Source organism: Hoplias malabaricus, chromosome 1, assembly GCF_029633855.1.
Source record: "Hoplias malabaricus isolate fHopMal1 chromosome 1, fHopMal1.hap1, whole genome shotgun sequence".
In the NCBI taxonomy this organism is placed as follows: Eukaryota; Metazoa; Chordata; class Actinopteri; order Characiformes; family Erythrinidae; genus Hoplias; species Hoplias malabaricus.
This window is the reverse complement of record NC_089800.1, coordinates 28,020,836-28,092,924: the sequence shown is the minus strand read 5'-3', so window position 1 is coordinate 28,092,924 and position 72,089 is coordinate 28,020,836. Positions and strand designations below refer to the sequence as shown.

General features: G+C 36.9%; 1 protein-coding gene across 3 annotated transcripts; it reads left to right on the top strand.

Moving 5' to 3' along the window:
• The first annotated feature begins 41,520 nt into the window (after positions 1–41,520).
• Positions 41,521–68,856, top strand: zbtb32 (zinc finger and BTB domain containing 32). Of its 3 annotated transcripts, none has more exons than XM_066686219.1 (5): positions 41,521–41,656; positions 48,795–49,841; positions 59,413–59,513; positions 63,400–63,570; positions 66,604–68,856. In XM_066686219.1, the coding sequence occupies exons 2-5, from the start codon at positions 48,892–48,894 to the stop codon at positions 66,831–66,833; spliced, it is 1,452 nt and encodes a 483-aa protein (XP_066542316.1). In that variant the 5' UTR covers positions 41,521–41,656; positions 48,795–48,891; the 3' UTR covers positions 66,834–68,856. The 3 variants fall into 3 exon arrangements, with proteins under 3 accessions (XP_066542316.1, XP_066542325.1, XP_066542334.1); XM_066686228.1 differs by lacking the exon at positions 41,521–41,656 and adding an exon at positions 41,851–41,904; XM_066686237.1 differs by lacking the exon at positions 41,521–41,656 and adding an exon at positions 42,084–42,217.
• Positions 68,857–72,089: the final 3,233 nt, after the last annotated feature.

The following is a 72,089-nucleotide window of genomic DNA, read 5'->3' as shown; positions in this document are numbered from 1 at the left end:
CAAAATCACCCAAGAAAGAGATGAGCCCTTTCACAATATTCAAAATCAAACGGAATTTCTCTCCACAGGTAGATACACTTCATTTAGGATTTTTGGAAAATAAACCTAAATCTGAGGACATGTAACCCACGGTCTGCTAGTCAAGCAGGCTTAATGAACTACAGTGTTCATAATGGACTACAGTGTATATGTAGCCCAAGTTGTATTATTTAACACAGGAATTTAATAAAACATTATGTAACTTATTTTATGCATATATTAAATTTTCAGCTATTCATTTATCCCCTATTTATAGTAAATTATTTTGCAGTTATCTGGCCTACTACCTCTTGCTGCTTCAACTACCATGCCTACCACTGCTTGAGAACAACTATTTTAGAAAAATCTGTAGTCTCAGGCTTGGCAGTAGGCTGTGACCTACATGCCTACTCTAAAATGAGTTTGTACCAGTAGTTTTATGAATATCACACCAACATTACATTCATAAGTCAGCAAATGACTCTAAAAAATAGCTACTCACCTGAAAATGTGTACCTGTATCTACAGTTAGGACAATAATTAGCACTCCTAAGTTTATTAATGTGAATTAAATTTGAGTGACTGATAATATTGTGCATGACTTATATTTTTTCAGCTTTATATTCTTTTTTTCTGCATCCACAGAACACTTGCAAAGAGATGGGTCCACACAAAATGATCAACAAAGACATGAGCCCTCAGACATTTAGTTCAAACTAAATCTTTCTCCACAGGTAGATACATTTCAGGAAAATACGAAAATGGAGCTAAATCTTTGGACTTTCAAATTCATGTACTTCAAAATGCTTGTTTTAAACAGTCTAAATATATTTATTAAAAAATCCAGTAAAACTGTATCTAAAGGTGCACGTGGGCACCAGTAGCTCTAGTTAATATCAGATCAATGACTCTACAGCTAATCCATAACAAACAACATAAAAACAAACTAAAAGACTACTCATGTCCAAACAGATCTTTACACCAAACATTGGTGTAACTTTTCAGTTCTGAGACTTTGTGCTGGAGGACTCTTGTGGAACAATAAAAGTGTAATTGAACACCATCCACTACTTTTGGGATGAATTTTACATGTGATTCATAACTAGTCATACACCATCAGTACCTGATCTCATTAAAATTCTCATGGCTGAATGTCCTCAAATCCTTGGATCAATGCTCTAACACTGTTGTACACAATAGTTTTTAATCATTTAAAAATCAGCGAGGTCCAGTTTCTACATTTTTGTCTCAGTAAAGCATCAAACCTCAATATTTGGCTTGGTCTCATAGTCATGCTTCATACAGCTCCTTTGATCATTGCCATATTTTCAGGACATATAAGAATCACAGTTTTATTAGTGGCTACAGAAATAGTGACTATAAAGTGCTCTGTCTATTCTTCCTTATTTCATATTTCTGATTCAGCTTTTCTCATTTTGGAACATGCAATTTTTCTTCCCACACTCTCAAGTCCTTCTGCACTCTCTAGGGAACTGACAACACAGGTTAAACAGGCAAAGTGAGAGATGCTATCGCTGTATTAACTTGATTAGCTGAGTCTGTGTATTGTCAAATCTGTCTGAAAAATAGTACACTTCAATACTATCTTGAAATTTATGTATTTCAAATATTTGATCTGGATAGAACTTTTACTTTGCCCATGTCAGGGCTGTCCACCATTTTATGATGCCTGGTGTAATCTTGGTTTTCAATTAACATTTCAAATAAAATTTTTGTTTATATGTAATGAAATTAAATAGTATGGACAACTAAACACTTTATCCTTATTACTGGATATTTTCAAATATCCAGTATATAATTTTTTCCTACTTTACATACAGGACACATGCGGTCCACACAAAATAATCAACAAAGAAATGAGCCCTCTCTCAATGTTCAAAATCAAACTGAATCTCTCTCCTCAGGTAGATACATTCCAGGAAAATAAACAAGAAAAAAATTGGTGAACATTTACATAAGAATACATAAGATTATATTTAGGGGCAGAACTACTGGTTCTTTGGCCAGAACACAGTTACTGAAGACCAATCACTGAACAGCAAGCCAATCCCTGTACTTTTATAACGCATATTTTAAAACAACTAAATTGAACTTCATGAAAAACCATGTAAAATGCAATGTATAAAGGCACATATGGGCACCAGTGTGTCTAATCAGTATTAGACCAGTGACTTTGCATCTGGTTACTAACAAAAATACAGTCAACACAGAATGGTCAACAAAACATGAGCCCTCATACACTGTTAAAAAACAAACTAAACCTTTCTCCATAGGTAGATTTTGGTATATGAGGTGTTGTTAATTAAAATATTTCTTGATGAGGGATCTCACTATTACTTCAGTTAAAAGGGTTAACCAATTAAGATAATAGAATGAAATATGTTATTAGTGAAATGTAGAATAATAATAATTAATCAATATATAAATAGTTATTTTTCTGTGTAATCTTTTGATTTTTGGAAATAAAAATCTGTTTATGGGTCTTGGGGATTTTGCTGTTGACCTGCTGTAAGCTGCTTTGGTTGTTTTGCCAAAATAACGTAAGTCTTATTTTAAGTTATTAAAAAAAAAAATTCTTAATCCCTTATTACTGTAAAGCAAAAATGTTGAATTATCTAAACTGTGCTATAGTAGGGAAAATGTGTTAATTATTAATGGGGAAATTTGTAAGAACAAAAGAATACAAAATTAACGTCTACTTATTACACATCACAGTTTGTGACCTCCTTTAGTATTCCAAAAAAAAAAAAAAAAACATTAAAATGACGGGATATATGTTACCCCGTTCCAACAAGTCAACACCTTTCTGGGGTCTCAAGGATCAAGCTCCACACTAGCATGGTCTAAACAGCCCTGTCCAAAATGTCTGGTTTCAGTGCCTGTTCAAAATAACTAACAACTAGTTTAAATGACTAACCACTGTTTTACCTTGACACAGGTCCAGAGCAGTGATTTGAGAGACTCTCAAATGGAGGCGAGGCAGTTGTCAAGTTATTGAATCTACAATTTCTGACTTACCGAAATCACACAAAAAATGATTGTGTTCACAGTTTGTGCATCAAAAGGTTTCAGAGTCCCAAATGAATGTGCACATTGACTGAAAAGTGATTTTTTTTTCTTTTCCCCCATAATGTGTTTTAACAAAGTTTGGGTATGACTTTGTGGGAAAAAGATAAACAAATAATTTTCCTAGAAATATCATTATTGAATATACTTAAAGCAATATACAGAATTCCTTTATTCCAATATCCATCGCTGGACGTTGTTCATTCCTGCTGTCCATTTGTTTATTATAAATAGAATGAGACATGAAAAGAGAAATATATTGATATTTATTGGGTGTATACTGTCTGAAGTCCCAGATTTCAGAAACAATCTTAAGTACATTTAAGTACAGAGACTTAATTTGCCCTTTTACTTACCACTGCTGGTCATGAAAGAAGCTGGTAGCCCCACAGTTGCTGAAATATTGTGGTGTGGTCTTGTTATCATATCAAAGGATTGGGGATAATACAGGATCCCATGTCAGATGGGACTGAAGACAATACAGAAAAATAATTATAAGGAAGACAAAGGAAAGTAAAAAAGAAATTGTCAGGAATCGCGGGCCAGACTGACGGAGGCGGACGCACGCGCTAAAACACAAACTTTTTTTACAAAAGAATATAACAAAACAACAAGACTGATAAAAATATAACAAGACTGAGCGACATGACAAAGTGACAATGGAAGCAAAACAACATGAATTGCTGCGAATGAAATGAATGACCGACAAGGAAGTCAGACAAGGGGACTTAAATACATTACACAGACAAGACACACCTGGAACAGATAACAAGGAGGACGGACAAGGAGGCGGTACATGGGCGGAGACATGAACAATAACAAACAGAGCCATGTGCTAAGAGAGCACATGGCGGGGAAAACAGACAGGACAAGGGTGTGACAAATAAAATACCACAGGTAAAAATAATATAAAGTCAAACACAGGAATACCAAAATGGAAGTATAAAGATTTACAAATTATGATCAATTACTGAATCACTATGTATTATATAGATAAGGCTCAGACAAGTCTAATCTAGTGTTCATGAGGCAGTGACATAAATGACACACAAACAGACCAACACAACTTTCAACATTGTAAACTTTATTGGTTCTGTAAACATTATATCTGCAACATGAGTGTGTCAACATGAGTCAACCCAATTCTGCCACAGATTGCTTGGTCAAAGTAATCAATCAATCAATCAATCAAATTTTATTTATATAGCGCTTTTCACAACAAAAAGTCGTCACAAAGCAGCTTTACAGAGATCCGGGTCCAAGCCTCCTATGAGCAAGCCAGGGGCAACAGTGGCAAGGAAAAACTCCCTCAGCACACGAGGAAGAAACCTTGGAAGGAACCAAGACTCATACGGGGAACCCATCCTCCTCGGGTCGACACCGGAGACACAACAGAGAACAGAAGTAAAAGTGAAATGACCGATGAAGGGGTTATAGTAATATAAATGTAGTATATTAGTGATGATGGAGAAGCAGAAATGAAAATGGTGAGGATGATGATATTAGTGATGTATGAGTCTGATGAAGGAGGAGGTGATCAGGGATTCAGTGTGAGTTAAAATTAGGTGCAGAGTTAATCTGAAATAAAACAGCATGGCCAAGCATGATAGTGTAGATGAGACAAGGCCAGGATCTTGTACAGGACACAGGGGCTGGATCAGGGCAACACCTGGAGAGCAGCAGGACATCTCAAAGCATGAGAGAGAGACAGGAGAAAGAAAGCCAGACAAAGGGAACAAATAAAAACACAGAGGTTAGTAGGGTCATGGTAAAGAACGGGGAAATTTGTCCTGCGAAAAAAGCTTCCACTGGTCAGGCAAGAGAACCCAGCGACAGACAGCGTGTTGGTGGTTACTACACAGCTAACTAAGAATGCTGTAGCTATGGTGATATGACAGGGTTAACACAGAACAGTGATAATATGAAAACCAGCCCGAACACCAATATAGAAGGAGTAACCTGAAGGTGAGTGATTAACCAAAAGCTTGTTTGAAAAGGTAGGTTTTTAATCTAGATTTAAAGATTGAGAGTGTGTCTGAGCCCCGAACAGTAACCGGAAGGCTATTCCAGAGTTGAGGAGCTTTGTGAGAAAAGGCTCTTCCTCCTGCTGTGTTTTTCTTAATGCGAGGAACAAAGAGTAGATGGGCATCCTGTGAACGAAGTGTACGTGACGGGCGATAAGGTATGAGAAGTTCAGTAAGATACTGCGGGCCTAAACCATTTAGAGATTTATAAGCTAAGAGGAGTATTTTATAGTCAATGCGAAATTTTACAGGTAGCCAGTGTAGGGACGAGAGAACTGGGGTGATATGTTCGAATTTTCTAGCTCTAGTGAGCACCCTGGCTGCTGCATTTTGAACTAACTGAAGCTTGTGTAACGCTTTGCACGAGCTCCCTGCCAGGAGCGCATTGCAGTAGTCTAGACGTGAAGTTATAAAAGCATGCACTAGTTTCTCTGCATCTTTTAATGATAAAATATGCCGAATTTTGGCAATATTGCGTAGGTGGAAAAGGCGGTTTTGACTGTATTGGATATGTGGGTATCAAATGTGAGAGTCGAATCAAAGGCTACCCCTAAGTTTTTAATGATGGCATTGTGTTTTACTGTTGAATTATCAATAGCAGCATTTCTGAGTGAATGTATCTGAGTATCTTTACCTAGTAAACACTATGTCACAAATCATAGTCACCAATCCAATCCTGTTTCCTCCTTTTGAATAGCTGACACAATCCAGAAGATCATGTGGTCCTAATAAATCACAATGGTCCTTGCAATCTTGCAATCAGCTGACGTTAGAATATTTAACTTTTCTGCGTTTCACACCCAGGGGCACTTTTGAGTAACCAATCCACCTACCAACTGTGGGAGGAAACTGGAGCACTTTAAAACATCTTTAAAATAACAAATTTACAATAATACATTATTATCATTTATTTATAAACTCTTTTGACTTGTTAAACTAATAAAGCTTTAAAAAAATAAAAACATTTAAAAAATAAAATAAATCACAACAAGAATACAATCTCAATACAATACAAGAATACAATCTCAATACAATACAATCTCATGTGATGTATTGGCTATTGTAGCACTTTTTTAATGTATATATACTCTCCTACTTCTTTAAGACAATTCTTACATTTTATCAACTAGCATGATGCTTCTATAAAATATAATATTGGACTGTCATGAAGAGAGGTTTGGAAAGGGTTAAATCAATATATTTAATATCTATCATGTCTTACAGTAATAGTGTTATTGTCAGGAACGCGGAGCGGACTGACTGAGGGCGGACGCATTCGCTAAAACACAATAAATGTTTATTAAAGGAAAATAACAAAACAGAGACTTTTAACATAAGGAAAACAGGCTAAACTGGACAATACGAAATACACAGGGCAAATGGGACAGACAGACAACAAAGCGAAACAACGACCAAGGAAATGAAACGACGACGGGGAAAACTTCAGAGACAGACAGATAACACGACCGACTTGACATATGACAAAGGTGAACCAACACGACTGAGACCACGACAAAACAAAGGTGAAATGTTCGACCAACAGGACGTGAGACAAGAGGGCTTAAATGCTTGACACAAACGAGACACACCTGGACAGATAACGAGGGAACAGGTTAACAAATGACAGACGAGGAGGCGGGACTAGAATAATAACAAACATAGCCATGTGCTAAAAGAGCACATGACCGGGGAAAACAGACATGACAATACGAGGGCGTGACAGTTATTTATATTTATACTAACATAAGGGTTTATTGTTTAGCAAATAAATGCTCAACTATCTTCTTAAACCTCATTCTCAGGTGTCTAAAATGTTTGCATGCTACTGTAAGTGGTAAAACAGATTTGTATGCAATAGTAGAAATCCTTTTGCTGCAGTATCAAAATAAAGCAGAAAAGTTAAGAGTATTTAAAAATATTTACATTTACATTAAAATGGCATATGCATTGGCATATAATTAAATGTAATAATTTTACAAGTGTGCTGTCTCTTCATTAATAAATATTTCAATATACAGATGCATTTCCTTACACTTATTTAACTTATTTACACAAGTTGATTATTGCAACTTTACTTCACAAGAAGTTTAATAAAAAACAAAGGAATTTTAAATAAAAAAAGAGCAACACTCTGTGGTCATTTTATTTAATACTTACTCATTGCAAAATTACCAAAATATGTTATCTTCTCTGCCCTGTGAAGGACTGGCGCCCCCTCCAGGGTGTATTCCCGCCTTGCGCCCAATGATTCCAGGTAGGCTCTGGACCCAGTGACCCTGAATTGGATAAGCGGTTACAGATAATGAATGAATCAATGAATGTTATCTTCTCTTGGAACCATCTGTACCAATACCAGGTGGGTTCAATTGTCCATCCTTGGGATTTCTTAATTTCCTTAGGACTTTGAGATTGGGTGAGTTTATTAACTCCAGAAGGAATCCCAGCAGCAGTGGGAGTCAAAGCCCTCTAAAAAATGTCTGTATTAATACTGGCTTTTAAAAATTCAGTGTCTTAGGCACCAAAGTTGGTCAACAATTGTCAAAAGAATGGTAAAAAAAATTATGAACTTACAGGGTGTAGCACAGTCATTTTACAACAATAAAAAAACAAAATTAAAACCTAAGACTGCAAGAATGATTGAGAGAAGAAATGAAAGAAAAGAGGAGTGCAAATGACAATGAGTGTACAATAGTGAAGTAACCATAAAGAACATTAAGTAACCCATAAAAGTGAGAATGGGAAGGATGAATACTAAATACTACTGTTAGAATGATGTGTGCCAAGTCGATGTTGTACAAATTTAACTAAGTCTAACTGTAGTAAACCTCAGTGAATTAGCTTTAACCACAATCTCCACAACAAGTTAACTTTATTAAACAGATAAATGAAATGGCTTGAAGACTTTTGAACTTAATACAAATTGGCATAGCATTTTCTGAAGCTTTTCAACCTTATAAAGAATGTAGGTCGCAACCAAGCTGTCTGGCAATAAAAACCGAGCAAATGTTTCTGTATATTGTCAAATAGAATAAGGAAAATAAGGAAATAAAGACAGGCTTGTTCGCAGACTGGTTGACTCTTACTTGCTTATGGCTTATTCTTTTGACTTTTGAGTGTTAACATGTTTTCTGTGGGCCTTGCACTTTTTGAACTGCTGTTACGAGGAGGAGTGTGTGGTACTTTCATTACCTGTAAGCTCTCAACCGTGGCAGGAAAGAGAAGAACTGAGTGACAATATGAGACTGCTTTTCTTGTTTTTCTCTCTTTGCAGTAAGCATACTATTATTCTGAATAATGTACACTTTCATTTCATTACTGCTGCGTTCTTACAGTAATACCAGCCTTAAACATTAAGTGTGTACTATAGGTTTGGTCAAAGTACATTTTTGCTTGACACGGATGCAAAACAAATATGTACATAGACAATATACATTTGGCTTAGAGAAAAACTGGGTTAAATTTTGGGTGAATCACTCTTTAATCACAAACAACTCTTATTTCCAAGGTGCTGTGTTTGGCAGTGTGTGGATTGTTCAGTGGTCGACCAGAAAGGAATATAATGTTGGAAATACAGCCGTTCTTGCAGTATAATATCAGTTTTCATCAGGAAACTCTAAAAGGATGCAAAATGTCTTGGGTTATAATCAACCGAAGCCACAAAATGAAGACAAGAGATATTAGAACATTAAAGGAATATAAACACAGAATCCACATTACTTCCCAAGGTACTTTCAGCTCCATGACTCTCAGCAATCTCACATTAAATGACACAGAAACACTGTTTTGCATGGCCTCCTGCTTTGTCAGTGCGATACTGAAAAAGATCTCTGGCAATGGGACCTCACTGACAATCCAAGCAAAAAGTGGTGGGTAAAAATTTAATTTACTACAGTATAGTACTGATCATTAAGGCACATCACATTTTCACATATATTAAACTGTTTAATTCTTAGTGTTGTTATAACTCGGTGATCTTGGACAGTGCACCTTTATTGTAAAGATTGATCTAATGTGGTAAGCAAAAACTCAAGGGCGATTGTGCAAGACTGTGAAACAACCTTCCCTTTCATGTTAGGTCTGCAAAATCCATATCAATTTATATATCCTAGCTTAAAACCTACTTTTATTCTCTAACCTTTGATGGCATTTAAATGTTTGAGAGGGATTGTTCTCTCCTTGTTGGTGTTCTGTTTTATGGTGTTTTTCATTTTATATTATCTGGTAAATTCTATTGTCCTTTCTTTGCTGAATTGAATTCTGTGTCCTATTCTACCCCTCCCCTTTATATATATATATATATATATTTTAATCTTCTCATATTGTAAAGCACTATATATTCTTCAATATGTTTTAAATTTTATAGACAAAGAAGCATCCAGACCTAAATTCTTTCACAAATACAACACACAGTTTTGTTAATAGCAATTCTTAGATTTTAATAGGGGTCTCTGTGTCAGAATGAAGTCTGCCAAGTTTTTGTGAATTGGTTGGGTCACAGTTTGAGATATTTGGAAAACAGCAAATAACACCATTTCCCAAAAAAATTGGGGAACTGTGAAAAAAATAAGAATCTGTGATGTGTTAATTATCTTGAAATATTATTAAACTGACAATGGTACAAAGAAATAAGTAGATTGTATTTTGTAAATATAACAATATTTATAATTTGATATCTTATGTGAGACGTTGGCTTTTGCACCTCTCACTGATAACACTCTGGTCACTTTCATCATTAGCATGGAAAATATGAACTTTTCATGAAAACAAGGTGAAGCAGACTTATTTGACCACTGGACACACTACTGTCTTTTGGACCATCTAAAATATGCTTAGTGAATTCACACAGAAACCCGGACTGTGACTTCTTTATTATTATTATTATTATTACTCCCAAACCCATGCAGCAATATTTATCACTGTAGCATGTCAGCATGACAGTGTTATGCAGTGTCATCTGAAGGTACAAAGGTCATGCTCATTCAACACTGGTGTCCAGCTTTTAATTACATGGGACAGTGTTTTTCCAGATTCCTGAAATCATTTCAGAATATTATGTATGTTTTTATTGCATTATTCCGAATATCACAACTTTTCTGGAAATTGGCATTGTAGATTTTGACATCAATTGACATGACCAGGCTGCTTTTATTTTCAAGTTTTAAGATAGTTTGGGAGACTCAAAAACAATTATTTAAAAAAAAAACATGCAGTGAGTGCTTGAAACCTAAATGTTCTGATGCACTGTAGGCAGGACAGTCTGCTCCATTTTTTTTTATTTCTTTAAAAAAAATAGGAAATTGGATCAGCAACCCTCATCAAATTTGCAATAGGTGTTTGAAGCTTACCAATTAAGGTTGTTAAAACAACATGCTTTAGCTTCCTCTGTATTTTTACTGTGAAGGACTGGCGCTCCCTCCAGGGGTGACCCTGAACTGTATGTGTTTACAGACAATGAAAGAATGAATGAATGAATGAATGAATGAATACCTGCCTTTTTATGAACAATAACAGTGACCAAGTCATTGTCTGCATCAGCACAGGGATACAATGTGTCTAATACAGCAACTGAATAGACTACAATTGGATTTGTGCAGCTGATTCAAGCCATAATATTCCAATAAGTCCTAAACTGTTAAGTATCCTACTGCCTTTCTTTATCTATATTTATTCTTTAAAAGGGACCATCCAAGGAGGTTTTAATTCATGTAATAAAACACCCAAAAGGTAAGAACTGCCTGACTTATGATCTTCCTTATAGAGTAGTTTACACACTCCAGTGAGCCAAAACATTATGACAACCTCCCTAATATACGGTTTGTCCAGTGCATGGCACCAAAATCGCTCTGGTTTCTCACTAGAACATCATTCAGAACATCTCATGCCCTCAATTAACTTGCCATATTCCCACAGTGTCCATCCTGGTCCATCACCTCTGACAGTTCACCTGGTTAATTACTTTTCCCATTGCATGAACCTTTTACCAATCTGTGATCTGTTTCTCCCCTGATCACTGTCCATAATTTTATTGCAATCATACACTTAGCAGTGTCATGTTAACCATCAAATATGCTGCAGCAACAGGTTAGCTACACCCTAGCACAACTAGGGCTTATGTAGCAAATAACTTACCAAATCCTAGCAGTAACTTGAAACATTACAGTATTGCATTACAATACATGCCATTTTAAATCTTAACTCTTAAGTTATAATTGCAATACCTTAAATATTATAACCATAACATCCATATATCCATGTCAATATCAGTATTACTTGTAAACATCAATTTAATATGTCAATACCAATATTATTTAAATTGCAGTCTAGATTTTTAGTAATTAATAAATATTTTCTTTTCTTTCAAATGAAGGAACATAATCTACAATGAGTTTTGCATTCCATGGACTATACATATTTTTCATAATTATTTTGGTAAGATTATCAACAAAATAATCTTTAAAACATTTCAGTCATTCATCACTGCAACAAAAATAACATTCATCACTTACCATACTGAACTGTTTTACTAGGGCAGAATAGGTTTATGGTGTATATTCATACTGCAAATGTTTAAAATAATAATGTTGGGATATTGTTGTAAAGTACTATCACATTCTGAACTCTGGATTTTGAGTGAAAATGTATAACTATGTAAATCATTTTATATTTTTGAACAAATATTGCAGATAATGACCTTAGGTACTGTATTGAACTTATAGTAAAAATTATATATTTTCAATATTTCATCACTATTTTGCAAAAATAATAACATTAGTATAAATTCAAAATAATAGTAGTAATAATAATAATAATAAGTGATTGAGTTATATACCTTTTACAGTTTGTACTGCTCTGCATAACATGTGTAAGTACAAAATGTAATATATATACATATATACTTGTCAGGCTTGGTAAACAACAGAGACGCTCGCGGGTGTTTAAAAAAAAAGTATTCCAGTTGACCACTCCTCCTCCTGGAATCCAGCAAACCACGAACCTGGTACACCAGATCTCCATCCATGAACACCGGAGGCGGAGATGTCTCACCTGGTATCGCTTCGTCCAACGGACCTGGAACCACAGGCTTTAAAAGGGACACATGGAAAGATCTAGAAACCTTATATTGTTTAGGTAAGTCCAACTTATATGTAACATCATTGATTCTTTCAATAATCTTAAACGGACCAATATATTTAGAAGTCAGTTTTTTACAACCGCCTTCAGATCTGAAGTCCCTTGTAGAAAGCCAGACCCGATCTCCCGGCTGATAAATTGGAGTCTCTTTTCTGTGACGATCAGCAAAGTCTTTATATCTTCCTATAACTCTTTCGATATGCTGATGAGTAAGTTCCCATACCTGTTCACTCCTTTTCATCCAGCTGTCCACAGCTGGAACTTCAGTAGTCACCGCTGTCCAAGGCATGATCGGAGGTTGATAACCCAACACACATTCAAATGGTGTAATACCTGTTGTGGAGTTTACAAGGGAATTTTGTGCCATTTCGGCCCAAGGGAGGAAACGAACCCATTCTGTTTGGTTCTTGTGGCAATATATCCTAAGAAATTTACCCAATTCCTGGTTAACCCTTTCACATTGTCCATTGGACTGAGGATGGTAACCAGAAGTTAAGCTTACATTTACTCCCAAATGTTCAAAAAATGCGGACCAAACCTGGGAAGTAAACTGTGGACCACGGTCTGACACAATGTCTTCCGGAATTCCAAACAGTCTGAACACATAATTGAACAAAGCTTCTGCAGTTTCGAAGGCTGTAGGAATCTGAGAAAATGGAATAAACCTCACCGCTCTAGAGAATCTATCTACCACTGTTAATATAGTGGTGAAATGTTGTGAAAGAGGTAAGTCAGTGATAAAGTCAATTGCGATGTGAGACCATGAACGGTTAGGAACAGGTAATGGATGCAACTTTCCGGCAGGTGAAGTCTTTGGTGTCTTGCATTGTGCGCAAACTGAACAGGAGGCAACAACACGGTGAATATCAACTGACATGTTCTCCCACCAATACCTAGCTTTTACGAGTTCCTGAGTACGCTTCTCTCCTGGATGACCAGAGAAAATTGAAGAATGAGCCCACGTGATTAAATAATCTCAGAATTCCATAGGGACATATTTATTGTTGACAGGGCACTGAGAAGGAATATTCGTGGTTTCTAATGCCTTATCAATTCTATCATCAATCTCCCATCTAACTGCAGCTACTACCACCCCGGGTGACAGTATTTCTTCCGTCTGTTTCTCCAAGTCCTCTTCCATGACAAATTGTCTAGACAGAGTATCAGCTTTGGTATTACACGAACCCGGGCGGTAAGTAATGGTAAATTGATAACGTGAAAAAAAAAAAAAAAAAAAAAGAGACCAACGAGCCTGACGAGGATTGAGTCTCTTTGCATTACGTAAGTATTCTAAGTTCTTATGATCCGTTAAAACTAGGAAGGGATGTAGTGACCCCTCCAACCAATGACGCCATTCCTCGAGAGCCAATTTAATGGCTAATAATTCCCTGTCCCCTATACCGTAGTTTCTCTCCGTAGACGTTAATTTATGGGAATAAAATGCTACGGGATGTAGTTTCTTATCACTTTCTGAACGTTGGGAGAGAACTGCTCCAATCCCGACATCGGAAGCATCTACTTCCACCACGAAAGGCATCTTCGGATTGGGATGATGAAGGATGGGTGCTGTAGTAAAAGCCTCTTTAAGCTTTTGGAAGGCAGTGACAGCAGAACTGTTCCATTGGAGCTTTCTAGGGGACCCTTTATGTAATGAGGTCAAAGGAGCCGCAATTGTGCTATAATCTCTAATAAAACGGCGGTAAAAGTTAGCGAACCCCAAAAAACTTTGTAGACCCTTTATAGTAGTGGGAACTGGCCAGTTAATAACAGCGTCCACCTTATTGTCATCCATGACTACCCCTTGATTACTTATTATATATCCTAGGAACAAGATTCTGGGTACATGGAACTCACATTTTTCTCTTTTTACGTATAACTGGCGGTCTAATAATCTATTGAGGACTTGACGAACCTGTTGAACATGTGTCTTAATGTCCGGTGAGTAAATTAATATATCGTCTAAATATGCGATAACAAACTTTCCCAGCATCTCTCTCAGAACACCATTAATAAACGATTGGAAGACCGAAGGCGCGATTGCCAGACCAAAAGGCATTACTAGGTACTCATAATGTCCATTGCTAGTTGAAAAAGCTGTCTTCCATTCATCTCCCTCCTTAATTCTTATTAGATTATAAGCGCTACGGAGGTCTAGTTTAGTAAAGACACTTGCTCCTCTAATTTGTTCCAAGGCTTCAGGCACTAAGGGTAAAGGGTATGTAAATCTCTTAGTTATTTGGTTTAAGCCTCTATAATCAATGCAAGGTCTCAAACCCCCATCTTTTTTCTCGACAAAGAAAAATCCCGCCGATACTGGTGAAGTAGAGGGACGAATAAAACCCTGTTGTAAGGCTTCCTTTATGTACTCCTCCATAGCTTGATTTTCCTTTTGTGTAAGTGGATAAATCCGAGCTTTAGGAAGATCAGCTCCCTCTATGAGGTCTATAGCACAATCGTATGAACGATGCAGGGGAAGTGACATGGCCTTGAGTTTGCTGAAGACTTCACTAATGTCTCTATATTCATGAGGAATATCACACCGGATACTAGTCTCAGGGCTCTCAATAGAAGTGGAATGAATATTGATCTGGGGTTTGGACAGACAATGCTTAAAACAGTGCAGAGACCAAGACAAAATCTCCCTTTCGGACCAAGAGATAACAGGATTGTGTTTCACTAACCAGGGTAAGCCCAAAATTACAGGGTAGTCTGATGAGTCTATAACAAAGAAACTGATCTTTTCTTTATGCAAAGCACTGGTCTCTAACAGTACAGGAGCAGTCATTTGGGACACCAAACCAGTTCCTAGAGGGTCTCCATCAATAGTTGATATTTGTAGAGATTGCTCCATGGAAATAACAGGAATCTTCAAGTCCTTTACCACAGCCACAGTGATGAAGTTTCCTTCTGCTCCCGAATCAATCAACGCTGGAAATATAGAAGAACAAGCCTGAGAGCAGTGAATGTCCACAGGAATAGTGAATGACCTCGAAATGAGTCCCTTTGTGATGGTACTCACCAATTTTGTCTGTGGAGTTGTCGCGAGCTTTCCAGGGAGAGGTGCTTGATATTTGCGTGGCCGAGCTGAACACTGACGAAGAACGTGATCAGCAGCGCCACAGTACATGCATAAACCGTTGTCTTGACGGTGAAGCCTCTCTTCTGGTGTAAGCCGTGACGAATCACATTGCATGGGAGTAGGATACTCGGATGCTTGATGATTGTAAGAACCAGGTGTAGTAGTTGCTCTGTGGTGCTGTTGCCGTGAGTTAGGAATGTGGGTACCCTGGGATGTCTTTCCACTATTGCGACTTTTACGAGCACTTAAAAGATGGTCCAGACGAATAGCCAGGTCAAATAATCCTTCCAGTGAGAGATTCTCCTCCCGACAGGCTAATTCCGACTGGATATCCCCGTTAAGTCCGTTACGAAAAACAATGATTAATGCGGGTTCATTCCAGCCGCTACCAGCAGTGAGGATACGGAACTCTAATACATAGTCAGCCACCAATCTGCTGCCTTGACGAATCTTTGCGATTATTTTGCCATTAGATCTCCCCTCATTAGGACGATCAAAAACAGTCTTAAAGTCCTTTTCAAAACGATCGTAGGAAATGCTCTGTATGTTAGGCCAAACGGCCATAGCCCAATCGAGAGCTTTACCAGTTAAGCGCGATACTAGAAATGATATCCGAGAGAAGTCAGAGCATGGAGGTGAGCTATTGAAATATAATGAGCACTGCAACAAAAATCCCCGACATTTGTCCATACAACCATCATACGTTTCCGGTTTACTCACACTATACGGAGATGATGGAACAGAAACAGGTGAAACTTCACTTGAGGTTGACTTGAGGCTTGAGCAGAGGAGCAAAAGGTCGCTGGGGAACGAGATTCTTTAAATGTTCAGAAATCACCGCCATTTGTTGCTGGCTCTGCTGTTGTCTCAATAGGGTGACCGACTCAGACAATTGCTGCAATATCGAGTGATGTTCTCCTAACAACTGACCTTGGTTACCGATAGCAGTTGTTAAATCACCAGAACCCGCCGTCTGCATTTTAAAGGCGAAGTATTCTGTCAGGCTTGGTAAACAACAGAGACGCTCGCGGGTGTTTAACAAAAAGAGATTTACTTTAGGGATGTGCAAAGCACACCGTAAAGAGAAAGCAATTACAACAAAAGGGGCAATCCAAAGAATAGTGAGGGACAGGCTAGGGTCAGAAACACAACGTAGTAAATAGTAGCAGTCCGTAATCAAAAACACAGAGTCAAGTGAAACGTAAGCAAGGGTCATACACGGGTAGGCTTTCAGAGATAAGGTTCGCTCGGTAAGTAACATGGGTTAGCAATACTTCGCAAAGGGTGAAGGTAAGAGTCCGGGTTTATATGGTGAGTGAGTGATTAAGCTAAAACCGAAACAGCTGTGAATTAGAACTCAGGTGACTTGGAACGTGTGAGAGGAGTTCTATTGGTTGGTGATGTCAGGTGACCATCAGCTGAATCATGGGAGTTGAAGTTCTCTGAGTCTCTCCCAGACTTGAAGTGTCCTGAACTGAGGGAGGACGCGAGACGTCCGCCGCTACAGGCGTGACAATACTGCTGTATCTTATCCACTTGAACCAGCACAAAACACATTAACACACCACCAAGTTGGTGATGAATGTAGATTCAAGATGGGCGTTTGTAATCCAATGAATGTGAGAGTTTAGTGTATGTATGAATATATATGTCCAATGAAAAATATGCATCTCCCAAAATACTCTCAAAACTTTCCCAGGGGTGGTTAATGTAAAAATAACTTAAGTACTTTTTGGAACATTTCTATTAGTCTGTTCATCATGAAATTTGTTCACAATATGAATGACTGCTGCAGTGTTCAAATGAGATTGTAAACTAAAAATCCATGAAAATAGAGCTAGGTGTTTTTAATTGGAGGGCAATGTTATACTTATTTATATATTACACTTATATAGCACTTTTCTAGACACCCAAGGAAGTTTTACAATCAACACCAAATGGAATGCTATTCCATTCAACATTCAAGCCACACACACACTGGCGAGAAGAGGCAGCCAAACGCACACAGCCTCTTCTTGCCAATGAATAACCATCCACCTGGAGGACTGTATCAGACACATCAGGGTTTCAGCCAGGATAGAGCGCCAATCCTTATCTGGGCACACAAACATTCACTCACACACATACAGACTAGGCGGTGAATGTGCTAAACATCAAGCCACCTACCACGCTACACATACACTGAATGATCACGATGACTGGATTACAAACACAGACATGGTATCTACATTCAATGTTCATTCAGTGTGTATCAGGCTCGTAGGGTGCGAACTCACGGGAGCGGACGCACTCGCTAAAACACAGTACTTTTAATAAAGGAATATAACAAAACAAAGAGACTTTAACAGAACGAAAACAAACAGGGAGCCAAGCAGGCGAAACTAAACACAGGGATCTAAACAGGGCAAACGGGACTGACAGACTAAAGAGTTAACGATATAACGACAGAGGAAAATAAACTATGACATGAAACAATGACTAGGAAACCAATCATGGAGAAACTGTGGAGACAAACAGACTAGATAACACGACCGACTAGACATAGGGCAAAGAAGAAATGTTCGACAAACAGGAGAGACACAAGGGAACTTAAATACACAGACAAGACGCACCTGAGACAGATAACGAGGGGGCAGGGTAACAAATGACACAGACGAGGAGGCGGAACAAAGGCGGGACTAGAACAACAACAAACATAGCCATGTGCTAAAAGAGCACATGGCCGGAAAAACAGACATGACGAGACGAGGGCGTGATAGTGTGTGTGTGAGTATGTAAAATTTTTAAGAGGAAAAATAATTAAGAGGATGTACAGACAAAGAAATCTAGGTATGAACATCACAATACTACAGTATTTTATTTATTTATTTATTCATTTTAGAAATCCGATAACCTTTTAATTTCCAGGTAACTTGAATGTTATTTGTAAGTAATAAAATTTTCCATATTTAAACCCACATTTTTTTTTTTTTACTGTTTATAGCACCTTTTATTTATTATTTGTTTTTAAATTACAAGGATTCAATTTTACACTGGGGCTTCCCTGTCTTCCCTGTCCCAATAATTATTCCTCAAAATATGAAGCCCCCTCTGAACTGGGTTAAGATAAATATAGTTAATGATATGTGGTCCTAAGAAGTAGAGACTTTATTCAAAGCCAGTATCTGAGCACTGATGTTTATCTGAAATTTCTGATTTGTTCAGCAGTTCAACCTCCTGAGCAATCCAGGAAGAAATAACACTGGAAGAGCCGGAAGACAAAGTATCTCTGAAACTCTGAAATTAATAAATCTTTAAATATGTAAATCAACAGTGACATCATGCAAATATATAAAATAAATTCTTAATCATTTAGCATTTATTTTCTAATCTAAACATTTGAACATTTTAAAGGCTTCCAAACTTATTGGGATCAGGTTTCTTTCCATTCATTTCCATTAGGAATAAAGAATATTTTTGAATTGCCATGTACTGTCACAGGAAACATTTGATGCTTTGTGGTTGTTTGCCAGTGTTTAGACAATTATATACAAACTCTAATTTTTTCTTGGTATTTTTATCTGCCCAATAGCTGTATTATGTAACGTTATCCTTCTGCCTAAAGTTCAAATTGGTGCTTTATCTTTCGTATGAAAGTGCAGGCTTCCCCTATAGTTCCAGTTATTCAATTGTCATTTTCATGACACAAATTACAACATGTTATTCACACAAGAATGTGTTTTTTAATACGATTTACACACCAAAAAATTCTAAGGAATTACTATGTGTTACAAACTTTATAAGCTTATGAGGTTCATAAGCATACATAGCATTACAAGATGTTGATAGCATTAAAGATCATATCTGATTTACCAATGAATTTATGCTTGCAGGTATGTACCCCAGTGCCGTATGTGTGTAGAAAGTGAAAACATTATGCAACCTGTATCCTGTACTTTGCATTAATGTGCCGATTAGGGTCACATAACTAACTGTTGGGAATTGTGATGGGCAACTAGGACAGTGAAAATGCTTTGACATTAACAAATCTTGTTATGTTGTTGAATAATTTGAAAGAAAAAAAAAACCCTTAACCCCAGAATTGATGTAATGCTCATTTATTTCCACTGAGGGCAATTGTCAGCACTTTGGTGGGAATACTTACAAATTAAAAAGGAAAGTGACAGACTATTAATACAACGTAGGACACATAGGATGGTGGATAAATCAAGTCAAGGTAAATTAATATATATATATATGTTAAGCCTAAATAGGACTTCAAGTTACTTGAAGTATGAAGTCAGCAGTTAAGCCAATTAAACAATACTATGGAACAAAGCTGGGGTGTTATAAATGAGGCTAACCCTTCAGTATTTTTCAGAATCTGCTAAAGAATATACCATTCAAGTTAGATAGTTTGCCCACAGTAACATTTAAGGATTTTGATCCAAATGTTAAAATGATAATGTTACAATAAAAGTATTGTAAAAATAAAATGGTTATCAGTGGTTTGGAACAGACAGGGACTAAGAAACAAAGTTAGGGAGCTGAATAAAGAGGCAGTATTTGTTAAATCATGCAAAGACCAAGTATGTGATGACACTACTTGTTTGTCAATAATTGAGAAAATGTCCCACAGGAAATGTGCCACAGGAAAAGTAAAATCTATAGAGTTGCTGCTGATGTACTAATGGCATTTTCAATCTCTGCTAGCCTAAAAACTAACAACAGAGGTTTTGCCACTTGATTTGGCCTTCTCCAGAACACAATAAAATTTGAAAAAGCACAAAATCTTCAAGCCTATGTAGGGCCTTCACAACAGAACATGAATCTAAGGGTACAGGAAAGTGTAAAGAAAGCTCATTACCAGAACTTCCAATGAAGAGCTCTAATTCTTTTACCAGCAGGGAAGAGAAAATATAGAAAAAGCTGAAATCAATCAATGGTAGATCACCAATTGCAGCTGCCTTCAGGGTAGTCCTAAATGACATTGATGCTGACTCTTCAGTAGCCAAAGAAAAACTGGAATTTGGCTGTACTGCAGTATGACTCTGAAATCATCTTTCAATCCCCAGGGGCCGGTCTTACAAAGTTTATAATCTTGATACAAATTTTCCAGATAATCAAACCCCACTTTTTCCTATATATATATATTAATTAATTCATTATCTGTAACCGCTTATACAGTTCAGGGTCACGGTGGGTCCAGAGCCTACCTGGAATCATTGGGCGCAAGGCGGGAATACGCCCTGGAGGGGGCGCCAGTCCTTCACAGGGCAACACACACATTCACTCACACACTTACACCTACGTGTAATTTTAGTCCACATTCCACCTACCAACATGTGTTTTTTTTTGCCAACATATCTCAATAAATGTAATAATAAGTTGAAATACATTTTTACAGTGTACATTTAAATATTTTTATTTAATTTTAAATAAAGTCATTTTGTACTGAGTGTGTTCTCAGAAATTGCCTCTGAATGTGGGCTGAAATCATCCTGGTATTTAGTATCAAATTTATCCAAGATTTCTGTTCTAATGTTTTGAAAACCCAGTTGCAGCAATAAATCCTTCATAAAGGTTGGATTGGATTATGGAGCCAAAATCAAAATATTCCGTTCAAACACTTGTTATCTGTTCTGAACACTCCAATTTTCAGATTTAATCCAACTAGACCCTGTATTTATCGTCAGAATGTCCCCTGGGACATTGATTTATCGAGAGCTACACTTTCAGATTTTGAACCACTAGAGGGCAGGCATACACTACAGAAACACACACAACTTCAACATAATTATATCTACCACCTATAACTGGTTGGTAATGAAATGTGTTTCTGTGTTCTTCATTAGGAGTTAATGATGATGGAGGACAACAAAATGAAACACACAGCAACTCTTTAGTAATATCTTGAGTCACTAGGCCACAAATTCAAAAACTTTGTATAAACGTCAAACTGAAGCTGTAAGTTCATTCACCAGCAGTAACACTTGGCAGAGCCAAACAAATATATACGCATTAAACTGACCTACAACTGAGGCACAGGATATGTCCTCTGATACACAGACATGAACAGCAGCACACACAAACACCACCATGGCCATACAACACTCAGCATAAGGTTACTACATCCTGATTTAGGCTCAAATATCCTTGTTATTCTTTTAATGCTGTATAACATTTTCTGAAAGAGACATTTAGACTTTTTTAGATTAGATGCCTTCAGTTTTAATATGAAGCTTAATCTGGTTTCCTATTTGCCATCTTGCTTGAGTTTCCCTGTTCCACCTTAAATGTCATGTAACTGCTGTAGCATTTAATGTAGAAAAGCTTGGGATAAAAGCGGGTATGCCCCTCGCAGTAAAGACACTGGATTTAAACCAGAGCCTTGCTGTGAGACCGTTCAGGCCTGGAACAGAGGTGTACACATCCTGTCAGGAACTTCTATAACAGATGTAAAAAGAAGATGCAAATGTGGTCTGGATATATGCCATATGAGTAAAGACATCACTAAAAGCTGGCCTGGTGCAAGACCAGTGTTGGATCAAATATACCAGTCATAGCTGTTCTAGTATTGGCCTGCTGTGCATCCACAGGGGCAAATCCCTTTTACAAATTTGGGCATAAACTTTGAATGAGTTGTCAGGTCTGGGCCAGAGCATTTTTGCATTCTGGTAAATCAACTTGCATGCGGCGTCTGCAAGACTGTTGCATATTTTGTTGATTCTGGATAATATTTATTGTTTGTGTGTCTGGTTGTATGTGATGCTGTTCATGTGAATGTATTTAAACATATTTCCCTTGCCTCAGTTACAGGTCAGTTTGATGTGTTAATATATGTTTGGCTGTCCCAATTATTACTGTTTGTGAAATGAAGGAATTCAGCACACATTCAAATTTTTTCAAAGCTGTTGTAAAAAAGAAATACAGGAGTTCTACCCACTGACCCAAAGTTAGTAATGTGTTACCATATGTATCACTTAATAATATTGTTTCTGATCATTGTTAACTCCTAATGAATAGCACAGTAACACCTTGTTCATTAGTAATGAGCTATATTGTGTTTCACTTTATAATTGTGTTCGTGATCATCATTAACTCACAGTGAAGAACACAGTAACACTTTGTTCATTAGTAATGAGTTACTATGTGTTGCTGATTTTTTCTTCTAAAAATTGGAGGTAAGCAGACTTTCAGACATTGAAGTATTTAGCACATTTTAGACATTGAAGTATTTAGCACATATTTAGCACATTTGGCTGATGCTGAAGATTTTAAGGTGGCTGTTTACAGCTTCCCTCTAAAGATGTTTTGTATCCAGTGTAATTCGGTGATTAATGAGTAGTTATTCTGATGGCGATATAATAAGTAGTTATTCAAGAGCTATGTAAGTGTCAGTTATTATTGTTTACTTAATAGTGAACTACTTTTATTGTTAATTCACTATTGCCTACTGAGTAAATTATCAGTACTCCTTGGTAGTTAATGGAGTGAATTAACATTTAGTGCAGTGCTAATCATTATTTGGTTACACAGCTCCAGGGTCCTGGGGTGGTTGGTTCGAGCCCCGCTCTGGGTGACTCTCTGTGACCAAACTCTCTGTGAGTTTGGTGTGTTCTCCCAGTGTCTGCGTGGGTTTCCTCCAGTTTCCTCTTAAGGTGTTCCTGCCTTGCGCCCAGTTATTCCAGGTAGGTTCATTAGTTATAATCATTAGTTCCTGCTTAGTCCCAGCATAGTTAACTATTAGTAATTACCAAACAGTATTTATTGTAAAGTGTTACCAAATTATCATTTACAATGAACTAAGGAGATTTAAGTACTGTAAATGTATAATTATGTAAATTTCTGGCTGTCTGTGTCTGGGCTGGAGTCAGTATGGGCTGTAGATTGTGGGTGTGTGCTGTTGACTTTCTTTCAGGTGAAAATGCAGGGAAATACCTCTGACTCAAATGAACCGCACCAGTCAGAAACATATCAAATAAAACACACTCGTACCGAGCAGGTAGGGGTGTTAAGACTTCCAAGGAATCAGAAACTTAAAGTTTCATTTACACATATTTGACAGTGTTTCTATTCCTCACTGTACACACAGTACATTCCCATACACCAAGGCTGTTTTTCCTAGCACTGAGAACAATTTTTTTATTATTATTATTTTTAAAAAGCATTGCCATTACTTTCCATTCCATAAACATTAGTGAAGGGTTTTGTGTGTCATATGTCACTGGACAGAATTACTCAGATCACACAATGTCTGTCCCACCCACAAACTCTGGGGTATGTGAGACCACCTCAGTCTCCAACAATGCGCCAGGAACTACGCTTCTTCAGAACAATGCACAAGGTTTCCTCTCGCTCAGTTGTTCTTGTAGTAGTTGCCATATACTGACATATATACACAGTACATACAATGAAAGTTTGTGCCTTCAAAACAGTACAGGGGGAGAAAGTTGTTAAATTGTAATGTAAACTAATACGATTATATTTGAAATAGAACCTGTTGCACTGTTTTTATTGGTCAGTTCATCATGGAATATTTACCTACATTTGGACATTTACTTTTTGTCAATAGAAAGATTTTTTTTGACACTAACATAAAAACTAAACCAGAAAAAAGTACATTTCTTCTGAAATAAATAATGCTATTAATAAGGTTGTTTGCCCCAGCTTGCTGCACTGACAATTCTTCTGGGAAAGTTTAATACTAAATTTCTTAAAACTGCAGTGCAGATTGAACATTTGTTACATTATTATTATAATTTGTTGAACAATTAGTTCTTGATCTCAAAAGTCTCTTCAAATCATCCCAAATGCCTTGGATGGAGATTAAAACCTCCAGAGTACATAATTCCACTGTTTAATCTGTGTCCACTTTAAGTGCACCGTAAATTAACTAAAGTCACAAGTGTCTACAAATGTTAAGGTGTCTGCAGGCTTTTTCCTCCAAATTAGTAACTGGAAACAGGAAAGATTTGGCCGTTTTAACTGAAGACTTTGTGCATGTTTGTGCACTGTGTTACTCAGAACACAGATGCTTATCCGAGCAATGGTACAGTAGGACATGAGTACACATGTCAGGGCTGTGTTTCCCTGAACAATTCTATCAGACAGGTGTGGATGATGTTTTACTGTTTTAGTCATAATCATCTTTCCTGTAGAGAGTTTGAAAAAAGTGCTCATTCTCAAAGTCATACTGTTGATTTGGTCTACTGAATCTGTCCATCCGTTCATCCATCCATCTGCATACCTGTAAGTTAAAACAATTACAGAGAAACCATACCACCATGAAAAAATAGGGCCAGATAACTCTAAATTAAAATATAAGCAATAGAAAATACTTTAGTGAATGTAATTGTATTTCATTAAAAAATGTACAAGTAAAAAGTATTCCAGCACAATAATACTTGAATTCAAACAATCCCAAAAATGACTTAAGCATAGCTAAAACACATTATAAATTAAATATTTTGTACTTTGTTCATCCCTCCATTCATCCATTAATCTATCTGCCATATGCCTAACACACGCATAACATGATCACCAAAGGACCTAAAAAGTCTACTTCCACTTTTCCAAAAAGTGGTCACCACAGTAGATCATCAACAAACCTGCACGGAAGTCTGCACATTTACACTTCTTGATACAACCCTGACAGTTCAGCCACAATTGGGACCCAACAGATGTGCAGCAGCAACACCACCCATCACATCATTTAGCAACTCACATTTCTGGACTCTAAGTTTGTCATAGGAACTTAAGTTATTTGATGTTACATGGCATGAAATTGTTGTGAATACAAATGCTCTGATATGAGCTGTGTAGCAAGGTAGTGTGAAGTAAATGTTTGCTGTATAAATTAAAGATTACATGAGATGTATGTAAGGCTTTATAAGGAGGATGTACTACAGTTAAAAGTGTTAAAATTTAATATACACAGTAAATTCACCAGTGTTAAATCAACACTATTAGTTTTAATTTAACACTGAAAGTGGTTATTATTATTACACTAACAGTGTTGATTTAACACTGGTGAATTTACTGTGTATGTTTATACACAAAATGTGTTGGTAGATTGTCGGTTATTTTTTTTCATGAAGTGATTATATTTTTTGTTGTAGACATTGTGAACCCAGGCTCCCATCACCACAATTGTTAATAAATTGGAGTCAGTATGTTTCTCTTCAGTGAAGCACTTCATGTCAAATCACTCCAAGTGACCTTATTGACTGAACTATGGCAAATATTTAATGCGAAGTACCTGCAGTTCTTTAAATTAACAGCAAAAGAGACTGTTCAGTTTGATCTCCTAAAAAAGTTTTAGGGCTTTTATTTCAAGGACACTAGGTCACTGCCACACAACTCCAGCGTCCTGGGTTCAGTCCAAATCATGAGTCTGTGAGGAGTTGTGTTGTGTTCTCCCATGTATTTCCTACAGTTGCTCCAGTTTCTGAGGTTGAAACACTTACAGAAGATGAAGAAACTTTCAGGTAAATATGTTTAAATAATGACCCATATTTGAAAGGTTTTGTAAAGAGCCAAAAGGTGTTCTTCTATAACACTGCTCATTTTATGCTGAGTTACTCAATGTTTCCACAAACCCACATGTGGTTGAATGCAACAGTCTTAAATGCCAAAATCACAGCCAAATAATACCTGTGAACATTTGCCACCTTGTGCTTTAGAAATAATCATTAAATATTTAACTTGAGCTGGAATTGCTACTTCTTGGCTCATCACCCCATTTCACCTTATAATGAGGACAAACCAGAAAAAAAATTCCCTGAGAAGAAAGCATAAAGTGTACTTAATTTTAGCATGAACAGGAAAATGTCTTATTTCTCATTCTGTGGTACGATTGACTAGTAACTCTCTCTCACACACACTCTCTCTCTCTCTCTCTCTCTCACACACACACTCCCTCTCTCTCACTCCCTCTTTCAAACCCACATATTACAGAGAATTTCACATTGAGCCAGCACTGAGCATTCCTCCAGTGCATTACTATTCATACAACCCCCTGTCCTTGCTCTCTCTCTCTCTCTCTCTCTCTCTCTCAAATTGCAGATCATGCAACCACAATTTCTTAGTAAAGTGAATGTGCCTAGCTAGTGTTTACGTGTATTACTGTGGTAAACGGTAACTCACATTCTGAGTTTGTCATTCATGTAATTTGTGCATATCCTACTAATTTTGGCTATAGTTCAGCAGGTGAGATCCAACCACAGAACATGCACCAAATGCAAACTGATTCACTTCTTCATTTAGAAAGGGGATCCTACCAAGCTGTGATACTGGAGTATACTGTAAAGAACATACTGGTCCCAGACAAAACAGATGTGGTATCTTTGTATTGTAACATTTATAAATCACAAGGGTTAGGATCCGTTTGAGCCTGGATAAGTCTTGAGTGTGCCATGTTTGTAGGACGCTAAAGGTTGCTCTGTTAGTCACTTTGATTGTTCCAGTGGTTTGAGTTGCTATTTATCTACACACACAACAAAGACTTTTGGTTAAGTGCTCACAAAACTCATTGTCTCTTAGTCTCATTTGTTATACTGTATATTTCTCCTCAATGCTGTTCTGCTTTTATACTTATCAGTGCATCACAGCCAGGTGTTGCTCACGGAGAGTGTGCTAATATTATTCAGGGCTGAAACCAAGGGAGGAGTCTGTCTCCCAGTTTTGAGTTGGTTCTTCGAGCCTTAAGCAAGCTTCATCCAGTCTCTGGGGTCTGGTGACAGACAGTCGTGTCAAGTCATAAGATGTACAGGCAAGTCTCAAATCAGGATCAGACTCAGAACAGGCAGTTCTCAAATTGAATCAGCTGAAAAAAGTTTTCTGTAGCACCATTTTTTTTTCATTATTGTTTAAATAACCATAGTTCAGCTAATATCTTTTCATATTTCATTTTGTAAAAAAATAAAATCATAACTAAAAAATTTAAACTAAATTTTAAGTTCTCTGAATTAGCTTGTGTTTTCACCCAGTTGCCTATAGCTTCCTCTGTAATGTCTGTGCTGTGCACATTTATGTGACACTAGGGTTCCACTGAAACTAATTTCCTATCAACATGACACACACACACACAAAAAAAAATCTTAACAAGGATTATTTATATCTTCACCACAATACATGACCATATGACAACTAGTGTTCCTCTATGTGCAAGAGCAGTTTGATATGCTTCATCCTCACAGAGCTGGGAGAAACCTTCCTGTTAGAAGGGTTAGCCCTAATGGACACTCTGAAACACTCTAAAACATAACCACACCTGGGAACCAGTTGACACATATCCTTCATTCTTAAAAATGAAAGGTGTTACAAGAGAACCACCACTTTTGATTCCGTAAAGAACCATGTTTGTTTAAGAGATGTATGAGTGTGAAGAAACATTTTAAAGGTTTAATAATTCATCACTAGATTTTAAGGTTTTTTACCTTACACATTAACAAAAATGTTTCTTTATAGAACCAAAAGTGGTTCTTCTACTGTACCATTCAAAGAAACCTTTGTAGCACCTTTCATTTTAAGAGTGAAGGATACTACTGTATCAATAGTTGCTCAGGTGTGACTATGCTCTTCTGAAAGTGTTTAACTGATGTTTGCCATTTGATATTTGGCAATATGTAGCATGCAGTGGAAAATAGGGCACCCTGTGCTTTTTTATTTCAGTTTGCTTTTTAAGTCCTTGTTTTTACCCAACATCACTGCAAGCCTGTCAGTGTAGCAGGTAGGATGTTTCTTGTAGGGCTAGCTTGTAAAGAGTACACTGCAAAAAAATGATCATGGCCTGTTGCTTTTATGGCTACCCCACATGGACTTCGCTACATTTTTCAAGGTTTTTAGCCTTTGTTATTATTAGCAAACACTCAAATGATTCATCCAGGGGTCTGTAGAGATCCCAGCCTGCTCTCTCAAATTTTTGATGTCTGTGGATTTTGTCAATAGTGCCAACTGCTTTTTCTTCTCAAAACATTCCTGAGCTTCAGCAATGTGTTTCTTAGTGTTTTGTTTCCAGGTGTTGTCATTTTCCAAGTGCTCCAGTTTCCTCCCATGGCCCAAAAATACACGTTGATAGGTGTATTGGTGACTTACAAGTGTACATAGGTGGTAATGTGTGTTGCCCTATGAAGGATTGGCACCCCCTGAAGTGTTTGTTTTTGCCTTGCACCCAGTTATTCTGGGTTGGCTCCGGACCCACCATGACCCTGAACTGGATAAATGGTTACAGCCAGTGTATTAAAGTTTAGCATGTTTATGTTTCTCAGATATTTAATTTAATTCATAAAATAGTGATTCTCTGACTACAGGAAAAATGAGGATGAGCTGGATTGAATTAATGATCTGTTTTAAGAGTGTGGGACAGAGGCATGGCCTACATAATTACCTAATTTTAGTCCAAAAAGAGCCAGTTAGTTTCTAATGTTAAACTGTACTACTAACAGTTCAGTGTAGCCTGACACATGTCAACCACAAACACTGTGTAAATAGGCCCTACATTAAGGTGTTAATAAAGCAATGCCCCACAAACCAATCATCATGCCCCACTAAACCCCAGCTATTTGGTACATGGGTCTACAGTGGCAGGTGTCAAAACAACATAAATTCTCTGTGCATGTTGCTATAGCTGGCTTAAAAGATCAATCACACATTTTCCTTGGCTGTAATTTTCTCTCCTCCCAGTCCTCCATCCCACCACCTATCAAGACTTCTCCGTGGTTAACAGATACCCCCACTCATGAGTCATGGCCAAGTTGTTTTACCAGGCCTGGGTTTCATTATCAGGCTATGATTATGCACTAGTTGCATTGTGATTGATGCTTGTAAATGTGCTGCATGATTCTATGGAAACAGATCATTGAGCCTACACATGGTAGTGGAATGAGAATATGACTGTTGACAGTATACTGCTGTCCCTAATTTAAATGAGCAGTAAATCTATGGAAAATAGTGATTTAATCTTTATTATTTCTCTCATATAACATGATCTGATACTACAACTTTGTACAACGGGTTTTGATGCTGCCACACAGTTCCATGACCTCAAGAATCCTGGGAATGTGCACCTTGGCTCATTTTCTGTGAGGAGTTTCTTCTGAGTGATACATCCCTTAGTCCAAAACCAGGGTGAAAATTGCAGAAGTGTGTGATCTGCATAGCACTGGCACTGTGTTTAGGGTTTGTGCCAATGCCTTTCTACCACTTAGCTGAAGTCTGGTGGGTGTAGTGCTCTAGTTTGGCTCTGCTGTCACATTTTCCAGATGGATGCTAATGATTAGGGGTTGAGATAACGCACTAATCTAAATTTTAATCTAGAACAGTGATATATAAGTACCATTTTAGATACAGTCAGGACACACCACAGAATGTTATGAGACTTGGATTGAACCCACCACCCCAGAACCTTGGAAATATGTAGAGGCACTACGTGTCCCACCACCATGGCACTCTCTCACAATGCAGGATTATAAAATTATAATCCGTGAGGAGAGTTTTAAAGTTTCACACTAGAGAATTTGAGTTATGAAATATGCCATATTATTTCGCTAATGATGGCCCACCTTTGAAAAAAATGTACATATGACATGCCAAAAACTGAAAACACGGTCACATTTTATAGCAGCGTATGCCATCTGATATGATGTGTCTGTAATGTTATGTAAATATTACGTTGCAATGTTTCAGTAAAGTCTTACCAATATATATATTTTTATATAGTTACATATATTAGGTAGGGCGGCACGGTGGCGCAGCAGGTAGTGTTGCAGTCACACAGCTCCAGGGGCCTGGAGGTTGTGGGTTCGATTCCAGCTCCGGGTGACTCTCTGTGAGGAGTTGGTGTGTTCTCCCCGTGTCCGCGTGGGTTTCCTCCGGGTGCTCCGGTTTCCTCCCACAGTCCAAAAACACACGTTGCAGGTGGATTGGTGACTTGAAAGTGTCCGTAGGTGTGAGTGTGTGAGTGAATGTGTGTGTGTCTGTGTTGCCCTGTGAAGGACTGGCGTCCCCTCCAGGGTGTATTCCCGCCTTGCGCCCGATGATTCCAGGTAGGCTCTGGACCCCCCGCGACCCTAAAATTGGACAAGCGGTTACAGATAATGGATGGATGGATATATTAGATAGTTATGTTTATAAATTGCTTTTGATAAGAACAACATCCTCATGTTAATTATTAGTGTTAGAAAAGAAAATAAATATGGTAGCACATGGACAGCAAATATTAGATTTTGATTAATCTGGGCTCTCTGCAGTTAATTGTATTTCATCCATGACACTATTGTGTTCAATATGACACAGTCAGTATTTCCCCCATGCTCTACCAGATGCTTAGTCATAAATGTATAGCATTATTTATTAAAAGTTCAGGCCATGACTGGACTATGAATAGATCATAGTGGAAAACACATCATCAACCTCACACTCCAACACATTGTTAAAAATCAGTGTGACATCAGAAACACTTTTAAGATGGGAGGGGCACACCCATCGCATTACTGAATGCTACAGGTTATTCATTTGTTAATTTTCTGTAGCTGCTTCATTATGATCAGGGTTGCTGCATGTCCAAGGCACACCCACATTCATTAGGCTCTAGACAGGAACGCACCTTGGACATCAGTCCACTACAAGGCAAACACACCTCTACATCTTTTGTAAAATTTTTATCTAAATGTATTCATCAAATATTGATCAGCTAGAAGTGTAAAACCACTAGCATTTGAGGTGAAATTACAATGGCACTTGTCAAATGTTGGGGGTTATTAGTCAGCAAGTGAACAATCAGATTTTTGAACAATCAGTGTGTTTGAAGCACAAAGTGAAGTTATGTAATAACATAATTTTGGGAATAGGACCAAGCCCGAACTCCTCCTCTCAGCCCTATATATACCCTGCAAATTCACGTCATTTCTGCGTCGGACAAACTCGCCTCATTTAGTGCAGGAGATGGATCTCGACACAACTGCTTCACAACGTCAGCTCGCTCCTCCGCACTGGGTCATTCCTGCTGATCCCCATAATCGGAGCCGTGTTCAGCCTTTATCAAGCCCACTAAGCCTCCTGATTTAAACTTGCTCCCGCCTCCACTCCGTCTCCACCCTTTTCTCATATTCATTTATCCAACGGGAGGGTCCGGCTCCCCAAAAGACTTCTGAGTTCACCTCCTCGTTTCAGCCTCTATGGGCGTGGTCCGTACTAGCAAAATATGATTGTAAGGATATAAACCATTTTGCCAAGGGCCAAATTAACCAAATAGTTTGGTGAGAACATCTCCAAAGAGGCAGATTTTGTGGGGTTTTACCAGTATGCAGTGGTAGCACCTTCCAAATAGATGGTCCAAGTAAGTACAAGTAGTGAACTAGTAACACTCTCATGGGTACCCATGCTCATTGATGGACGATGGAGCACATTTGGTAGGCTTCCACTACTGCAAACTGGAGCACCCACAAGACCTACAGTCTTAAGGATACTCTGACCCAGTCTTATAACAAAGTGGCCCATGTGAAACTGGCACACATCTTCATGTCAAACTTCAGTTTGACTTGCTGCCAAATATTTCTCACATCTTGACAGGTGCCATTGTAACCAGATACAATGACAGGTGTTGTTAAATTCACCTGTCAGAGGTTTTAATCTTGTGGCTGTTTATGTATATTTATTAAACATATATTAATTTAATATTTATAGCTGCAAAATGTATTGAAGTCTGCCTATTCAATAATTATCACACACACACATACACATACACATGTGGGTTCAGCTGCAACGTGTTGGTCTCACAGTGAGTCAGCGTGTGTTGGTTAATGATCCAATGCTTCAAGTGTTAAACTGTCAGTGTGCTGGAGGTTACACTGCCCTTGAGGTTTTGTTAAGGTGGTCCTGAAATTACTATGAAGCCCCTCAAAACATACTCAGTGGTCTTTACATTGCTCTTTGCATTTTAACTGACATTTAGAAATGCTTCTACCATGCAGCATTAATCATAGCCACATGATCATTTAGCAGAGAACAGACTAGACGAGTTTGCTCACACTCTCTGTTTCACTGACTTCATGAGAAGATGCACTGAACTAAAAACAAGTGTTCAAAGTGTACTCTGTATATGTATATGCCATTTTATGGTAAATAGAACCAATTGGAAGTAAATAACTAATAATAATAATAATAATCCACCAAGTGTATTTTTATATTTTTAAGAAAATGACCCCTCCATTTTTAGTTATTTTATAATGAATGCAATAAACATATTCTATGAAACTGTATCATACAAAGTAAACAATATACTAATAAATGTAACACAAGCTGTAACATAAAATGGAGGGTAGCAAAATATTTTTAAAGCTCATTTATTTAATATTAAATGCTGCTATATTAGGGTTTTATTTAATATGTTTGTCATTAAATCAAATTGCTTGAGTAAAATATCAAAGACATAGGACAGCTGAAGTGCTTGTGAGAAATTGTGAATGGCCTCAAAAATCATCTTGATCATCCTGTAGTTAGTATAGTTCCACAGTAGTTGAGAGGTGAATAAGAGTTATAACAGCTTCACAGTAAGTGTCCATCTTAGTCAAAACATTTACTGTTATTATTAAGGAACTACCAAAATAACGAGATTTGTTTATTTTATTTAAGGTAGGATCTAATCTATAACATAATGCAACTCAAGGCCCTGTGCAGTGGTTTAACCACAGCTTATGAGGTTTTACTTCTCATCATAATTTGACTAATAACAGCCCTTTCCCCTAAAACAAACAGCCTCTCAAAGCTTACCGTTGTATTAAAGCTTACAACTATTCAAAAGACAGTCTCTCTTTTTTTTTAAATTATTTTTTTATTTGTCCATATGTGCAAAAAAGCCTTATGTAGTCAGGCTTATTGTTTCTGGGGCATAGAGGCTATACAGGTGAAATCAGAACTGAGTGGAAAAATAATTTTGTTCCCCCACCCCCATGACTCTGAAACCAGAGTTGTGACAGGAAGAGCAGGACTTGTGATGACAGAACATAACTGCCTGGTTTGGGAACAGCACCAAACAGGATTAATGAGCTCTCCAGAGTGTGGTGCATTGAGGTGAGTTCATTAGAACCAAGCTTCCTGGCCTGCAGGTAATCTGTAAAAAGGCCAAGGCCAGGAAGATCTTGAAGGATCTTGCAGTGAGTAAAGTGCTTTCCTTCTCTGAAGGCAAATACAGAGAGGATGAGGAGGAGCTTCTTCCCTCAAGATATCCGGGCTGTGAACTCAAGACACACACACACACACAACACAGTTTCACTGTTATCAACTTGATTCAAACTTTATTTGATTTCTTTCTCATGTGTGTGGGCAGTCATTAACACATTTCATGCTAACTGTATACAATGTGACTACGTACATGTTAAACTGTGATTTGATTTAATCAGAGAACTTCAAATAAATGGGATTTTTCCCCAAATTTGAACATACCTCAAATATGGAAATATGTTCAGAATCATTCTGTGTTTCAAGGAGAAAGGGTTCATTGCATAGAAATGTAATTGAAATGGTGGTTCAAACTGATCAGCCATCATATTAAAAATACCTCCATGTTTGTAATTTTAGCAGCACTGCAATGTCCCATCTATTCAAACCAAAACAATACACAACAACACCCCACCACCATGTCAGTATCATTGCAGTGCTGAGAATGAACAGCCACTCAAATCATACCTGCTCTGTGGGGCTTCTTTGAGAGTGCCCACCATTAAAGAAGCGTGGGGCTAGCAAAGTATGCAGAGTAACAGCTAGTTGTAGAACTACAAAGTGCACCTAAATTTTGCTAAAATGACCAGATAAATGTATAGCATGCTAATCATCCCTCCATAATAAACTTCTTAAAACACAGTAAGCCAAAACGTTACTGCAGAATGATCTTGAAACATGCAGCATATTCATAACCATTTCAAAGTTTCTGAGAACAGCTTTTAGAAGCATTAGCTAGGCACATATGAGACATTCATCTCCACCCCTATGAACAACCCTGACTCATTTTCTTTTTTCTTCTAGAATGGAGCATTTCTCAACAAATCAATCAAATTTATGATTCACAATTTAATAAAATTCTTATGCATAATAATTTCAATAGTCAGTGGTGTATCTCATAACAGAATGACATAGATTTTTTTTTCCAACTGAAACAACATCAGAAACATCTCCAAACCACATGCTACTATTCTTGAATTTACCAAACCACATAGAATGCTGGCAAACTTCTACCATGGTTAAAAGTTGGGACACCCCTCACTCAGAGTTGTGGATGAGCTTGTTTGTAGTCCATGGCAAGAGTTTCCCCAAGAGGTTTCAGTCCCAATAATACAGTTTCAGTGTGTATCACATCCATACAGCCGAGAAAGCTGTTGAGTACAGTATGCAAAACCTGACATTTCCTTTGAAACCGTGGGGGGCAGTCTGGAAATCACTGGACCATTCAATTCAGGAACTGGTCTGCACAAGAGAAGTGTACATTTTTGCATCTGGTTTTACAGTTATGTTTTTACATATTTACAGTATTAGATTCAAAGCTAGCACAACACAGAATATTTGCATGATGTCCATTTACACCCCCCCCCCAAAAAAAAATAAATAAATAAAATAAATAAATAAATAAATAAATAAATAAATAAATAAATAAATAAATGAATAAATAAAAAAAAATCATAATAAATTATTTGTTTGGTTGTGCAATGACACAGACGTAGTGGTATTGTGTTACTTTGTGTTGTGCTGGGTCAAGTGGATCAGACACAGCTGTGAGTTCTTAAAACACCTCAGGGGCACTGTCCAGTGACCACTCATGAAGGACCAGAGGATGACTAACACAAACTGAGAGACTGTCTATGACCTTAAATCAAGAGACCACAGGACTAGGTATTATTTTGGTCAAAATAAATACTGCAATGACACAGCAGTCTTGAACTAATTGTTAGAGAAGTGTGTTTGGCTCTGGAAGGTCGCTGGTTCTAATCCTAGTGGAGTGAAGTAACAGTACTGTAAAAAGTACTTAACCCTCCTGTTATGCAACTTTAAATTGACCTGTTTTAAAGTTTGAAGATCTAGGGAAAATAGTTAAAAGTATTTTTTTTCAGTATGAAACTTCTTCTGCTTGCCTTAATTAGTGTAATCAACATATAATATGAAAATGGTTCATCTCACATATTTGTAATGTTTATGTCACATAGATACTGTTCGGGTCAATTTGACCCGGCAGTCAAACTGTAAAAGGTAAAAGGGTGTCAGAAATGTCAGAGTATTTCTTTGTTTGCAACTGTGAGACATGTTTTACCCCAGTCACACACACACACACACACACATGCACACACAGGTACACAGGTGCAGATGTTATGACTTTTGACATTAACCATTTATGTTCTGGCATGAAATCTCCACCCACATTCAGTGGACACTCAATAGGGGAGGGGCAAAACATAAAATATTCTCTGCATGGGAGTCCTACCAACATTACACTATGTCAGGCAGACCTTTACAAAATGAGCAGCCGAAGCAAATGGATGACAGCCCAGAAGGCTCTGGAAGTCATCATTGATCACGACAGTGAAATAGAGGAGAATGTGTCTGAAAACGAAGACTATCTTGAGCTAAATTCTGATTCTAATGTTTCAGATATTGTGGCAGCACGGTGGTGCAGCAGGTAATGTCTCTGTCATAGCTCCAGGGACCTGGAGATTGTGTGTTCGAGTCCCGCTCCGGGTGACTGTCTATGTGGAGTGTGGTTTGTTCTCCCTGTGTCTGCATGGGTTTCCTCCGGGTGACTGTCTGTGAGGAGTGTGGTGTGTCCTCTCTGTGTCTGTGTGGATTTCCTCCGGGTGCTCCGGCTTCCTCCCACAGTCCAAAAACATACGTTGGTAGGTGGATTGTTGACTCAAGTGTCCGTAGGTGTGAGAATGTGAGTGAATGTGAGAGTGTGTGTGTGTTGCCCTGTGAAGGACTGGCGCCCCCTCCAGAGTGTGTTCCCACCAAGGCTCCTGACCCACCGCGATCCTGAACTGGATAAGTGGTTACAGATAATAAATGAATGACAAATCCTCTGGGGTCTCTGGTTTCCTCCCACATTCCAAAAATATGGAGGTTAGGTGAATTGGCTTCTCTCATAACTGTCCTGGTGTGAGTGTGTATGTGAAAGAATGTCTGTTTGTGTGAGTGAATGTGTATGTGCCAAGATATGGATTGGCGCTCTATCCTGGGTGAAACCCTAGTGCCCGATGCAGTCCTCCAGGTAGATGGTCGTTCCTGGTTGAGGCGTTTCGCTGCCGCTTCTCGCCAGTGTGTGGATTGAATGTTGAGTGTTGAGTTTAAAGCGTCCTTGGTTTTCTAGGAAGGTGCTATATAAGTGTAACGTTAAATAAAACACATTTAGATTTGGGGCTCCTCATCCTGGCTGGGATATATAAGTCAAAAGATGAATCAACAGCCAGTCTTTTAAAAGTAATAAAGTAGTGAACAATTAAAAAAAGGTGTATTTTTTTTATGCAAAATGAGTGAATTATCCTAATTGAACCATTACCTGTTAGAGGTAAGGAACACCACTGCACTAAATATTGATTGAATAATTAGTAATGGAGTTAGTAATGAAATATTCACATTGCTTGTTAGGATTTTTTGGATTTCAGACATCTTTTGGATAATTAAAGGAGGGTTAATGCCAAACTCCTGGCACTGGGGAAGGCTGTTGGCAGTGTGTGTGTCCTATCGTGGGTGGGTTAAATGCAGAAGACATATTTTCCTTTTTTTGTTATAGAGTAACCAATAAATGCATGTTTCACATTTTCACACACATGTGGTGAGGTGTGTGATAGTGTGTATTGAGCTAGATTGTATATGTGGATCAGACACTGCTCGAGTTTTTAAAGACTGTCCACTATATTAGACACTCGTACCTTGTCGGTCCACCTTTTAGATGTAAAGTCAGAAACAGTAGCTCCTCTGTTGCTGCACAGTTTGTGTTGGTCGTCCTTTGGTCCTTTATCAGTGGACACAGCACAGAGTGCTGTTGGCTGGACATTTTTTGTTGATGGACTATTCTCAGTCTAGCAGTTTAAGTTTTTTTTTTCTTAATTGCTCATATGGTCCCCCTAGAGGATTGGGATCCCATAAAACCTATAAGCCAAACCTGGACTTTAAATTGTGTGATTCGGATATTCGGATTTAAAACAGAAGGCAGCAACCTCAATGCCTTCTTGCCTTGCTGTCTCAAAGGTCAGTGAATTAGATGGGAATATTTAGAAATTAAGCTGTTTGTAACTGAGTAGTAGGCTTTAAAATCAGCAATATTTCAAAACATTTAAAGGATTCTGGTACAACTAAAGTGCTTGCTAATAAAAATACAACTCTGAAGATATTAGAGCAGTAAGTAGGCAGCATTTATACAAGCATGACTCTGGAACTTCCTCCCTCATAATACTACCTTAATAGATGCCCTTCTGCTTGTTTCAGACAGCCTAAGTGTAGCTATCGATGAAGGCAATGCTCCACTCCACACATATTCAGACTCTTCAGCAGTAAAACAAAGCACTCCCTCCCAGCACCCTTAACCCATATTCAGGCTCATGAATGTTAAAGCCCTAAAAATAGCATTCTGGATAGACATGGATACATGTTTATGTATTTGTTTGAATACAACATGTCCATGTTCAAACCCAATTCCAATGAAGTTGGGATGTTGTGTAAAAATAATAAATAAATAAAAAATTAATATGACGATTTGCAAATCCTAATCAACCTATATTCAATTAAATACACGATAAAGACAGGATACAAAGTTGTTCACAAACAAGGATTCAGCGAGATTCACAACTTTGTGAACAACTGTGTGAGCAAATTGTCCAAAAGTTTAATAACAACGTTTCTAATCATACAATTGCAAGGAATTTAGGGATTTCATTATCTACAGTCCATAATATCATCAAAAGATCAATCTGGAGAAATATTTTCAAGTAAGTGGCAAGCCAAAAACCAACATTGAATGCCTGTGACCTTCGATCCTCAGGCACTGAATTTTAAACAGATATCATCCTGTAATGGATATTACCACAAGGGCTTAGGAACACTTCAGAAAACCAATGTCAGTGAACACAGTTCATTGCTCCATCTACAAGTGCAAGTTAAAACTCTACCATGCAAAACTGAAAGCTATATATCAACAACACCCAGAAACACTGCTGGCTTCTTTGGGCCTGAACTCTTCTGAGATGGACTGATAAAAAAGTGGAAGAGTGTCTTGTGGTCTGATGAGTCCACATTTCATTGGAAATCATGGACGTGGTGTTCTTTGAGCCAAAGAGGAAAAGGACTGTCCAGATTGTTATCACCACAAAGTTCAACAGCCAGCATCACTGATGGTATGGGGGTTGTGTTAGTTCCCATGGCATGGATAACCTGCACATCTGTGAAGGCACTATTAATGCTGAAAGTTACAAACAGATTTGAAGCAACATATGCTGCCATCCAAGCAACGACTTTTTCAGGAACATCCCTGCTTATTTCAGCAAGACAATGCCAAAATGTGTGGCGCATTATTAAGCACAAAATACAACAATGGAGACCCCAGCCTGTTGAGCAACTGAAGTTGTACATCAAGCGAGAATGGGAAAGAATTCCACTTACAAAGTTTCAAAAATAATTGTCCTCAGTTCCCAAACACATATTGAGTGTAGTTAAAAGGAAAGGCAATGTAACACAGTGGTAATCATGCCCCGTCCCAATTTTTCAGAACGTGTTGCAGCCCTTGAATTCAAAATGAGTGTTTGCAAAAACAAAAAAGTTTATCCATTTTCCATTTGAACATTAAATATCTTGTCTCTGTATTGTATTCAATAGAATATAGATTGAAAATGATTTGCAGATCATTGTATTTTGTTTTTATTTATGTTTTACAATACGCCCCAACTTCATTGGAATTGGGGTTGTAGGTATCTAAGATGAGAACATTGCTAAAGCTGCATTGCTTGTGTCTGTCTAGACACAATTTATTAAAAAAATTACTTGATTTCTTTTTAAGGGAAAAGGAAACATGGTGAATACCCATGCTGACTATGGCTTCACTAAGGCGCTGTTTCCTGTGAACTATAGCCTTATAAGCCTTCTAACACCTCACACCATCACTGTCATGCCACAGGTGTATGCTGAAGACACAGATGAAAGAGTTGTAAGTGGTCAGATCAAACATGACAAATGAAGTAGTTTCAGTTTTAATTTCTGAGAACCATTTGAAACAACCTTTTTTTTTATGGACGTAAATATAGAACTTAGTTTTATTGGTTTTTTTTTGGTAGTTCTGCTTAAAATTGTTGCTGAATTATTTTTTAATAATGCCTTTTAGGCTGATGCTAAATTAAGCTTGATGAAAAATTGGGTTATTATCTTGAGAAAACAGTGTTGCTCTATCTCACAATCTCAGGGTGCTTATGTTTTTTTTTTTTATATTATTTATTTATTTTATTTAGTTTTTCATTTATTTATCTTTTCTTTTTTTTTTTTTTTTTGGGGGGGGGGGAGGTTGTTTGGCTGTTATCCCAACAAATTAGATTAATCTGTCTGCCATTTATACCAAAGATATTACACATGGTGAAAAATGTTTACCTTCAATCATATTTTAAAAGGATAGATTATGTCATAACTGAAAATCTTAAGTATGTACATTATCTAAACCTTGACAGTCCAACACTCTCAAATCAGAAGGTCTAGATCATTTCTAGCAGTCATTTTATCCAACATCTTATCTCCCATAACCATCATAAACAAAACATATTAGCACTGATTACACACAAGCTCTCACTGGCATCTCTTTTAAAATGGCATTGATTGCTGAGGCTTTTACAAGCAACTTTAATAGTAATAGTTTGAAAGAAAATTTATTTCCCATCAAAGATTTAACTTTGCTAAAGGGACTATGACTTCATGCCTCAACTTTAAATCAGGAGGACATTAATTATGTTGTTTCTTCTGTTTCTACAAAAGGATTCTATGCTACCAGAAAAAGATTGTGATCATTCTGAGGAATCTGTGTGGGCTAAGCTGTAAATCCATACCATCAGACAATCTTAAGACACTGCATTCTCTATTTCATATTTTTATTGTATTTTAATTGGTGAATACCAATTAATACATTACAAGTGTCAATGGTAGGATGGTATGTAACCAGTAAATACTAACAGCACAATGCATTCATTTATCCAAAGGAGGTCTACAAGTGCTTGTTAACGTCATGCTAAGGTATTTTGCAAGCACTGATAATATCACAGAAGTGTTCTCACACCTTTGGGAGAGAGTAAGGTCATGAGGACTGAGGTGACACCTAAATCGATAAATGGGGATTTCAGATGCCTCTGTGAAGGAGTGTATGATGCTGTGGCAAGTTTCAGTTGTGGCTCAATGCCACATAATCTTTCTATTTTTTTCCTCTATTGGCTGTTTTCCACCACTTGACATTTTCAAATTGTCGATTGATTGTCTGAGAATCAGTAGGCAGGTGATGAAATGGTGAAAGTAAGAGTGTTCTCCATAATAGCATCAGAATAAGAGATTAAACAGAGAGGGAATTTCATTCTTGAATTACAGTTGTTAAAGAACATAACACAGCCAAGCACCTGCTAATACAATATTTCTTCTGAAAACAAGGCCTTTTATCAATAAGAGTTTACACTAGATGTTAGAAAATTTCTTTGAGAATTTTATTGGCATTCACTTATTAATTGAGGTCATTCCAGGATTAAATGTCTACAGGACTTTGGAATTTAAAAGGATTCCAATATATCCCCCATTTCCAAAAGATACAGTTCCAGGGTCTTAATGAAATGCCTGTGACTAATTATGCTTAGATCAAAAATACCACTGGTATCAAACAACCCTGCAATATAATTTTTTATTTAATATTTATTTATTTGTTTTTAACATTTTTAAAGTTTAAGGCCCTTCTTCAACTAAGTAAACTAAACATGCTCCGATGAGCAAACAAACTGTGCTTAAGATGCTTATAATGGTAGCAATGAACAATTCATAAACTTCCTGTCCATGTACATATTTTATCTGCTCTGTGTGCATCTGCATACAGTGATCACTTGCACCACTCTGCAACTCTGGCTATGTGTAGAACTAATCAGATGTGCACTACACAGACCAATCAGAGGAAGCTGATAAGTGAGGGGATGGGAGGGGTTGGCCAGAGTGTAGAGGTGGCCATGCTATAGCTCACCTACATTTAGTCCTACACAGGCCGATGACATTTCTGGGCAAAGCCACAATGCATTTATGTGCGTATCTCTGCACTCCCCAGTTTCAGGACGTGGCCTGAACCTCGAATGCACTGGTGAGTCTCTTTCTCACTGTAGCTTTTTATCGGAGTCTCTCTCTCTCTCTCTCTCTCTCTCTCTCTCTCTCTCTCTCTCTTTCTCTCTCTCTCTCTTCCTCTCTCCACCTTAACTGAGAGAAGAAAAAAAAAAAAAAACATCATAGATACATTTCAAAAGCTTCCGTGAGAGTGTCACATTGATTGTCAGACTGTTTGTGGAGAGCCTCAGTTCTGCAGGCCTGGAGAGGATGTGTCATTGCTAAGAGGTTTTCCCCTTTTTACTCATGGGCCTCTCTCTCTCTCTTTCTGTCTCTTTCACTCTGTCCGGACCTGAAGAGCGCACTTCATTTCAGAATTTTTGTTTTTCAGTGAAGCCTGTAAGTTAGCGCCCTGCAATTGACCTTTTGCAAGGCAAAAGTTAGTCACAGTTAAGGAAAATAGCATAGAGCATCAGTAGTTATTGGCAGCACTGCTCTAAATCTGATTAGAAGAAAATAATCACTTTTGATCAATAACAGGCTATTTGCATAGGGGTCATACTGTTATCGGGGGGCTTACAGTGTAGGAAGTACACAACGGGTGAGTTAACATCTAGTTTTAACATTTGCCAAACAGCATAGAAAACTGGGGGCATTCCTGCCTTTTAGATTATTACCGTTGGCTATATTCTGATTATGATTTTGAATATGTGCAATTGTTTACTGACAACTAATCTTTTATAGTTAATTTTCACAGCTGTGTGATCAGCAAAGGCCTGTACAATAGCAAACGATGGTTTTGACCTGTTGCGATATTAACTGCAGGTTGACTATAACAAGACATTTAGAAATGAATAATGCTCATAGTGCTATAAAGCATTTTTGAGGATGATGCAAAATGATTAATGCATGCATTGGTAAAATTCCTTATTTTTAGTTTTAACTATTTTTATTTTGAATGGCCAAAATTTGATTAATGTAAACATGCTAAGGGGGTGGTTTGTACATGATTTCTTGAGCACTGACATCTTAAGGAACGGACTTACAGGGTGCACTATCAGATACTGTAGACTGGACCTTTGTAATCATGCATTAAATCATCACATTTTGGAGCATTATATAAAAAATTTAATTAGATGAGTTTTAGGAAGTGGCTTCATTTTCATATAACATCCTCAAAAAAACATAAACCAAGTTTCCATTCACACCCTTCACACTCATAGATCCTAATCATCATCACAATCATATATCTCAGATAATAATTTGCTGTCCTGTAATACTGGATATATATTGTTATGCTGTGTGCTGTGCGTGCATATTTCAAGTAACCTCTTTTTCCTAAGTATTATTTATTAGTATTATGTCAAGCACAACATTTACATTTTTACCTTTGTATCCCAAAGTATTGTTACCATTAATCAAATGACATTGTTTTTGAAGTGAAAATAAGGTAACACACTTTCTTTGCACACTTCCGGGTGCAGAATATTGAATAAACAATTAATGGTTATTTGCTGAATTTACCATTTATAGATAAACAAACATATATAATATGTGTCCTGACAAATTTCTGACATGGTTTGTAATTGTATTTTTCTAGTTTCAGTTGATCAAATACATTTAATACATGACATATTTACTTTTATATAATTTGACCAAAGCTACACAAGCATTTGCACTTTTTTTATTGTTTAATGCCGTACCTAATAACCTCTGAGCCTATGACAATTTGACAATAAACTTGGAATAATGGCCATCACAGTTTATTCTGGATGCCATTTCATGAGTTAGAGAGGCATACATCAAAGTTTATGAAGTCATTGTCTCACCAGAGTTTACAAGGTGCAAGGTAAAAGCATTTGCACGTTTGGCTGTTTAGAGCTGCGCACCTAGAAACATCTGGTGAGCTGATGACATAAACTTTGACAATAAATTTTTGATATTGGATGCCTCGGTAACTCCTGAAATGACACCCAGAATAAACTGCTATTATAGGAAATCAGTACATTCTCAGATAGCCAAAAAGGTAGGAATTTGCAGGAGTTAGTTTGCTAGGAGCATCACAGTGGTTCTAAATTATGTGGTTCTAGCTTAGTTGCTAAATGCCACTAATCCTGCCTACAACACATCTTGAAGCAGCATTCCGAAGAGGTTTAATATTCTTCATGATGTGGTTTGTCAAACCATTCTTCATAATGATTGGTAAACAAAATGTTATTAATATTTAATGGTTAGTATCACTTTCGAAAATGTTTGTATCACTTTCCTTATCTACATATTTACGTGATGTTTAGACCACACAAACATACACACATACATATATTAATATTTATAGTCACAGTCCAAAGGAAAACCGTGTTTGTCCATTTTCATCAATTTATCTTAATTCATCATTTGAACACAGCTACTCTCCCTCAATTTTGTGTGAAAATTTTATTAGAAATTACTTTAATTAATCTTTTTACACTGACACCACTGAGTTTTAAATAGGTTTTTTTCTCTTACACAGTTATGATTTTGAGTGTATATAAATATATATGGACAATATATATATATATATATATATATATATATATATATATATATATATATATATATATATATATATATATTTTTTTTGATGATGCAGTATAGGGCATTAAAACTGATATAATTTCTTATCAGTTTGATGTTTGATGAAACATACTTGCTATATAACAATCCACAATTCTATTATTAATTATTGGTAATTAATCATTACTATTTATTAGGAAAAATCAATAATGCAAACTTACAAAATTGGCCACATCCAGAGAATAGCAATTTAATTCCTACCAGATCATTATGTACATATTTAACATGTGCTTTCTGAATGCTGTTCTTCAATGCGCTATAAGTGTACAAATGTGATCTAACAAAGTAAAAATTATTTAATAATGTTATTTACTGCTCGTACCAAACTTTGTTCATCCTAGTTTAAAACACTTGCTCAAGAAAAGTCTCTCACACACACACAACAGTGTTCCACCTAAAATTAAATAAGGACTTGTGCATATGCACATTGTGTGCGTTACACAGTGATAGAAAAGCTCTAGCAGATTTAAAAACAGATACAATAATTTGCTGTCTGCATTCAGCCCAGCATCAGCTTGCCAAATGCATGTGGTTACAGTTCACAGTTTATCAGTAACTAATGTCCACGAGTCATATTTTAAACTCAGTATGAAGTCATTAACATGTCATATTTTGATGCATCACATTTTAAGTAATGCAAACATTTAATAAATACCTCTATGTAATTAAGCACATTAAATGAAATGTACTCATGTAGGCTGAGTTTTACACTAGTAGTCTTACACTTTGTCTGTAAAGGTTGAAATTGCTTCAATGCAGTTGCCCCAATGCAAATCATTTGCAGAATTTGTGCAAATTATGGTCACCCACAGTTTTTGGGTTAGTACTAGATTACTGCAGAAATATAGGGTTAAGTCTATCTACCATTGATTCCAGTAATTAGGAAAATGGCTTCCATCACCACATCTACTGTCCAACCACATCTACCGTCCAATCCGTCATCATCACCTCCACTCTGAGGGGGAGCGATGCTATCATTAATACACCTTTGCATGCATGTCTGGCAGCTGATAACACTTACGTTCTCCATTAACTGCTTTCACTCAGAGAACTACTAAGACACATAATCTACTGTGGTTTCATTAAAATGATGGGGAAAAAAAACCTTTTTACTCAGCTTAGCTTTACGAAATACACAGAAGTGGTCAAGACCAACATCTGACCACTCATCCATATGCAGTAAGTACTACTAATGGATTTTGTGTGTACATGATTTTGAGTATTTAAAATGTATTTAATGTATACATTAATTGTATATTTTTTAGTTCTTTCTACCTAATGAATTTGATTGTTGACTGAAATGACAATTGTTTGTACAGGGCTGAAATTTAATCTTTCTGTAAGATTTTATTCTCTTTTGAATTACCACAGAAAAACATTTGTAATTCAAGTTGTTTAGTTTTGTAGCGCTTTCAGTTAGCCGTCTTCCAAATTTGGAGAAATTCCACCTTAAATAATCTGTAACATTTAAAGATAAGTAAATATTACCTACCATTAGAGCAGTATGTGCTTTTCAATGTTTCAGCATTCATTCATTCATTCATTTATTCATTCATTCATTATCTGTAACCGCTTATCCAGTTCAGGGTTGCGGTGGGTCCAGAGCCTACCTGGAATCATTGGGCGCAAGGCAGGAATACACCCTGGAGGGGTCGCCAGTCCTTCACAGGGCGTTTATTTTTTATTTTTTATTTTTTTACCTGCTTACTGACAAAGGGGCCTCTTAAACACATTTCCAGTCTGTCCAGCAAACAGACTGGAGGGCAGCAAATGCTAAGGAAACATCCTCTGGGTTTTATAACATGAGTTTCTTGATTACAATTGTGAACATTAAAAAGTATGTTCATCTGAATGCATGTGCATTGTGCACGTATAGATGTAACAGTTATGCAGTAACATACTATATTGTATGTAATATTCATCCCTTCAGGATCTACATATTCTTGAGCACTAAAAAATATTTACCAACGCTAAAACTCTCCCCTAATTTGTCTCCGTTTTCTAGAAGTAGAACATATGACTCTGTGGCAGGTTCTCTGTAATTCTATGACGTATTGCCCTATAATCATACGAAGTACCACTCACCACATCACACTGCTACTACAGTAGATGTCTATCTTAACCAACCTACTGTATCACTTTGATACTGTTGTTGTTGATCAAACAAACTCAGAGCTTTGTCTTATGAGAAGCAGTGTACAGGCATTAGTCACAGTTTCACATTCTGAAGAGGTCTGTGGCTTTAGAACCAAATTTCAAAGATGATGCAAAATGCGAAAGTTCCTCTGGGGCTGACAAGGCTAGACGATACACTCCTACAGTTCTGTTTAATTCAGATGACTCGCGTCACAAACTTCATGAAATGGGCAAAAGTTAGGCTTAAATAAAGAGAGCGGACTTTCACAATGTCAAGAAACATGCTTGCCGTGAGACGAAGTAGGGGAAAGTTCTGTGACCCTGAATGCCTCATCAAAATAACTAGGTCTTTTCTACATAGATATTTGATGCAAGGTTTTGATTGTGTTTATCGTTTCTAGGGTTGAGCTCATACATCAGCTGAGTTACTTGGAGGATTTTTTATTTTTTTTTTTGCGATCAACTTTTTATCTCATTATTGAAGAGTGACAAGGGGCAGGTAGAGGGGAGTGGGAAAGGAACAATTGTAATATGGTGGAAGTACATGCAAGACAAATAATTATCTAACACATTACAAGACAGACAAACCAACATAAACATAACTCAAATGTTTTTTTTTTTAAACATTATTCTTTTTAGATAATTAATGCTTTAATAATGCTATTATTATTGGATGGATAATTATGTAATCATCACCAAACTGTACCACAAAGCTCACCTCAGTAATCAATAAAGTAAACATTAACTCTTTTAGAAATAATGAAAGAAGAAAAAGAAAAAAGAATGAAAAAAATAAACATGGAATGTTTTTGTTCAGGACCATTTTTATTGTTCCTTAAGATAGCCTTAATAATTACACTTTGCTTAAAAGTGTATTCCAACAATCTATAGAGTTATTATAAATACTTAGGTTTAAGTCAGTGGTCACAAATACCTTTATAGGCATAATGTAGGCCAACCAATATTGTACAATGTCACGCTACCAAAAAATCCAAATACTCTTTTGTAAATGGCTTCTGTCCCCTTTACAAGTGCCTGAGCACCTGTTTGTGTCCATATATAATATATACTCGCACTGCTTAAACTTATAGGGTACAAGAAACTTGACATTTCTAAAGCATTGACCTGATTTAGCATCTGATACCGTGATCATAATTGTATGCAGATTGATTAGTGTGGATGTGGGGGATGTCAGTTTATTGTCTTTGTGAGGGATGGAAAAAGTTAATCAGAACCACTCTCTTAACAGTGTGGAACATCTAGAAATTAATGTTCCTTGTTTTGCATTCATCTTTAAATCATGGAGGTGTGCAAAATCTTGGGTGCCACTCATGCAATAATAATGATTATTTTTTTTTAATAAAAGCAGTAACTACACATCCCACAGTGTCTGCTTATTAGCTAAATTGAACATCAATAATACAAGACATCTGTGCATAAGTGATATGAATACTTGCTAATAATATGGACAACAAAAAAATAAAATTGTTCTCTGTTTAAAAAAAAAAAAACATACATTCCCTCAGAAAATCAACAAAATATTTTGCACACACATATATATTCTCCAATTTTAATAAATAATGCAAATATTACTTTTTAATTGTTCAAATAGTTTGTTTTCCCCCTCGGATTTCAACTGTCCAATTTTTTATTTATCCTCTTATTGTTTGTATTATATTCTAAATTGTAAAGGTATATTAACTTTCACACATGAGCAGTTGGTCATATAACACTGAAAATGCTTTATTGTGTTTGAATATATGATAATATTATGTGAAATTTACCATAATGTGACTATGTCATCAGTATATAATGTACATTTCACTATAAAACATATAATCTCAACAGTATTACAGCTACATATCGCAAATATGAACTTACAAATGGCTTTACAAAGGGTAGGACCAAACTGTGTAAGTTATCCGTTAAATGGAAATTCAAACAAAGCGTTGTCAAACCTTGAACTTTCCATCACTCTTCATTCCATTTTAGTATATTCTACTACTGTAAAGTTACCATTCTGAAAAGACAAGCTTACGGATATCAATTAATAAATGTGTAAAATTATGTTACCTTTAATTGTGTAAGCATTATATTTTTAATATATTAATTAATACTTTTAACTTTTGCACTACAATTGGATGTGGATTTACATATGTTAATTAAAACAAAACAGTGTCTTGATTGCCATGGTTCTCAGCATAGAGAAGTGCTTGTTATGCTATATACAATAAAAGTATCAACAATTAACACTTTTTTGGTAAAGAACTATTTACAATTTTAAGCAGTTCCATATAAAGGTAATATGCCAGCACTGCATATATTATAATGAATATAAGCAAGTACTGTGCATTGAAGTAAGCCATCATTTAGGAAACTTTATATTTAACTGTTGTCATCATTTCTTATCTCTGTTTTCTTTTCCACAGGTTGAATGGAGATTCCTAGCACAAGGACCACCCCTATCACATTCGTCAGTGTTCCTTTTCTGTTCTCGGTTGTCCCTTCTTTTCAGACTGCGAGGAGATGATCCGTATTCACAACCCCCACCATTTGCCCTTTCTGCGTCAGACTGAAGTGTTTCTGAAAGCTGGCACCCTCTGTGACACTGTACTCACAGTGAAGGATCATGTTTTTAAAGCTCATGCCTTGGTGCTGGCTTGGGCCAGCAAGAACTTTGAAAGGCAATTAATTAGCCAGAGTCCAGGCTCGGGGTATCACTGCAGCGCAGACAAAGTTCCCCCCCACACACTGAAGCAAATCCTGGACTTTGTGTATAGTGAGTGGGTTGAGGTTCCTGAAGATGATCTTCCAGAGCTTCTGAAAGGAGCTCAACATTTGGAGATCCAGTCACTTGTGGAGCAGTGTCAGGTTCAGGTCCTTGAGGTTGTTAATGATGCAGACCAGAGGCTCTCCCCCAACTCTGAAGTAGGGCGCAGTGATTCAGAATCCAGCAAAAAAGTCCCCTCTTCTGAAGACGCATCATCTTCAGATTCTCCACCTCTGACACACTCTGACCATGAAACGTCAAGACAAGTCTCCAATCCATCACTTGCCCCAGTGCACCAGCCCATGTTGTCCATGGCTGTTCCATCTACTGCAGCTTCCAGAGAAGTCACAGTCTCAAGTTTGTCCTCATCGCCAGCTCCAGCCTCTGCAATCCACTGGCCATCAATGACCCCTACTCGCCGGATGGTCCTTAGTTACAGAGACCTCATGGCTTTCCATACATTCCAAACTTCCCAGCATATGATAGCTTGTTCCTATCCCACTCCAGTGTATCCCTTCTTTCACCGCTCCCTCCAGCCTCAATTGCCAACCTCTCTACTGGGGTATACAGGCCTTGTCCATCCTTACCATCACCATCTCCTCCGCCCCGGACCAATGGCACTGGACAGTCAACTAGTGCCAGGTCTCAAGGGAAAGAATGAGCCCATCAGTCCAGCACTGTCAGGAGCAGCACAGGACAGAGAAAGGTAAGAGAAATGTTGCCTCTTTAATAATACTGTAACTGTCATACCAATACTAATTACAAAACTCTACACAGATGACATAGGGAAATTTAATTATAGCCTATAGGTAACTGAAATGAAACTGCATTATTGATATACAATAAAGTTAAGGATGTTTCACTTTAAAGTGTGAGGTTTGGTATTGACAACAATAATAATATGTTAAAACATAAATTTCCCAATAAAGGGAACACACAGAATCAACACAACACATGGCAAATGCAGCACAAATTTAATTTGTCCACACGCATCAACAACACATTTTTTTTTTGCTCAGAAAATTGCAAATATACCAAAAAATACAATTAGTATCAATTCCATGTTTAGCAATTTCTCAACTCATGAAACATTTTTTAATAATTTAAAAACCTCTTCTCATGGAAGCCTTGTTGTTGTTGCTGTTATCAAATACAAATAATAGCTAATTAATCCTTGAAGAATATGGCTACTTTCCAAAAAAAAAGAAAAAATAAATACAATCCAAAGCATGCACCTCCATTTTTGCCAAATCACCATATTTTCAAAAACAAAGTAAAGCTTGTTATTTTGTTATTTTTATTGTGCAACTTTGTATTTATTGAAATGAAAATTTCTATATTTCAAAAGCAGTTCAGGCTGTGAATTACAGTGATTTTACTCTGCATTGTGCTGTCCCTGCAGCACCCTTTACTGTGGTATAAGCAGTATTCGAAACATTCTGCTATTGTTAGAATTCTTTGATGTTAATCTGTCGTTAAATTGTTAAATTGTATCCTTAGACATAAACCTGAGATTTAACCCTGTAACCTTGTCAGACTCTTTCTATTTCTGTGTTGTTTATGCTATGTTTTTGGGAATCACTATATTTGACTGCATGCTGGTATGCCGATTTATTTTTAAGTAACCCAGCATGTGGTAAATGAAAGACGAGCGCAATCTTTTTTTTACTCATACCTTCACTTAAGTATTTTTGCTTTTGCAGTATAGCACTGTGTAACTTACTGATTGAATGCCTTTAAAGTGAGCCAATATTTTTATCATTTAGATGAAATATAATTTTTAACACCAGATTTTGCATAAAGTGTAATTTTAATGAATTATTTATTTATTTATTTATTTATTTATTTATTTATTTATTTATTTTTTGTGCAGTTAATGTTTTTTTAAGCAACATCCATTGAATTATATATGTGGCTTACAATTGTTTTGATACATTTGCATTTTAAATAATGAATTATTAAACAGTGTTCAAAAGCAGAATTTCTCAATTGATTATCGATTTTGGGTTGCATTCACATTGAGTATATAGCATGGTGTTATGTGGCCTATGCCTAGACAGTTTTTATGTTGGCCCATACTTCATTGATTCACTCTAGATAATCAAGAGTTGTAATGGCAAAATATGAGGTTAAAGTCTGTGCAGATCTTAACATCAACTTATATCAGTCTTTAGTATATCATCATATGACTGTGTCTTGACTGATAAATATCTGATTTTCCGACAGACGTTTTTTCTTTCCTCAGCCACGTCTCCACCCACACACAGTCTTATCAGAAAGCTTATTAACTGATTCTACTATGCAAGAAATGTAGTAATACACTGTAATTCTATTCAATGGCTTTAAGCACATCTGATTACCTAACAGTGCATCTCTACAGTAGTATTTTTAAGCTCTAGAATAGTAAGTGGTGATGCTAGTCTAATGCACTAACTGAAAGCACACATATGCAGAAGTACTGTACGTCAGTGTGAGCACTGTACTGCCCACACATCGGGTTCCTGTGTGCGGAGAGTTATGGAGCAAAAAGTGCAAATACTATCAGGACAGAGAGATAGTGGGGAGACCCCTTTGCTCTCCCTCATTACTCAGATGACAAACTTGAAAGTTGCTTTTCATTTCCATTAGAACATTGTGTGCTGTTTCAGTCGCAGTTTTAGCCACTGTCTGCACCTTAAAAACACAGCCACACAAACACACGCACACACACTCCATTCATGCAGTTACTTTCTGCCGATTAGTTACCAATTGAAACAATAGGTAATAATAGGTAAAAATAACCTGTAATGAACTTGCACTCACTTTTACATTCATTGCATTTGACAGGCATAACTCATGTTATAATGGGAGGCTAATTTAGTGCTAGGAGTATTGCCCAAGTACCTTGGTGATATAGAGTGGAGTTCCTGCCAAATCCGTGACTCAGATACAACACTGTCAAAAATACTACAAAAATAAATAAAATAAAATATATTTAAATAATTGCTGTCAATATTAGAGTTGAGAGGTACCATATATTATAATACCTTCATGCCATTTCTTAACATTATCATAGTATACATCAGAAACAGTGATGGAGGATTGGGGAAGACAATTAAGCTACTCTAAAAGTCATCACACAGACTATGCTAACAAAGTAAGCCAAGTGGGATGCTGGTAGATTATACCATCATAACTTTAATTGCACTGGGGAGAGCAGATAGAGATTTATTCCCAGTGATAAGAGTAAGTAGGTGAGTGGGCAGAGTAAATCATCTGTTTTTCTGCTAGACATTTATTTTCTTCCCTTAATCTTTGCTATTAGCTCATGACATCACTGAACAGTAAAGACCAAGACCGTATCCCAACCCATATTATGCAACATTAAATACTATACAAGAAAATTGTATGCTGCATTCATAAGAGTAGCATTTGAAGTTAAACATTTGTGGTCTTGGTCTTAGCAAGAATGTAAGTGCACTGCTATTGTCTTATGGGAATGCCCGTCACTGCAGTTTGTTAATTAGAAATATAAATGTATCATTTCCATATACTGAATTTACTCTTGGGCGGCATGGTGGTGCAGCAGATAGTGTCGCAGTCATACAGCTCCAGGGGCCTGGAGGTTGTGGGTTCGATTCCTGCTCCGGGTGACTGTCTGTGAGGAGTTGGTGTGTTCTCCCTGTCTCCGCGTGGGTTTCCTCCAGGTGCTCTGGTTTCCTCCCACAGTCCAAAAACACACGTTGGTAGGTGGCTTGGCGACTCAAAAGTGTCCGTAGTGAGTGAATGTATGAGTGTGTGTGTTGCCCTGTGAAGTACTGGTGCCCCCTCCAGGGTGTATTTCTGCCTTGTGCCCAATGATTCCAGGTAGGCTCTGGACCCACCACGACCCTAAAAAAAAAATTGGATAAGCGGTTACAGATAATGGATGGACCCTGAACTGAATAATAAATAATTTACTTTTCAGAAACTTTTTCAGAAAAAATGGACACAATCATAGTAATACCACTCATCTCTTGTGCAGATACATTTAGTACACCATGGATATCATAATCCCCCCCCCCCCCCCCCCACAAACACACACATTTCATTCTGGTTCTCTTCATCTTCATAGTAACAATCTAATAAAACTCTAATGGGCTCACTTTGACTTGTGGGACCTGCTTCTGTGTCCATTTGACACATTAGCTATCAGTTTGTATTGCTTTATTGACAGAATACACACACGTATTTTTGCCAACTGTCTCGCAAAATGCAGAATCATCCCATATTTGGACACTGAAATATGTGTTCCATTTTGGACCAATATTTTTGAGGTTGCAAAGTTATGGCGATGGTTTCAGACAGAAACACACAGCTCTCTCTTAGCTGAAGTGAGGGGCAGATTTTCATTGGTCATCACTTTTATTTAGCCAATCAGAAGAGAGTTATATGTCCATCATTCAGTGCTGCAACTAATGGAGTCACCATCCCTCCTACAGGGGTTCGTTTTGTGTCAAATGAGAGCAGCAGGTCAGTGATGAAAAACTGGAAACTATAGCTCGGCTTACTAATGTTAGCACTGTGTCCTGGAGAAACTACATTTCTTTCCCCCTCAACACAGTACAGATGGATTTTTGAGTAATTATTTATAATTATTTATTATTTATACATAAAAATCACATTACATAATTTCATATAGATTAACAATAATATTAACAAAATATTATTAGATTGTAAGACAAATGTGTGCCCTAAATAAGCAATATATTCTATGACATTTTGACTGGACATATGATAATGTAATGAGTCTTTTAGAATCTAGACCAATAAGAATCTTTGACTTCAGATCTTTATTATAATTAATTCACTTATTTTAAACTGGTAAAACATTATTTCCAAAATACATGTATGGATTTTGCTTTGCCATTGTTCAAAAAGGCTGCTTACAGGCACTGGCGGTCCTGGTGGTTGTTGGTTTAATAAATGTCTGACAACAAATATGTTTAATCTTACTTATTACAGTCGAAAAAAGTGCATACTGGTCCCCTGGCATTCCTTATTTGGATTTCAGAACGTTGGCAACCCTACGCACATGATGTATGTGGGGAGATGGTGTAGTGAGTTTCCTGACAGTGAGTGTCGTTTCAAGACACAATAAAGAAAAAATATTAATTGAGTGCCTGTTACAATGTTTAATTAACCAAATTGAAAATCCACTGATGCACTAGCTGAAATAGCATTAAGCTAACAGAGAAAACGTAATTATTGATGAATGTATGTAATTATTAATCTGTGTTGAGGAGAGCGGCATTACTCACTATTCTAGATCAGATAAACTTTTTTTTCATACCTGCTCTAAAACAGCATTTTATAATAGATTTTACCACAGTTATATTATGTCCCATTCAACAACCTTCATCCACCTGATCTCTCATATTTCAGCATGACCCTAGCTAGTATAAATAAAATATAATACAAATTACGCTAATATAATTGCTAAATTAATATACCATTTCTAAAAAATATGTATACACTGGTCAGCCATAACATTAATACCACCAGTTTGTTTAAGCACTTCAGTTTATTACCATTTAGTTTCATTTTCTTTCCCCCTGTTCTTTAATGGTCATAATTCCAAAGGACAACCTGGTGTTATCTGGCTAGTTCTGTTATCCTCAGCGCTGTAGTGACACTGATGTTGTGGTGTGTTAGTGTGTGTTGTGCTGGTATGAGTCTGGATCAGACACAGCTGTGCTGCTGCTGTTTTAAACCCCTCCTTCTCACTGCTGGACATCGCATGGAAAAATATCCACTTCCTAAATAATACCTGTTCAGAGGTGTTAGTAATGTTATGGCTGACTGATGTTTAACATTCGACCATGGCACCTCAGAACAGGCAGTTTAAAGACAACAAATTAGAAGAGCAGCAGTGTCATAGCGAACCTAACATTTCTTGCTACTTTAATTAGTGGTTTCACCAAAACAAATATATTACAGTTACAATATATACAAGATATAATATATTACATATACAAATATTACAAATGTACATATTTTCATCTACTCTGTCTGCAGCAGTTCATCTCTGCCCATTCCTGCTGAGTTTAAATGGTTTGTTTCAGCCAGTACTGCTTCTTGAATAACAAAACGGTTGCTTTTATACATCTTTTTTTGTTAAAGGCACAGTACGAAAACAGCCAGCTTAACTGAAGGGGATGAACAGGATTTGAAAATATCACTGAAATATGAAGGGCAATTTTTGAAACAAGATCACAGAGATGATAGATGTAGACTATTGAAAGGAAAGCATTTATTTTTTTACTTTTTTTGTGCTATTAAAATATTCTTTGTTTAACTTTGTTTCATGTTCTGCATGATTTACCTCATAGTCTTCATCAGTGCCTACACACTGTGAAACTGAAGTCCGTTAATCAAACAGATAAAAGATAAACTGGCACCACTGCCCTGATGTTCTATTTCAGGAGGAAGAGAAGGAAAGAATCAAGCCCACAGATCTTTTCTCCCTCTATCTGTAGATGTTAATCTATGTCCACCTTCATCTTGGCAGAGGAAAGCATCGTCTTTTTGCTTCGCTTCCTGTCACAAACCTACCGAAATGCTTTTTCCCCCTTCATGCTTTTTGTCACTTTTAAGGTTTCAAAGATGATGTAAGATCCTGCGTAAGTCATTTTTACCAAGACTGTAATGTTGCAGTTTCAAGTCAATGGTTTATATTGGTACGGTTTTCAAGGCTGGGGCTTATGTGTGTGCGTGTGTGTGTGTGTGTGTGTGTGTAATTTTCTATTGTCTAAATATTGCATGTAAGAATTTGTAAATGTTTATTAAGGTTTTATAAATATATACGTAAATGTAACTTTGTATATATAAAGGTGTACATTTTAGTGCATCCATTTGATGTTTTTCATTTAAAAAAGCACATGCTAACTTTTTATAATTAAGCAATATGTGTAATATAAGGACTGAATAAATTATGCAAATGTGCAATTATTACTCATTAACATAAAATGAGACATATCTTCCAGAATTAATCTATCTGTGGCAGTTAATACACACGCGCACACACACACCCACACACACACACACACACACACACACACACACATTTGTCATTAATATATGACAATATGATTTCCAGATTTAACCTATCCATGGCAGTGAACGCCCACACACACGTACGTATCATTCCCCAGCATCTGAGGAGCAGTTGGGGGTTGAGTATTTTATCGGTGTCATGTTTTTGTGGCACTAAGAGCCTAAATACTAAAGCTACACTTAACCCTGACCCTAAATGTTTATAACCCTAATTCTAACCCTGCATAAAATCTAGACATTATACTAACCTTATCACTAACCCTGCATTACAGTGTGTGCATTTCGTGCTTTAGTGGCACAATACTGTGACATTTGCATGTTGGTCCTAGTATTTATAACACACTTTAGGTGTGATAACAGGTTGTGCTGAGAGGTTTAAAAATGAAGAACAGAGCTGTCTTTAGGGAATGTATGCACATCACTTTTGCATGATCATTCTGCAAGATTTCTCCATACTGAAAAAAAAAAAAATAGTAATAATAATAAATAGTAAAACCCAGTGTTGCAGAGCAATGTCCTGGAAGTTGCTGTGCTTGAAACTAAAAAAGCTATTCAGTTGTACTGTATCAAGCTAAAGTCTCGTGAGTAGGGTAAAATATTGATTTAAATATAACATAAAATAATAATTCTAGTACCAGGAGTGGGTAACTTCTAGGAATTCAGTGGAACTTCGTACCAAATCAGCATCAGTCATGACAGGAACTGAAATGTATACCACTCTATCTATTTTAAGTCTAATATAAAATGCTGAAGCTATTAAGTCTGGGGTGTGCCCCAATAATGGAGGAGCACTGAATGTAAATGACAGTAAAAAAAAATCACTTTTGTAATTAAACTGAATTTATTGTACCTTTGTATCACCTTGAGATGCACTAATAATATAGATATTAAATACCACATTTCTCACAATAAAACTTAAAAAAACAAAAAACAATAGTACTCATATAATTAAATTAATTTTACATAACTTCTATCTCCTTTTTGGTTCTAGAGGTGAATTACCTTTATTGTCATAGAAAGTGTTGTTTTTTTTTTTTAACAAATTTCACACTTACTCAATTCTGCCCAAAGGGTCTTTAGGAAACTAAAAGGAGATTCTTGGGTACATATTTTGAACCTGTCATTTTAAGGAGTATATTTTGCTTCAGTGCAGTGGGCCACTACATTGACCAGCATGAACACTATAGTACCACATTCTGGACTGTAATAAATTATATGGTAGCTTGATTTTAGTGCTGTAAAATAATATGTAATATTTAATCTTAATTATTTATTCATTTATGCCTTTTTTCATATTGGGAAAAAAATCCAGGTTTAAATTCCAGTTAATTAATTTCATATCTTGCATTATTTATTTTATTTACTTATTATACAGTTAAGGAGGCATAGAGTAAAGAGATGTTCGTGATTTTGAGATTCTGTGTCTTTTGAGAATGATAGGTCTTCTGAAATATATAAATCGTTCAGGTTACTGCTGTCAGTGACAAACTGTAAACATGCCACATGTTTTATCATCTTAATCTCGCGACTGTGTGGTGGTTTTCAACACCTTTGCAGGACTCTTCTCTATTGTAATACTGCAAGTGTTCTGCATGGTTAATCAGTATTCAGGATCAAGTCCCATCAGTGCAGAACTGTGCTTTCAACATTGAGCTTGCTTCAGAGTATAGTTGCATAAATGCATTTGCACAAATATACACTGAAGCACATAGTAGGTATAATTCAGCAATACACTTATAGAATCTATGTGAAGACCTATCTCCATTCCCACACAGGTCAGAATTAGCTGTGGTCAGTCAACTTCCAGCATAAAGGTCAAGATGTGCCTTAGACCAGTAACACAAAACACCTACACACGGCTAGCACAGCTGATGTAGCTAAGTCTGTGACCTGTGTGTACAGTTGCAAGCAGACTTCTGAAAACCATGTGTTGTCCTCATTGTCACTTAAAATATGTTAAAATGAAAACATCTGCAACACAAAAAACCTCATGACGCACTTTCAGTATGTCCTTAGTTTTGATGTAGTCTAGTAATCCTGCAAGTAATTTTGTATTGCTTCTAGGAAGTGATACTTTATGAATGTTTATAAAGAAAACATCTGCACATTAAATTGCAATCACTAGAAAACTAACCTGTTATGAGCAATGCAAGTATGCTGAAGGAACCTAGTCCCCCACCCTACAGCCCAGACTCAGCCTGAGGGATGTTATCTGTTGCCATGTCTGGAGAAAGATCTCAGTGGAAAGAGTTTCCTGATGAAGCGATAATTTTTCATTATTCAAGGCAAAAGGTTTTATGTATTTATGTATATATTTTATTGAATTGAAAAGGTAATTTAAGAGTTATTACATTAAAAGACACAAACGTACACACACACACACACATACACACACGTGTGTATGTTTGAAGTAAAACACACACACATAAACATTTATTTATTTTATGGAATTGAAAAGCAAATTTAAGGGTGATTATGCGTGTGTGTGTGTGTGTGTGTGTGTGTGTGTGTGTCTTTCAAAGTAATCACCCTTAAATTTGCTTTTCAATTCCATAAAATAAATAAATGTTTATGTGTCTGTGTTTTGGGCGGCACGGTGGCGCAGCAGGTAGTGTTGCAGTCACACAGCTCCAGAGACCTGGAGGTTGTGGGTTCGATTCCTGCTCCGGGTGACTGTCTGTGAGGAGTTGGTGTGTTCTCCCCGTGTCCGTGTGGGTTTCCTCCGGGTGCTCCGGTTTCCTCCCACAGTCCAAAAACACACGTTGGTAGGTGGCTTGGCGACTCGAAAGTGTATGTATGTGTGTGTGTCTGTGTTGCCCTGTGAAGGACTGGCGTCCCCTCCAGGGTGTATTCCCGCCTTGCGCCCGATGATTCCAGGTAGGCTCTGGACCCCCAGCGACCCTAAAAAAAAAAATTGGATAAGCGGTTACAGATGATGGGTGTGTGTGTTTTACTTCAAACACCTCAACCTTCATATCATAAATATCTAGAAAAATGTTTATACACAATGAATGAATGAATGTACAAAACCTTCTTTTTTTAGTGCTAAATTATTTTCAAAAAAGCATAATTTGTTCAGGGCATTCAAAACATTCATTTATTTAAATTCTGTACAAATCTGAACTCAAAATGAGTGACACAAAGCACTTTGTATTATGGGTCTCAAAGTAATTGTGATTTCTTTTCTTCCACTCTTTCTACAGGAAGCCAAAGGTACCATCAGAAAAAGAAACAGTGTGTAGACACTGCAGTAAACCATCTGTAGAAAGTGCCTGGAGACAGGAATCCCGTTCCACACCCTCAGGTGAATTGCCCTCACTTACGCACAAGTCAAAATACTAAAATGACTTCCTACATTCTACACTCGTTGTACATTCTCTCAGCTCCACTGAGCATACAGGTGCACTGTAGTTTCAGACTGTAGTTCCTAGGTAGCCTTACTTTGCTAGCTCCCTTTAACCCTGTTTTAATAGTTTTACTATTACTACTTTTTTAGTGTGTGCTGGATCAGACCCAGCAGTGGTCCTGGAGTTTATGAACACCATGCACACTTAACTGCCACTCTGAGACACCTACATCGTTGGTCCACCTTGTAGCCTTAAAGTCAGAGGCAGTAGCTCATCTATTATTGCCATTTGTGTTAGCCACCCAAGTCCTCCCTCAGAGATCACCATTGTATCAGGGTCACTGCTTTTTTCAGAAATCTATATATTTATTTACCATCAGAAAAATAACTCCAAACATAAATGCAGAAACATCTCCAAATAATAATATAATCATTTTTCATGAGTGCATCCACCATTCTCTTTATTACAGCAGAAGCTTTTTTGTTTAATATGCAAACATTATTCTTTATTGTCTATATCCTTTATTCAGTAAGGGTTTTTAGAGGGCAAATTTTTTTCAGACCCACAAGTGCTTAATTCTTTTCTCACCATGGACGAAAGAGCTAAACCACCTGAGATGGTTTAAACATTTGCTCAGATCTAAAGTGAAAGTAGATTTAGATTTTCTCCTTACTCTTGACGATGAAAGTTTGAAGTGTTGTTTATCTGATGAAGACAGTTTTTGTTATGTATCAGGTTTGGTATGATCATCAGAGAACTCTAAATACTAGTGTCCTGGATGACTGGATACTCATTACTATAGATAGATAGATAGATAGATAGATAGATAGATAGCAAGCAGGTAAAAAAGAGAAAAAAAAACAAAAGATGTGGCTCTCTTGTGGTACATTGGTGCTCTACTGCGGTCAGCTGGCAGAGCGAAATGTACAGTGTGTTCTGTGCTGTGAGTTGATAGGCTGTACATTGCACACAGTGGAAATATGCCAACGTCATCTTTCATTTTGTGTGTGTGTGTTTGTGGGAGAAAGAGTGAAATAGAGAGATAGAGAGAGAGAGAGAGAGAGAGAGAGAGAGAGAGAGAGAGAGGGAGGAGAGACTCTTATCAGATGCATATATAGGTTTTTGAAACTACATAAATAGAGACAGTTTAGAGTAAGTACGCTACAGTCAAATGTATTAATGCACAAAACTTTTCTTTCACTGCACAGGGGAAAAAACACTGGAGGAAGCTAGTTGTCTCTGTTATTGCAGTTTTTGTATGGTTCTCTGCGCAGCATCCTGTGTGTCTGGAAGGTGGAGAGAGGGGGTTTAGAGAGAGAGAGTGGGGTGGGACAGAAAGAGAGAGCAAGATGGGAGAGAAGTTGAGAGTTTGTTTTGTGTGAAAATAGGTGCATGGCAAACAAAAGCTTTATGTCATTCTTGCATTTTGACTCAAACTTCCATATGTCCTTGGCTCTCACAAACTATCTAAGCAAAGACAAAAGTGTTAACCATGCTTTTTTTCTTCATCGTTTGAGCCGTATGAGAGAGGATGTGGTGTGTGTGTGTGTTTGTGCTTGTGTGTGTGTGTGTGTGTGTGTGTGTGTGTGTGTGTACACACGGTGAGCAGTACAGCAGGTTGCATGCTGAAAGCTGCCACAGGATGTACTTATCTAAAAATGGGCCCCTTTCGCAGCATGATGGCAAGGTTGGGATGTCACTTTAGGCCTATAGCTCCTTTATCATATCTCACCCTCAGATCTACTCATCACACACCGTTTGCCACTGCAAACATAAACCACAATGTAAAGCAGGTGTTGAAAAGTCACACCTTCAAGGCCCACTGACCTTAATGGACACTAGGTTTGTTCAATCTTAGGCATTGTCCACTTGCCTTATGTTACATGTTCTTAACACAACACATATGCAGGTAAATATGTAACATTTTTCATTAGAATTACAGCTCCAGAATTGTCAATGCTTTACTGACCTGTCATCTTTATTAACCTCTGTCATCATTTCTCTGGGCTCAGCACTGCACTATGTAACTTTCAGAGGAGGGTATGAGATGGCTCATTATCAATCTGGGACTAAGGAATCATGTTTGAGATGTATGACAAATAACACTCATTTACTAACTCGTGATATGAGCTGGACTTCAGATCTAATAACTTAAACCGTACTTGAAATCAGATGACTGTTTATTGGTTGGTGACTCACTTTTACAGTTCATCGCAAAGGAGAAAAACAGGTAGTTAATCGATATGAGGCTTAGGCACAACTAAAACTGACCTAAAGCTAGACTGAATTTCAAACATTTGAAACATCTCCTCACAGCAAATTATCCAGTGTTAAATCAACACTATTAGTGATCATTTAACACTGAGAGTGTTGAATTATTACACTAACGATGTTAATTTAACACTAATAGTGTTGATTTAACACTGGTGAATTTGCTGTGCTGAATATCCCTAAAGAGAAGCCCTTGCTTTTCAGTGGTTATTTCTGTATTTCTGTCCTTTTGCCTTCCCTCGTGTATGCTTGTGTAAACCAAATAGGTCAGTTTAGTAAATGAATGTGTGTCATATGTGTCTGTTATTTCACTGACCACATCGACCTGCTTATCTTTCTCCACTTACATGTCGACCTAGGCTCAAGCGATTAGCGGAAATGCACAATTTTTTTTTCATAATTAATTAAGGATAGAAGTATCTTTATATGCATTTATGTGCATTAAATTCGGTTTATATTGTGCATTGATGACAATCAGTTTTAATGAATTAATTTCTTATGGAAGGATTCACCTCAAAGTCCAGCCGTAGAGTAACTAAACTTTAGCTGAGCACCCCACCCCCCACTCCCATATATATATATATATAAATATATATATATATATATATATATATATATATATATATATATATATATATATATATGTACTCATTCGCATTTGCTATCTTGCTACCTTGGCACGTGGATGCATCTTGCGTGCGGGCTACTCAACCTTCACAGAAGAACACACATCTTCACCTCAAAGCTATGGTAGCTCTCAACAAGCTGAATGTGTTTGTGGTAAGGGGTGAAAGGGTAAGACAATGCCTTCTGCTGACCAGTCCATGTGTGAAAATGCACCCAAGTTATCTTGCATTTATTTCTGACAGTGTGATCTCACCTGTGTACCATACAGGTTAGATTTAACTTTTTTAACAGTCCAATGGATATAAAAGGCTGTGAAATCTGTATTCAGTTTTCCCCTTAAATTTTTACAGTTATCATCAGTAATTCTGACCTCTGGCTGATTTGGATTATGCTGCGATATATATATATATATATATATATATATATATATATATATATATATATAGCAGTAGATTACTTTCTCTAGCAGATGTAATTCAATAATAACTATACACATATGTTATTACTAATGTTACTACTACTACTGTTTTTACTACTATTAATGCTACTAATAATACTAATGTTACTACTACTACTACTTGTATTTTCTTTTACTATTACTAACTCTTATGTTATTACTATTACTACTACTAATACTAGTACTACTATGACTGCTACAAGTACTACTCATTTTAAAACTATTTCTACTACTACTTCTGTTACTACTACTAACATTTACTACTACTATGACTACTCCTACTAATAAAACTTCTACTAATTTTAAGTACAGATATTACCACTATTACTGCTACTATAAATCAATATGCATCTGTAAGCAGAGTATTCACAGAATTGCTAATTTGCTATTACATTATTACTAATCACTTCTCATATTTCTGTAATGATACTGGTCTAGACTTACAAACTTTTTTTGCCTTTTCTGCTTTCTGTGTCTGTCATTACCAGGTTCAGAGGAGACTTATGGATGTAAGTTCTGTAAGAGAGGAATAAGGGAGAAACGGTCACTGAGGTCACTGCGGAGAAGTCTCGGGGGTGAGAAACCCTACCAATGCAAACACTGCAGCAAGAGATTCAGCCTAAAACACCAACTGGATACACATCTCAGAGTACATACAGGTAGAATATGCACAAGTCAAAACTCACTGCCAAAAAAATTAATGTTTTCTAGGATTGACGTCTTCTAGAATGGCTAGAGGTTAGTGTTAAAATTAACTCTCAGAAACAAAATGGCTATAAATGGGAACAGACGGTTAATTACATATCCATCATAATAGTTTATAATATCCTAGCTAGCATAAATAATAATACTTACTCCATTAAATAACTATCAATAAAATATTATTGTTGAGGATATTTACCTTACTGTATAGTTATCTTACTGTATACTGTTACAATCATCTGTAAATTAACTTAATGATTGTATTTCAATATGTGTATCATTCATTTAAATCTCACAGAGGTTCTTTTACCTTCATCCTGATCTTTTGCTTTAATGAACAAAGGTCACACAGACACTCAGCTGTAAGGTAAACAATTAAAATGCAGCCATTGGTAAACCCCCTTTGGTAATTTAGAAAATGAGGTGAATTCACTTTATGAAAGTAAAGCGACGACCCGACCATATAACTGGATAACACAATGGCTGGAACTGTTGTGATTTTGCTGAAGGAGCGCATTTCTAGCCTTAAATTGATGTATTCTGTAAAAAAAAGCGAAACCAATAGTACCACCAGTGAAACCAGTAGTAACACCACATGAATTCCATTAAAAACTATTGTTTAGGGGACAAGTATTTTTTTTTACGCCAAAATATTGCTACTGTGGTTTTACAACAAGGTATGTGTGTGGAAATCACACTGTGAATGAACATGTGTTTAATTTTAACATTCACAGTGTTAATTTAACCTTGATGTTGTGTTTTGTTGCTTGAACGTTAATTTGCTGTGTGTTTCTTGTTGAACACAAATTCAAGGTGTGTGCAAGTTCTTGTGTGGCTGTCCTGTGGTCTGTTTTATCTGTGTGAAGGCAGGAAAACATTAGCTTTTCACATAGTGGTGTTTTTGAGGGTATGCTATTTGGTAAACTAAATTGTTTGTTACTGCTCATCGGTCAGTTAAGATATTTTATATTGTTTAATATTAGTATTTATTAATTAATTATTTACTTGGGGAAATAAAAACTTTTCAATATACAACTACTACTCACAACCACAAATATAAATGAATATTTTCATTAACAGTATGTCTTAATTAATTTGAACAAGCTATGAGTGTGCAGCATGTATAACGTAACTTCTAAGTGCTAATATGGTTTAAACAAACAAAAAGATTTACATGTTCTAGGCAGGATTTGGAAACTTGGATTTGGAGACTAAGTTAAGTGCTAAGCCTTGCTAGTGTGATTATAAACTCAACGGCTTTTATATGTATAGCATTCTTCAGTTTTTTTAATAATTCACACAGCGCAACAGCATGTGTATATATAATAATGGCTTCAATTGATTGAAAGTTAGCATGTTTCAGAAATCTTCTTAAGTCAGATAACCACAAAAGTGTGATGAAGCAGGATTTACTATTTACTCCTTTTCTCCTTCGTGCATATTGCACACAGCTAGCTAATCAGCACTTGGATCTCTTAACTTGTGCAGTGAAACTGTGCAGAACTTACACTTTGTTATGTAAATCTGTATTCGCACTCATACAGACAGTCTATCACCCTCTCTTTTCAGACTAATCTGCCATAACCTGAAAGCCATGAATGAGTTTTACAAGGAATACAGTTTCAGAGTGTTGTCTTATCAGAATTAGTAATACTGGCTAGCGCTCTGACAGAATTCATTGAATTCATTTTACAAGCTTAACACCTTATTTCCAAAAGTTCATAGACACCTCTCAAGCCGAGTGAATTCAGTTACTTTAAGATGCACACACTGTGTATTCAGAGGTTCTGGTGAGCACACATTTTACATTAAGCTCCACTGAAAGCATGACATGAAAACGAATGAACTAGGTTCACATGAGCTTAAAGACACCATGCTCAATGCCAAGCTGCCACTGAAGGATTATAAAGCTCCTTGGTCGTTGCGCCGTGGAGCTGTTTTCCCTGGCGTGACAGAGAACCATACAATTTGTTTTATGATGAATTTCAATGTTATTTTTGTGATCTAAAATTAACCATGCACAGTACCTGATTTCACTAATGTTATCTTGGCCAAGTGCAATCAGATCCTCAAAGGCTGCTACTGCAACAAAGCAGGACAAACTTATTAAAGGTCACACAGTTCACTCATCTGTGACATGCTTTTGTCAAAATACCATAAGGGTCAAACATCACAGTACCGTTCTCCTCCTGATTAAACAACCCTGTTCAGAATGACGAATTTGAGTTTTTCATAAAGAGCTACTGCTTTTACAGAAGAGGTAAAGTTTTTGTTATGAAACATGAGAACATAAAATATGGGTTAATTGTCATTGTGCAGAGTACACTAAAATGACTCCACATTTAACTCATTGTGGCAGTTATTACACACTAAAATACATTTGCAATTAAGGGCAATAAGCACACACACACACACACACACACAAGCATGCATCCTGGCTCCCAGGGAACAGATGGGTGTTAAGGCCATTCCTTTGTGGATGCTGAGGGAGGGGGAAGCACTGTTCCTTCTCTCGCTTCACCATAATTTTGCTCTCGGTTCCGGGGATTGAACTGGAGATCTTTCAGTCTTTAGCCCACTTCATTAACATTTTAGCCACAGATGCCCTCAAATCATACAGCACTCATAGGTTTTGTTTACTGTTGCCTTTATGAGAAAGTCCAGCCTCATACTATGCACTGTTTGTATTTGAATTCTCAAGCCCCTGCATCAGTGGTCATCTTTTGACCACAGTATGTCAACAAGATATTTCTAGTTGCTGACCACTTGTCAAAACAACAGGATATTGATGCACAGCAAACCCAAGTTACAAAGCTACGATGCTATGATACACTTTAATTCCACTCTCACACTTGTGTCATTGCTGTGTTGAGGGTGTCGTGTTGGTGTGCATTAGGTTTTTTTCCAGTAAACTAAGCTAATAAACTTTTTCTCTCTCTCTCTCTCTCTCTCTCTCTCTCTCTCTCTCTCTCTCTCTCTCTCTCTCTCAGGTGAGAAGCCGTTTGAGTGTCGACTCTGTGGTCAGCGGTCACGTGACTACTCAGCTATGATCAAACACCTGCGAACACACGGTGGAGCTACGCCCTATCAGTGCACCCTGTGCCTTGAGTTCTGCAGCAGCTTGGCCACTATGCAGAAACACCTGAAGGGTCATCCTACCCAGGACTTCCCACCGAACTGGAGCCTTAGCAGCACCTACCTCTACAACTGCCACACTTAACATCAGAGCTGCCACATAAGCCAAGCTCAGTGGATTCCAAAGATCTAGTGACTGAACACAAATAAGACAACAATTCTTAAAAACTTAAGAATATTTGCTTACAGCATTTTACTTTTACAATGTATGACAACATTTTACAGTAGGGCAGTGTACACAAGGCTACATGATAACTACAAACATTTGCCAAAGCTTAAGGGCCCCTGGTCTAAATTTTTTATTTTTTTATTTTTATTTTAGTTTTTCAGTGAAAATAAGCACACAACTCTACAGAGAACACAGGAAAAACAATTACTATTTATTTTCTGGAGTCAACATATTGTTTAAGAAATAAAACATGAAAGGTAGTTTGTGTAAACTTTATGATGCATCTTATAATTTGCTTTTTCTTTTCTGCTCAATATGTTAAATTGCATAAATATTATGGAATTCGATATTTAAACATTCTCCCTCAGTTTTATCATTTTAAGTTTATGATTGACCATTGTCATTTTATCAAAACAAACAATCAAACAAACAAACAAAAGCCTTAGAAAGGGCTGTTGAGTGATTAAAAATAATATAATTAATTGCACAATTTGCTGAAAACTAATGAAAATAATTTGCCTTGTCCCTTCTTCACACGGAGGATTGTAAATACTGGTTATGTAAACACAATGCAATTATATTTATATTAGTATTATATATTAGTAAAATGTTAATAGTCCTTGGGAGGGAGATAAATTTGTGTATTGTTGATGTGTAGAATTTCTTCTACACAGTTTGCAGAGCAAATGTTACAGCTTCAGTAATAACTTACAAACAAAAAGTGGGATTAGGCGAGGTAGAAGACTAAAAAGGATCTCTCTCTCTCTCTCTCTCTCTCTCTATGCATCTTTTATTTCTAAGTTTTAAAACAATGTTTGTTTGTGTGTGTGTGTGTGTATGTGTGTGTGTTAGAGAGAGACAGAGAGAGAGAGAGTTATTATCCCCATGAATAGAACAAATCAATGAGCATGCTTTTGCAAAGTTTTTCCCTTGAAAAAACACATAACTAAAGCAGTGATGGATAAATCCTTCTTACCTTGTATTTTTGAACTACATAATTCTTAGGTTACCTTTTGCTGAATAATGTGACAATTAATATGCAACAAAGAGTGGGAGAATGTTTTAATTTTGAGTTACAACTATGCATTACACACATACACACACACAAAACATTGTTTTAAAACATATTTGTACACCTAGAAATAATGTCCTGAAGTTGTTATAAAAACACCATATTCAAATTGCTGATTAACTGTACATGAGACCTCATGATAACTGACATAGTGTATTTTGTCATGAATGCTCTCTAATGTTAAATTATTAAGTCTCTCATATGCTGTAAATTTGGCAGTAGAGCTGGAACGTGAAAGCAGCCTCTAAGACGCTGAAATTAGCATTTAGAAATGTTTACATTGGCTGTCATGATGAGCTTATCTAGCTGTGGTGTAGCCTTATGAACACTGCTATACAATTAAGTGTTACCCAGTGTTCCTTTAATAGATGTAGCGAGTAATAATGCATCTTACGTCTGCACAAGTAAATACAATGGAATCTCCTCAAGGACAAGTCTTATGACATACAACCTTAAGTTACAATACTCTGTGCCTTGCTGATTTATGACAGATTATATATGTGTTTCACTTTTGTAAAAACAGATTAAAAAAAACAAAAACAAAAACAAAAAAACAATGGTAAATTAAACCATACTTGGTATGATGTCAGGACACATGAGAATACTGATCATTTCTGCACATTTTGTTCAATTATGTGTATTTATGGCGGCTGATTTACATAAGGTAGATCAGACCCTCAATACCTTATCTGGTATCTGTTCTCATGTACATGTTTATATATTTAATTTTGCATCAGTTGCATAAAGATGTGAAAACCACTCATTTTCATTCTCTGTTTAATGTTAAATGTTATGGCTTATATGGCTTATGGATTAAATGAAAAAGCATTATTATTACCTTTAAAACAAACAAATAAATAAATAAAAATCTATCCTTATTATTCTGGGTAACGCAGTTCCATTACTTCTCTCTTTTACCTGGTTGAAATGATTAAAGACTACTTGGCTCCCTCTTGTGGACAGGTCAGTTTTTACAGTATCCACCTTGTACCTGTCAAGAGGATTTTGAGCTCTTGAATGAGGGGAAAAAAAGGCAGGACAGTAGGGCCACTGAAGCCCCAGGAAGGTTGGTGCATTCTCAAAATTCTCCGTGTTACTGTCTTAGATATACTGAGCTGACCCCTTTGACAGTCATTACTTTGCACTTGCTGTGCATCTTCAAATGCGGTCTTACCATTACATTAATCAGTCAAAATGAAAAAAAAATCTTGTTTCTACACTCATTATATTACATACCACATAGATGCACTTTGTAATTGAAGTTATGGAGTGCTTTTTCTTATCTATTTATATCAGCACAGCACCACCACTTTTGTGTCATTACAGAGCCAGGAATGGTCTACCACCCAAATTATACCTGCTCTGTGGTGGTCCTGTAGTGGCCCTCACCATTGAGGAGAAGGGGAAAGGTGAGCAAAATATGCTGAGCAACAGATGGACAACTCTCTGTAATTAGGGAACAGCATAGTGCACCTATATGATCAGTGGAACTGATAAACTGGACAGTGAATGTAGAAATAATAAGGGCATTTTAATATGAAGACTGATGTATGTACAGAACAATGAAATCTTAAATGATGACTGGAGTGATTGGATGTTTTACATAGAACCAGAAATAATCCCACTATTAATTCAGGAAAACATTTGTTGCTAAATTAAATTACTCTTAACTTTTCACTTTTTGCTGTTTATATTTCAATGTCAAGAAATAAGAATGCATGGCCAAATTACAGAGGAACTGATTTAAGTCCAAAATCACTGCATTTAATAAAAACAATTCCTGCAACATCTTTAACAATGTTACTGTCAGTAATAGCAATGGCATCTTAAGATTAAAGGCCATCTAGGGTCATGGTTAGTGGTTTGTTGTTACAGTTTAAGCAATATAGCACCTTCAGAATGTAGAAACAACTTCCCAGGTTTTAGTTCTACTCTGCTAGCGTAGGAGTCCAACCTTTGTTCCTTAGTGTGCTCAGCGATGCGAGCTGGTGAAACCAAGAACAGCTGCCAGTTTTGATTAGCATCAAGTTCAGTTTCTTTGCCAATGTCACTCTTGATTGCTCACAGGGTAAAACTGCTTTGTGACAATGTTCATGGTTAAATGCTTTTAAAATAACCCGCACTGCAAAGTGCAAGTAGACAGATATATTTTAATCCACGTTTCCTTCTTCCAACATGCTTTTCAAGGCCTTTCTTAGAGAATGTATGAGGGGCTTTCATCTTAAACCACAGAATACACTTTTTAAAGATTGTGCACCTGATATTGTAAAGTCTCCTTAGAAATATTCTCAAAGGTTATTAAACACATGCTTAGCTTATTGTGTTGTTTTCTTTTCTTTTAATATTAAAGCTATTAAGAGTCTCAATTTGCTTCCTGTTTCAGGAAATGCTGTATAGAAGATGTTAGTTCATTGCTTTGAAGACTTAGCCAAGTGCTTTGGTAGTAACAGATGTTAGAGTAAAAGTTTTGAATTACAGACTCTACTTCAACTTATCCAAAAAATGCTGAATATAGCACCATAGGAATGCTTCCATTGCTTCACAGCCTTGTGCTGGGTACTTTTTTGCACTCATCTAGCTGGCATTTGTAATGTGCTGTGTGACCTTAGGCCGAGCATCTTGTTCAACGAAATGATGACCTTAATACGTCTTCTCTATCAGTTGTAATTAACTGTCATCTTCAGCACCTATTTGTTCATTTGTTTAACCACCGGCAAGGGCACGGTGGCACAGCAGGAATGTCATTGCCACACAGCTCCAGGGTCCTGGGGTTGTGGGTTCGAGCCCCACTCCGGGTGTATTCCCCCCGTGTCCATCCAAAAACACACATTGGTAGGTGGCCACCATGACCCTGAACTTGATAAGTAGGTAAAGCCAATGAATAAATAATATATATAGAATGAACTTTGATGAATATCAAAGTGAATTCCATTGCTCCACAACCACAGGCCAATGCACAGCTGATATTTACAATCAGCTGTGTATTGGCCTACGGTTATAGAGCAATGGAAGCTACACAATATACATTCAGTATATGGTAGCATGAAGGGGGTCAAATGGCCTAACAATAATGTTTTCAGTGAAAGATTCAACCTTAAAAATTATCTCAGCAACAAGGTGTAAATCTTTTTAAAGTTCAAAGAAGTTCCACGTAATAAATTAGTTCTGTACAAATTCAGGCTTTTCCAGGAACTGCACACTCAGGACAAGAATCTTTTAAAGATCTTTATAAACAAATCGTTAGACACTCATTTGTTGAGAAGATCTCGTTGTTGGACCTGATTTGTCACCGGTGTTTTTTTGTTTTTTTTTTTCCATTTGTGATTAGTAATTCTCTTAGTTTTCAAATTTCATATCATTTCATGCTTTAAGAGTATAGTGAGAGTTTCATTTTGAGGTGTGCTGAAGGTGTATCCTCCTTGGGATCTAACAAAGTTTTAAGAAATATGACAAGTTTACTGGCCTCCTCCAGTGTATGCTTGCCATTCTGTCAGGGAAACATTCAAAGGGCGGTACAGTGGCGTAACAGGTAGTGTTGCTGTCACACAACTCCAGGGTCTTAGGTTTGTGGGCTTGAGCACTGCTCTGGGTGACTGTGAGGAGTTTGGTGTTTTCTCCATGTGTCTGTGTAGATTTCCACTGGGTGATATTGATTTCTCCCCACGATACAAATACACCCATTGGTAGGTGGATTGGCAACTCAAAAGTGTCCATATTGCAAACTCATTGCCTACTCCACTGCTCACACAAGGTCACACTGAATAAAGCCGGTGCTTATTTTGAGGCTCACAGAGTTAAACCAGCAATTGTTCTGAGACTCAAACTGAGTAAAACATGTGCTGATTTTGAGGCTCACACTGAGTAAAACTCAGTATCTACTCCACTGCTCATACAAGGGCACACTTAATAAAATGAATCCTTGAGTGAATTGTCTTCAGGATGTTTGCACATGGCTGTATAATCTTCATTCTCCCTGTAGGCACCATTTTGTTGTGTCTGTGGGCTGGCAACTAGATTGCAGAGATCAAAGCATCAGTAACCTCTAATGATCTGTGAACAATCTGTTAGTACATCAAGGTTTAGTCAATGAATAACAACAA

What these genes read in the sequence shown, in the direction of transcription:
- zbtb32 (XM_066686219.1), top strand. Translation starts at nt 48,892, where the DNA reads ATGATCCGTATTCACAACCCCCACCATTTGCCCTTTCTGCGTCAGACT. An exon ending in GCAGCACAGGACAGAGAAAG is followed by an intron (nt 49,842 to 59,412) that starts GTAAGAGAAATG and finishes CTCTTTCTACAG; the next exon opens with GAAGCCAAAGGTACCATCAG. An exon ending in ACATCTCAGAGTACATACAG is followed by an intron (nt 63,571 to 66,603) that starts GTAGAATATGCA and finishes TCTCTCTCTCAG; the next exon opens with GTGAGAAGCCGTTTGAGTGT.